This window comes from Rhamphochromis sp. 'chilingali' (assembly GCF_963969265.1).
Source record: "Rhamphochromis sp. 'chilingali' genome assembly, chromosome: 11".
In the NCBI taxonomy this organism is placed as follows: Eukaryota; Metazoa; Chordata; class Actinopteri; order Cichliformes; family Cichlidae; genus Rhamphochromis; species Rhamphochromis sp. 'chilingali'.
This window is the reverse complement of record NC_137938.1, coordinates 4,090,060-4,162,148: the sequence shown is the minus strand read 5'-3', so window position 1 is coordinate 4,162,148 and position 72,089 is coordinate 4,090,060. Positions and strand designations below refer to the sequence as shown.

Sequence of the window (72,089 nt, the reverse complement as noted above, 5' to 3'; positions counted from 1 at the left end):
GATAAAGTCTTGCGAGTGTCAGCTTCCTTTTTATTGATACAAAAATATGTAAATGTACTGATCTGAATTATAACATTTCTGACTGTCAAAATTTCCCAGATTTAAATCGAATCGAATCGAATTAAATCGAATTAAATCGAATTAAATCGAATCGTGGATCGAATCGATTCGGGACCTTGTGAATCGGAATTGAATCGATTCTAGAAATCAGTGACGATACCCAGCCCTACTATAGACATACAGTGATCATCAGTGGTCCCTTGTCTTCAAGGCAGTTGCCTTCTATACCCTTTTGGTGAAATGGTGGATCACCTGAAAACCTATTTAAACACATTTAAACTCTGGTACCCACAGAATCTTACTTATTATCTTTAACTACTGGGTTTAGTTTAAGTTACCTCTTTAAAGCCAAATATTTCCTAATCATGGCAAAGAACATCCTCTGAGCAGAAGGGCAGAAAAAAAACAGAATTAATTAATGAGTCCATTAATCAGGCTTACTTCTTGAGCTGGTGAATCTAAGCATGTATTCCCCATCTTCTTTAACTCACCATTACAGAGTAAATGCTTTTAGTCAATCAGCACAATTCGTTCACCCAACCACCTCCTCTTGTTAAGTTCAAAAGTTAATTCTCTACAAGCTCAACTGGTGCAGTAATTATCAGGGGCCACTGAAGCCTTAAACATAAGACACATCTTTGAGCTGGCTGCAACCTTTTTACTCTCACTACACCAAAACAATCAATAGTACTCTCACTGTTATTGGCCAGCTGTAAATATATGTGGGTAACTATGTGTGGTGATACCAAAGATTTTGAACCACCCACTTCATTAAACGCATCGGTCTCATCCCATTAATGTCCGTGTATTGACAAGTTTAAAAGAGGAGGTCTTGCTGCTGTCGCAGTGTTAACTGTTAGACCAGTAGCTCCTGGTACCGCTTGATTATGTGTCAAGAGTAACAATGAAGAGTCACTTCTTTAACACTGCTCCCACAGGTGGCAAAGTATTCCAGCCATTGGTCTTTTCATATTACGCAGAAGCATTAAAATTCTAACTTTCTTTTTTTATGTTTATAAATGTAAATGTATATTCATGGATCAAATATAGACTATTTCTCCGGTGCAAAGTGTTATTACAGATGAATCAGCAAGGTTGTATTTAGTGTTCTTTCTGTCATTTATTTGGATGATTTTTTTTAAATGTAACATCATCTGCGTATGCCAGTGATGACAAAGGGAAGTAACTACTAAATCTTTGTTAATATTATATATTTGCTCATATTCTTTTTTTGTTAATTTCAGGGCACATATTTCAAGTGCTATGATCACAATTCCTTTCAGTGGTAATACCTTGAAGCCTCTGTTAATGTACTGTACGAGAATTAATCATAGTTAAAATAACAGAAAATGAACTTTCTTTTAAAGTCGGATTCTTAATAGAAAGATTTAATACTGTAAATCAGAAGGGGGGTCGGATGCGGACGGGCACAAATTTACTTAAAAATCTTGCAATGAAAGGCCAAGAAGAGCATCATTAATGTGTTACTTATGAATATATCTGAATCACCACAAGATTTGAAACATTTCTTTTGATAATTTTTCAGTTAGATAAGCAGTGTAGGGTTGCAGTGGTTAAAAACTGTATATAAGGCCTCAGCTACCTATGAACTGTGTCCTGGTCTTGTTTCTGTCTTTTTTCCTGCTTCTGTCCTTTGCACCATCTTGACTTTCTCAATATTTCTGTCTCCACACACAGAAAGGTACAACAGTAGTACCCATTAGGCTACTAAGGCAAGTTATATGAGATTATAGGAGGTTAAATGAGGCCACACCTCGAGGCCAACGTCAAAAGCTTACGAACTGCTGACTTTGTGAACTTTATTTTGACAGATTACTGTAACATGTCTTCCCATTGAACATTAATTGATGCTGTAGTCTAAGAAAGCAGCTCCTGCAGGGTATACTGACTACCTGCTAACTTCAGCACGAGTAATTGTTTCAAGTCCTGCTTAGCACATGCAGGTTGATAGCAGCTGCATATTAACAGGCTTCAGCCATCGTGATATTCACATGAAATGTTTAAATCGAAAAGAATCTCACACAGTTTGCTAAAAAAAAAACAAAGAGTAGGCTTTACCTCTAAACTATACAAACGATGAACAATAGAGATGTCACCCATCTCTGAAACTTGGAGCTTTGGCTGCTGCCATGTTGGCCTTTTGAAGCCAAAGTGACTATGTTCACTACGGTCTGCTTGGGTCCCAATGAGATAAATTTCATCATCAGACAGTAAGTGTGAGAGTGCATCAGTGTGTCTTCCTGTTTCTTATGGCCATGTGAACTAGTCCACAGAGAGTTTACATAACAATCCACCAAGCATGTTTATGCCCAGGCAGACTTTAAAGAAGTATAACAGGAATGGCTACTCGGGTCTCCAACTATGCACAACTGAGTTTAATCTAGTCTTAACTTAGCACTCCACCATTATATGTAAACATGGAGCACTAAGTTAAAGTATAATGCATCACACGCCAGGGTGAGTTCTAGTAATTACAAGTCCTGGTTGACATCTAAGCTTGTATTGTCCCATCTCACATACTTCATCGTCCCCATCTTGGTCCTTGAATACAGACCCAACAGGTCAGTGGATGATGCAGTTATTATGGCACTGCACTTGAGGTTGCCTTTTATGGACTTTAGTTATGCTTTTAATATCATCCTCCCAGCTGGGCTGCAGGATACGATCTCCCAGTTCAATTCAAGGAAGCATGTGAGACTGGTATGGTTTAGACTTTCAGTGGATCAGCACTGCTTCCCCTCAGGGCTTTGTACTTTATCCTCTGCATATCTCTATACACTAACAGCTGCACCTCCAATCACCACTCCATTAAAATCCCGAAGTTTGCGGTTGACACCACGCTCTCAGGGCTCACCTCAGGTGGGGTTGAGTCTGGAGCAACATGGAGCTCAATGCTATCAAAACAGTAGAGATGATACTGGACTTCCAGCTCCACCAGTTCCCATATTCCAGCATGCCTGTCCAGTGGAGACAATCAAGTCCTTCCACTTCCTGGGAACAATCTCCCAGCACCTAAAGTGGGACCTAAAGATCAGCTACTTCAACAAGAAGCCACTTCCTGCACCAGCTGAAGAAATATAACCTGTCTAAGTCCGTGATGGTACAATTTTAGCTCCTCCATCACTGAGTCTTTCCTCACCTCCTCCATCACCATCTAGTTCGCTGCTGCCACTGCCAAGGACAAAGCCAGACTGCAGTGTGTCGTCCATTTCAATGAGAAGATGATTGGCTGCAATTCCCTACAAGACCTGTACACGTCCACAACGCTGAGATGGGCAACTAAGATTGCTGGCAATCAAATCTTCAGCATGATGATGGCAGAAAGATTGTTTCATATTTTGAAGGCCTTTAAAGTATATATTTGCAACACTGGTTTCTGAGGCATGATGTATGGCAAATATGTAGTGCATTGTTTTGACAGGGGTGTTTTTACTTCTATACTACTATTACAGATATTGTGTATCATTTTTGTTCAATATGTACAATGTTATAGATGTGCAGTGATTTCTGATGAGGTGAAATTCCTGCAACTGTAGTACTTGTGAGGCTCTACAAACCAGTAGTGAGCAAGTCAGTGAATGAATGAGTATTGTTGTATGTTGTTATATTAAAAGGAATCCAATCTGTTCTTTGTTTCCTCAGATAGTATTGAAGATTACATCCAGACAGCTTCTTCTAATGTGGAGTCAGCCAATCAAGAACTCGCCAAGGCCAACCAATACCAGGTAAGCACTGAATCGTCCCATGCTGCAGTGTGCTCCACACCTTGGAGTCATTTTGTTCCATTTTCATTTTGTGTACTTGACTGAGCCTTTTTATTGTAATGCACTCACACGAAGCTTAGCTTGATCAGCCATGCAAACAGGGACTTTGCTAACTAGATTACACAGCTTTATCACATCCCCCACTAGCATAATAACAGAAATGATGCAATTTCATGTCATACTTTACTAGCTTTTGCCTTCAGTTAAAATAATTGTATTTACAGGCAGAAACATAAAATGCCTGCCCGGAGTCTTTTAAAAACACAAATCCATATACAGTATGCAATTCCTATTCTGTGAGCATGTTACTTCTACTAAGATAATTTTATGTTTTATTCTACAAGTGTATTGACTTTGGGAGGAAAATGCATTAACGGACAACAACAGCAGACAGAAATTAAACAGGATTTATTTTTTTACTCTCTGTGGTTTTTGGGCTACAATTTTGACTTCACAGCACATATTGGAGAGAGGTTTTATGAGATGCCCAAGGGCCTGCTTTCACTCTTTCTTTTTGAGGAAATATGTGTGTATTCTGCCATTTTGTCAGGGACTATCTCAGTAGGCCAGAGCTCTGTTTGGCTCTTTGCTGTGTAGGGCCCAGGCTATGGTAAATAATGTATCGACTGAAGTGTCTCTGGGTTAATAAAGGATATACCTTTTCCACACGTGCGACATATCTCTCTAGAGGTGCATCCAAAGTCTCTACCCACATAATTCGACAGACAAGCACATGTATTCTGATTGTTGACATTTAGATTTAGGTAGAAATCTATCTGGAAATTGTTTTCAGTCTGGTATTGAAATGATATTTCCTTTGAATCATGGTTTGACCACTGGGCTAAACTTTCGTTTTGTGATAGTCACATGAATTTTTAACAGCAGCTTTAATATGAAAACAACCGCTGGGCACTTTCCAATGCCTGCCACGACTGCAGTGCTTTCTGTCTGTCTCTACATACTGCCGTTCGACTTGCAAGTGAACAAATGAGCGAATGGCAACAGCTTTCTCATTAATTGTCATTTCATTATCTCAAGGAGAGCTGAGCTGTGACCGAGCTCGCGCTGAGCAATTTAGCTCTCAGCCAATCCTGACAGCCTCTGTCTTAGCAGAGGCAGAGCAGCTAAAAGGAAGCAAAACAATAAAGGAAGACGACGGAGAGAGAGACAGACAAGCAGACGCTCTCATCGCTGTCCCATGGCAACTCTCATCTGTGGAGAACACTGGCAAACAGAGCTATCACCGAGAAGTCATATATCAAAGTACTGTTAATGACAGCAGCATTTTCATCAAATGCATAAATATCTATAGTCTTGCATCATTCGTGCACTGTCAATGGTGCAATCTCTGTATGTGGTTGAAACACATCCAGTGTCTGTATATGTGTAACAGTTTGTACTGTATGCATTATCTGCTCATTGCAAGATTTTACTGACTTCACTGATTTCACTTTTATTTACTGCTGTCGCTGTTAACCTACCAAGTGACACACTAACAGTGCGCACACACAGTCTGTCTGTGCTTCCACTTCATCTGATGGTTTGTCTGCTTTTAGTTTTCACCAGCTTTCAGTGCATTTGTCTTTGACAGACCCTTTCCAAATGTCATCTCACAAAATTTACTTCTGTATTCTTATGCTTCAACCAAGCACTAATCGTGGCTCAAGAGTTGGGAGTTCGCCTTGTAATCGGAAGGCTGCTGGTTCGAGCCCCGGCTTGGACAGTCTTGGTCGTTGTGTCCTTGGGCAAGACACTTCACCCGTTGCCTACTGGTGGTGGTCAGAGGGCCCGGTGGCGCCAGTGTCCGGCAGCCTCGCCTCTGTCAGTGCGCCCCAGGGTGGCTGTGGCTACAATGTAGCTTGCCATCACCAGTGTGTGAATGTATGTGTGAATGGGTGGATGACTGGATGTGTAAAGCGCTTTGGGGTCCTTAGGGACTAGTAAAGCGCTATATAAATACAGGCCATTTACCATTTTACCATTTAATCTCTGAAGGTGAAAATTCAAACTAAACACCAGTTCCTTGAATGGCCACTTGAGGCTTGCTGCAAAAGTGGATCAATCCACCTTAAAATGGACATGAAATACTACATGTATCCTGACAATCACAAGTGCTTTCTAACTTTCACACTCCAATGGATGCACCAGAAAGCAACTTAGGGTTAGTATTATGCCCAAGGATATTTGGCATGCAGATTGTGGAAGCCAGGAATTGAACCACCAACCGTCCCAACCAGCAACTGACCTGCTCTACCTCCTGAGCTACACCAACCCCGCACTTACATTTTGGTATTTCCTCAAGTATGAAGTTCTACTCAATGAAAAACAAGGACATGAGGTTTCCATGGTTTGTGCATGGGAAAAGAGAATTGAATGAATGCTTTATTGGCCATATGCAGGTTGCCCCGCAGAGGAATAGATTTACACACGCAACAAAGACATCACATGGGAATACAGTCGGAGATCGGCAGCATTACAGAGAAAACACTGAAAAAGTACACAACAATGGGAAAAGTACAACAGGAAAAAAAGAGACCTCTTCTCACGCTGGGCACCTATGGGAGGACAGCATGAGAACAGGAAACAAAAAAAAAAACTCCTCTGCAAAGAGAGCACATTAATGTCCACATCACAACATTAGAGCACGTGACAAGCCACAGGGGTTGGATGGGGGGGGGGGGGGGTAATCCGAAGGAACACAACAGTCGTCCTACACAGCGCTACCATTTCAGCGCGGCACGCAGACCCGCCGTCTTCCCCCACAGGAAACAAGCATCGAAGGCGTTTGGAAAGGGAGGGGGATGAGTGCGGGCTTATCAATGTAAGTGTATGTGTGTGCGTGTCCAGAGTCCAGCTGAGACAGTGTCCTTCGCCCTATCAGGCTAAGTAAACAGTCTGCCAGCCAACCCAGGTGGCCTTGCATGGGATGGGAAGAATAGTCATCACACAGTCGTTATCAGGGAGTTGTTTTGGTCGGCTCTAGCCTTGGGCCTGAGCAGCTGACGCCGTGGTGTCTATATGTTGAATATTGTTGATTTCTCCTTTATGCGAGCAGCTCGAATTTAGCACTCTGACACTGGTCTCTCGATCTCCCGTTGGAGAGCCGCGAGCCTCCCCATGATGGTATCAAACTTCTGTTCCGTGGTGTTGTCATTCTTTTGATTCTGAGACCCCACAACTGCAGTGATCCGTTCTGCGATGTGATCCAACTTTCGCTCAAGGGTGTCATTTTGAGCAGGCCCCTCTCTGATGTATCCCATCATACACTCAATGGTGTTAGTTTGAGTCTTCACGGCAGCTGTAAGCGTCTCCAAGGTGTTAACCATGCTGCGTTCGGTGTGAGAGGTCGCGCCTCGTCCCATCGCTTCAATTCCAGCAGTCAGCCTTGGGGGGGGGGGGGGGGGGTTTGAACAGCTGGTTCCGCTCTCTTATTTCTCCGATAAGTCAGGGCCAAGCCAGCTCCGATCAGCAAGAACCCTGTTATCATGGTTCCGAATAGGTAGATATCTTCAGCGTCCTTGATCAACAGTCCCGCCAGGCACAAGATCCTCCATTCCTGCCACCCATCCATCGTGTATCCGGCAGGGAAAGTCCCTCCAGGGCACTCGGGCTCTCCTGAGCCCAGACTTCTCGTTGAGAAAAGGGTGTCAATAGCATTCAGAGACCAGTTGATCAAATCCATAATTCTCTTTTAGGTTTTAGAGAACGACAGTGAGAGACTGTTCGAGGGAAAAGTAATGCACACGAGACATATTCTATTGCTTAAAATAGTACTGCTCTGTCAGCTGATTGCGCCGCTCAGCCTGTAGACCTAAACCAGTGAGGAAAAAACAAACAGGGAACTGACAATGTCAGACTGGTGACTAGCTTGTCGGTCGGGTGAACCACAGTGCGCCTGACTCAAACAACTCTCCTCCACACAGTCCCCATTTATAAAGGGCCCCACAAACCAAAAGGTTGATTTTCCACTTTCAGTGTAGCTAGCCAAACAGCAAAGAACTACTTACTGCTTAAGTAACAGAGAGTAAACGTGGACAGTATATCTTTGGTTTCTTAACATAAAATGTATTCCTGCAACCAGGGGCAGTACAAAAGTGACCCCCTTACACTGCATTTTAGTTTTAGTGTCCTTTTTTTTTCCACTGAGCTACCAGCTCTGTCACTAGTTAGTTAACATAAACCAATATAAGGCTACTAGTAGCAACCATCCAGCATCCAGCTTCACAGACAGTGTTAAATCTATGACAGCTTTCTAGAGTATGGTTCCATGGTCAAAATTATCCTCACTATATGTAGTATTTTATGTTCACTTTTAAGTTCTCCAGGTCTCTGACACATCTAAGTAGCCAATCACATGGCAGCAATTTGTGTGTTTTAGATTTTAGACATAGTCAAGACATTTAGACGAGGCATGTAGACATGGTCATTCCAACTTGTTTTCTGGAACATCAGATCTGTGGCCATCTGTGTTCAGAATCAGAATCAGAGTCAGAAAGACTTTATTTATCCCCAAGGGGCAATTAACATACAACAGAGCAGCATGACGTTGAAGATAAGGACAGGGCATAAACAGGCAATAAGAGTGAGATACAGTATATACACAGTTTTAAAATTAAAGTGACTGAAAGGTGAATAAATAACTGTAAGTGAGTAAAAGTGAATAAAGATGTTAATCTCCTATTTAATTTATTTAGATCATGCTCATTTGGTAATAAGGGTTATGAAAGAAATCATGAAAGAAAATACTGTCCACACCATTTCACACCAGTCTGAAGTGTTGACATTGTTGAATAGCTCTAGTCAAATGATTCCATGCTGTGGTTTAATTTCAAATTTTGACCTTACTATCAAGATTTCGCAGTAGGAATTGAGACTTGACGATCAATAGAGGGAATAAAAAATGTAAATTAAAGAAAACTAAATATACTAAATGTAAAGGTGTAGACTTTAACTTTTTGTAATTCAATTTCAATTTAATTCAATTTTATTTAGATAGCGCCAAATCACAACACCAGTCGGCTGGGGGCATTTTACACATTTTTATACTGTAAGGTAGACCATATATACAGAGAAAACCCAACAATCATATGAAAGCAAGCACTGTGGTGACAGTGGGAAGGAAAAACTCCCTTTTAACAGGAAGAAATCTCTGGCAGGACCAGGCTCAGGGAGGGGCGGGCAAGTGCCGTGACTGATTGGGGTGACAGAAGGAAGACAGGATAAAGATATGCTGTGGAAGAGAGACACAGATTAATAACAAGTGATGATTAAGTGCAGAGAGGTCTGTTAACACATAGTGAGTAGGAAAGGTAACTGTAGAAGAAACACTCAATGCATCATGGGAATCCCCCAGCAGCCTACACCTATTGCAGCAAAACTAAGAGAGGATTCAGGGTCACCTGGTCCAGCCCTAACTATATGCTTTAGCAAAAAGGAAAGTTTGAAGCCTAATCTCAAGTAGAGATAGTGTTTAGAAGCTGGTTCCACAGAAGAGGGGCCTGAAAACTGAAGGCTCTGCCTCCCATTCTACTTTTAAATATTCTAGGAACAACAAGTAAGCCTGCAGTGCGAGAGCGCAGTTAATTAAAACATTTAGAATACAAGAATAAGAGGGAGTGGGCACATATTGTTCACATAAAGTCATTGAGTGATCACAGAAATCACGTACAAGCAGAGAGCAGCACCCTGCTGAACTCAAATTTTAGGCCGTTTGCTCAACCTAGCAGTCATCACAGTGCAGTACTTCCCTGCAGTAGAAATGAGACTGTGGTAGCATGCAGATGCTACGCAGATTATATGCAAACTGGACAAGTCTGTTGCATCCAAATGATTCTGATTTACTAACATGCACACGAGTGCACAGCTCTAATAGTGCATAAACTTTCTTCTTTTTTGCCCAGGGCAAGAGTCCATGTACATATTAGTAAATGAAGGCCATTGTTCTCTATGTCTACTTCAACAGAAGAAAATACATTTATGGTTGTGAACAGAGTGCATTTTGTTGTTGGATTCTGTGCTTCAGTTAAACAATTCATATTTGAGGAGTTAGGAGGTCTGCCCACTGTTGAAATCACAGACATTTTACTACACCACATCCTTTCCCATGATAGGTTCAGATAGGTCCCCACTGTGTCACCAGCTAAACACAACAAAAATAGAGACAGACTTTTTTTCTGATCCTGTAAAAGTACATACATCAGAATACCAGGAACTGCATGAAACTAATATATAGCACCATGATCTGAGTCAGGTACAGCAGCTAGTTATCCGTTAGTGGGTGTTAGATCTTCACCATCACTCACTATTTCAAAAGGTAGTATGTTGAATTTTTTAAGTAAAAGTTAGAAACTTAGAAGATGCTTGCATGCCAACACCAATATTGTTATCATAAAAAGATTGAGCAGGACACAGAGGAAGAAGTGGGAGATGCAAGTGGGCACTTAAAGCCAAGCCTGATTGTTGCTGAACTCCTTGATGCACCAGTGCACAACACCAGCAATGGTCAATTAAGACATTTTCTTCTGGTGTCCCGCCTTGTCAACTCGCTTTACATTGAAAATAAATTGAATCTATATCCATTATGTAGAGGCAGATTACTCTCCCCTCTGCAAGTGTCTCTAGTTGCTGTGATGTTTTATCACCTCATCTGTGTTCAGCGGAGCACGATGAACTCTGATTGTTGACGGTTGTACAAGAAGGTTTATAATTACTAATAAAACATGTGTTATTGCAATTCAGTGAGAAAAAGCTAAAGCCGTTTAAAAAGTGGAAAGACTCACACAATGACTGAACCATTATTGACTGGAAAGGGGATGTTCACGCCAATGATGATGTCATTGTTAAGACTTATAACTCCATCTGTCTTCAGATTTGAAAATTGATCTCCCAGTGAGCACCTACTTTCTCTGACTCTCAGAAAATCAATGCACAGTTTTCCTCTGGCTAAACTGAGAACAGTATACAATGCTGGCTATCGTGATCATAGGAGGACCAATAGAAGAGGGAAGAAGAAGACATACAAAGGGATGATGCTTGGTAAATGAATGGACCTATCTATATGTATACACATCTAAAGTGGTTTTCACAAGTAAAGTAAAGAAAAACGAATCACAGCATTCCAAATCTCAGCGATCACTGCACTTGGACTGAAAGGATGTGCCAATGCTGCCAGGAAAACTGGCTTTTTGCTCACTCTTCCTTTCAGTCCCTCTGGACTCTTTATGTCACTTTGAAGGATATGGAGTGGAAATAACAGTGTTTGAAGTTAACCAGGTTGATGCCAGTGACACTCCTCTGGCTCTGCCCCAATCAGCCACAGCTGGGCTGAGCATTTAAAAAAGAGAGCGAAAGCCTAACTGCAAATAAAACATGGATGCATTTCGGAAATGTTTGTGAATACAAATTTTTTATTGGATCTAAAAATATATGGAACGTAACCAGTGAATGTGGAGTACAGTATAGCTTAAATGACTTATCATCCACCAGACTGCTCGCAACTTGGTCGGGTTAAAGGTTTTGGCATAAGCAAAGTTCATCATCGCCTTTTACAGACACAAAAAATGTCTAATGGCAGTCTTGATGTAAGGTTATGGTTCTACACAAAGAGAGGCAATTCAATCAACACTGAGGCTGCAAACCCCAGCAATGAGACTGCGTACACAAAGATGATTGACTGGTCGGATTTGTCTGTCAAAATTAAATGTTATGATGTATCTTTTGTTGAAATTTGATACGGACGTTTCCCTTCTCATTGCTCTTGGCTCTTGGTGTGTGAGTGCAGTGTGTTGGGTGTGGCAATGTGTCAACTGAATTTTGAATCTTGGAAGCTAAATTAGTAACTTGTGAGCATGTAAGAACTAAGGGAGAAGTTTGCTCAAAAATGCTTTCCTCCGGTCACTAGATCAGGCAGATTCATGCATTTGAATTGATTTTTATTTCTGACACCCATCCTCCCAGAAATGGTGCCTCTCTCTGTCACAAACCAGAGACCTTTTACATGGTAGCTGAATGTGTTAACCACTACATTATGGATTATATTAAATGTATAGAGGTTGTTGTGACTCATCCTCCTCTGACTCAGTGAAGCAGCTTCTGCACTCTTGTTCTATGGCAGACAAAATGCTATGCAGGCACGGGGTGGATTTTCTTTCTTTTCTTTTCAAGTTTAGAATTGAAAGTAAAGGAACAATTCATATTTACAGATACTCTGGCAACAAACTGCTGCCTACAGAACTTTGATTAATAGAAAATCCCCAGTCAAAGAACCTAAGAAAAAAATAAGACTCTCTCAGAGGCAGTCATGCTGTTTGACTGACATGTGATCTTTGGAAAACACTGCACTAGAGCAGAAATCAGGTCTGAGCCACAAAGTATGAGGACAAACTGAAAAGAACACAGACAGCAGCGATTGATTGCTTAGCAGTAACATTTCAGACAACAGACTAGAAGACAGAGAAGAGTTATAGATTACCAATTTGTGTGAAAAGGTTGCATTGCTGTCCTGTGAGACGTAAACATGCCTTACATCACTATTTGTATGTTACTGTAGGTTTGTACACTGTTTCTTTTGCATGTGTGTCTACTCGTCAAGATGTAGTATGACATTGAAATTCTGTCTTGCTTCCAGAAACTCATTTCTCCCTCGACTGTGACTTTGGTTTCTACAGCTCTAGGAAGCAAATGTCAGCTGGGTTGAAAGCCACAGTACAGTGACTCTCAATGACAGCAGCAGCACAGAGACTGCTGGTGCTTGACTCTGTTTGACTCCTACACACTCATGATGTGAAAAGCCTTATAAAGCAAGGTTTCCCCCTATTGAATCCAGCATAACTGTACACACTGCACATCACTGTGAGATTAGTTCACCTTGCTTGCTTAAGGTTAACCCTCAATAGCAGTGATGAAGGCTTCATTGTAAGTCAAGAAAAGCTTTAGACTAGCTTTATTATATTCTCTAACAGCTTAGTCGAATGAGCTGTGTCACTATAAATCGTATCTGTTATCTGTTTAAACAAAGACAGCTGAAGCAGCTACTCAGACTGGCTTCTCTAAGGCAACAGGCAGGAAATTACCAGTAACCAGTACCAGTGTTGGGAAGGTTGCTTTTAAGATGTATTCCACTACAGATTACAGAATACATGCCCCAAAATGTAGTTTGTAACGTATTCTGTTAAGTTACGTGAGTAACATACTCTGAATACGTTGGATTACTTAATATATTGGTCATGCTTTTCACAACTACATGAATGTACAATTGCTGTGTGATTTATTACTATTGCTGAACCGAACATGATTATTTGCAGCTAGCAGGTTGTTAATTCTATCCATCAAGTCTAGCTCTCTATGCACTAACCTCAGCTAACACCAGCTAACAATGTTAGCTCGGTTGTGAGTAGCCTTCAGTAATAGTCATAAATCACACAGCAATAGTACATCGAAGATAGTGATGTGGCACATAACCCTGGTAGCTACCACAACTAAAACAAGCTAGTTGCAGTAGGCTAAGGTTAGTTTTTTTTTTTAAAAGAACTTACTTCCAGATGTTTCTTTAGGTTGGAGTCTTTTGATGCTGAGAGCAGGTTGGTTGCTGGTGTTGTGCCAAAAAGTGATTGTCTGCCAAAAACTGATTTCCAGTGTAGCTGTGTGTTGTTGTTTTTGTGTGTGTGTGTGTGTGTGTGTGTGTAATATCGTTACGTATGTTGCTAAATAGACTTTGGTGAACAGGTATTACAAAGGGGTTATATATAAAATTAAAAAATTACCTGTTTCTCAAGTATCTTTGTAACTGTGTTACAATCAGCTCCTTTTTGTCCACTTAAAATATGTTTACAGAACTATTTTTGCATTTGTTGCAATTTTAGCTGTCCTCTTGGCCAGATTACTATTAAAAGAGACATTTTTAAAGTCAACAAGAATTTTTTTTAACTGCATAAATAAAGAATACATAAAATTCACTGCCACAAATTGATTGCAGCTTCTACCTTGTTACAGGAATGTTGTTTGTTGCTCAAGATGACTCATGAGGGATACATTTGACATATGTTTCACATATTATAGACCAACAAGTTATTTATAGCAGTTTAAATACAAACGATCAGTTTTTGGCACAACACTGACAGATTTCGCCCATCCCTTTCTTCTTTAAATGTAAAGTGGTGTTGGAATTTCCAAGTAAGAAATGCATTCCTGCTTGTGCACTCCTGGCTCTGTTGTGCTGGCTCCAGGTCCATTGCGTAACTGACACCACCAACATTAACAGGACGCTTACATTAGAGCCTCTTATTGCGTGTTTGTTTGGGTTTCTTGGAATGCGTGGAATTACCAAAATTAAATAGGGGATAGCCTAACATATAAAACAGAAAAAGATCGCAGTGTAATCCATTTATATCAACAAAGTAGCTGTATTGTAATTATCACCTATTTAAATGGTAACTTTTACGGAATACAGTTACTCATATTTTGTGTTTTAAATGCGTAATGCCAGTACATGTATCCCATCACTCCCCAACACTGACCAGTACATGACCCTGTCTAGGCCCACAAATCAACTAGATCAGGAAATACTGAACCCCAGATTGCACACACCCCAGGTGTGTGAATGTGGTGAACAAAGTTTGTAATGTAAAATTCTTTGAATGCTCAGTGAGAACTGAAAAAAAAACCTTCATTAACACAAGTCTATTAACATGTAGACATAGCTTGATCCAATTTTATTTTTATAATTGAGAAAAACACGGCATCTACCAGCAGCTTCCCACCTCCATGGTCATGTGCTATCTCACATGATATTTTGTTTGGTACTGATTGCTAAGAGTAGACAAAGGTGTGATCAGCATCTATACCTGAAATCTTTGTCACACATACTGCCCAACTTATCAACATATAGAGATTGTCTTGACATTTCTTTCTTAACAGATCTACGGTTGTGAAACCAGTATTGGTCCTGTCAAGGAAATTTGGAGTCCTTTTATTCAAAAACTGTTAATATTTTGAATAATGCTTCTGGTGTGTTGTTGCAAAGAATAAAGAGTGTACAAGTACATGACAATATTTATGAAAAATGAGCAGCAATATGCTACGTTGCTGTGAATAGTTGTGATCAGTATGCATGAGTCCATAGAGGAGATAAAGATATAAATCTAAGTAAGCATACATTTGGTCCCCTTTTAAACAGTGTCTAAAGTTAATGTTGACATGTTTAAAAACTCCAGGAGGAAAATGAGCTTTTTCATGCATTATTCAACAAAAATATAAGAAATAAAAGAAATATGTTCTTCTAGATGAGACTAGTCTGACTTTGGCTTGCTCTTCAATGCAATATTTTTTCCCTCTCAAATCCCACCTCAACCTTTCACCGGATTCAAAGTATGGATATGACTTGGCCATCCAGTAACAAGCCATTCCTCCTGGATGGTTCTTGGTCAGTTTCTTGTGTTTTGTTATAATTCTGTATTATGGTTTATGTTCTGATTCTCTATTTGTTATTGTTGTTGTTATTAACTGGTGTTTCGATTTAATTGTTGTTAAGAGTTTAGTTCTTAGGTTTTGATTCTGTGCTTCTCAGTGTCTGTGCCTCTGTCTCTGTCCTGGTCCCACGTCTCTATGTTCCCTCTGTTGCCATGTCTGTAATGTTGTGTCTCTTAGTCTGTGTCCGTGTGCACTTGTCATATTTCCTGTTTTACTTTGATCATCATGTGTGCTTTGTTATTGTGTCTAGTTTTACCTCCCTTGTCTTGTACTGCTTAATTTTTCTCAGCTGTTTGCCTCCTGTCTCGCGTTCCCCGATTACTCTGCTGTGTATTTTAGTCCTTTGTCATTCACTGCTTGCTGTCATGTCATACACAGTGTTGCCAACTTGCCGACTTTGTCGCTATATTTAGCGAGTTTTCAGAGCAACTTTTTTTTCTGAAAAGCAACTAGCAACAAATCTGGCGACTTTTGCTGGTGTTATTGGAGACTTAATGACAGACTTTTTGATGTGAAAGCACATATCGCTCTCAACAAGCAGCGGGTTCTGCCATGGGCACCTTGCCAGTGCCAAAGCGTTCACAGTCCTCACGCACCAGTCGCTCCCAGCTGCTGTCAGAGCAGATGGTCACTGCAGATCAGGTTTCCATAACACAACCTGACACAGACAACTATTCACACCAATTTAGAATCACAGATTATCCTAATCAAATGCAAGTCTTTGGACTGTGGGATGAACTGGGGTACCTGGAAAGAACGCATGCAAACGTGGAGAGGACATGTAAATTCCACAGAAATGCTCCCACAGTGACAGTCCTATTGGTAATCATCCATCCATTTGCTCCCGCTTATCCTTTTCAGGGTCGCGGGGGGCGCTGGAGCCTATCCCAGCTGTCATAGGGCGAGAGGCGGGGTACACCCTGGACAGGTCGCCAGTCTGTCGCAGGGCTAACACACAGGGACAGACAACCATTTGCACTCACATTCATTCGCACATTCACACCTAGTGGCAATTTGGATTATCTAGTTAACCTATCCCCACAAGCTGCATGTCTTTGGACGGTGGGAGGAAGCCGGAGTACCCGGAGGGAACCCACACAAACACGGGGAGAATAGGCCTGATGTTGGAATTGAACTCAGGACCTTCTTGCTGTGCGGCAACAGTGCTAACCACTGTGCCACCGTGCTGCCCCTATTGGTAATCAGTCTGCTAAATTAACACCTATCATGTCCAAAAACACTTTTTTTGACCACTGTGGAAGCCAAATGGATATTCTTTGACTCTTTGAAAGCACTCTGCCGGTGACATCTTTCTGAGGTTTGGGTGTGTCTGAGGGCTTCCTCTCCTATTTGCTTCTTCCGCTGCTTAGATCTTTTTCATGATTTTTCATGTGTTTGAATAAACTAGTGGTATTTCAAATAGCCTTCACACACACAAAGCTTGCAATGTTTTCATTTACAACTGTAAAATCTCTCTTCGGGACACTCCTCTTGGACTCTACCATCATGCTCTGCTGTGAACATATGTGTGCTTAGCACCATTGAGTCACGTGATGGCAAGAAAACAAAACACAGGGAAACAAAGTGTGCATGCAAAATGTGAGAGGAGCAGTGTTTGCATAGGGATGTCTAATTTGAGAAACTAAAACTAAAGCTTCAACCCCATTAAGCTAGTTTAAGTCCTGTACCAATATCAGTTAAATCAGTGGTTGAATATACATAGAAGGCTTCCCATTACATATTGTCCCAGGAAAGTGTAGCAGAAGCAATGGCCACTGCTTGCCACTGTGAATAATAAAAGTGACACAGAAACAGGTGAGTCATAACCAGTGATGAGATAGTCCTCAGGAGTAACTGGTCAGACTTATCTTTGCTTACATTAACATCAGCAAAAACAATGTATGCAGGGGTTTGCATGGCCAAATAGCAAGTAGATGTAATCTAGATATAATATCTAGATGGTCCATATGTTGCACCTTTAATGTTACTTTTAACAATAATATATTGTTTCATTGAATTATAAATGCTGTCTACTTTAATACTGTGGTAAAATCTGCAGTATCCAGCAAACTGTTCTGTTTGAACTTTCCCATTTTCTTGCGTTGCTGAGGTTAGAGAGAAGCCTCAACCATTTGTCTACCATAGGTAGACAAAATAACAGTCTTTTTAAAAAACAAAAACACATGGCCAATCAATAAAAGGCCAAATATGCTGATGTTTTTCAGGCTTTTTGTTTCACTATTGACAATGGCTGCCTCCTCCCAGGGTGCCAGGATTGGCCATGAAGTCTGTTTTTATTTGCTGCTCCTCTTAAACATCATAATCAGGGTGACTGCATGGGACTCTGAGTTTTATGTAAATGACATATAAGCCGATTACAAGTGAGGCAGTTCCGCTGTAAACATTATTTATTTTATGGACTTCCAATTTTCCCGACCAGATGCGATAAAGTGAGAATACTATTATGGCCATTATCACTGCATTGCATTATTGTTGTATTATGAGGATATTTCTCATGTCACACAAGGTAAGTAGTTTTTCTCCCAGAGACACTGGAAATTTGTCTTCCATGTGAGAGAGGCAGAGATAAGACAGATTGTTGATTTGTATGGCAGTGCTATCAGCTTTAATAGTTCTGATGTGTTTTTTCTATATTCTCCCTGGAACAAAGGGCCGTTCTAGAAATGTTTTATGGTTGTAGAAAGTGTCATGGGGCTACAGAAATATTGGAAAGGTGAATAAGCCATTCTTATTTCTCTCCTCTAAAACTAATATCTCCTCCTTCACCTTGACCAGCACTGCTGACCTTCATACAGACAAGTGGGATTTCTCATACGGGGATAGCAAATGACTGGGCTGCAACACATGCAAAATAACGACAAGTCTTGAAGGCTGTTGAACTAGAGAATGTAACAATATTCCCTATTAGGGTAAATAGAGTGTGTTTTCATACTGTTTCCTCAAGGATGAGAAGTAATATCTGACGAAATAACTTAAAACTTGTGGTTTTAAATAACAAGGAGGATTTTTTTATTATATGTTTATATATATGTTTATATATATATATATATATATATATATATATATATATATATATATATTATCTCTGTCCAGAAGAGCGCAGTCCTGGGAACAGCTAAGATACTGCGCAGGACCCTCAAGCTCCCAGGCCTCTGGTAGAGGATCCGAGCTTGAAGGATAAACCGCCCGCAGGGGCGTGCTGGGTGTTTTTTTTTTTTTTTTTTTTTTTATTATTATTATTATTATTACTACACAGCATCAATTTATGAGACTAAATAGGCTTTAGTAAGTTTTACTATGACCTTTAAAGATTTCATCACATTGATTTCCTCAATATTCAAAACGGCACCTGCTTTCAGTCCAGTCAACAATGCCAGAACTAGTTGTTCAGTGTCATTTTAAAATATTGATGCTCAGAGATGAAAATGCCTAAGAGAAAAAGTGCAAGTTAGAGTTCAAACGGAGCAAGAAAGCACTCATGAAATGTGTTGTACGTGACAGGCTGTACAAGACAGTGATAGAGGACTCAGGGGAATCATTTCTCGTCTTCCTGACACAGGTCACTGATGTAGTTAAAAAGCTCAGTGGAAGCACCTTGCCCAAGGTGCAAGAGTAAACCCTGGATTTGCACTTTACTTTTACACACGTACTGCAGGTGTTTTTGAAGAAATCCTATGACCATATCTTCAAAGGTCTTATCTGGAGGGTGCTTTGATTATATGGTGCTGCAGTTGTAAACATGGTATTCTTTGTAGCTCTTTCTTAGTGGATGTTGAATTCCGCTAAGTTTGATCTTTGTCACCTCTTGTATTTGTGATTTTAATGTACAGAAATTTGAGGTACAAGCACAAGATGTGAGGACCTGCTTTGATAACTTCAGACTTGCATCTCTGCTTTTATGCCAATAATGTGGTTCTGCTGGCTTTGTCAGCATGTGACCTCTATTGTGGTTTACGTCAGTTTCCAGCCAAGTGTGAAATGGTCAGGATGAGAGAGGATTCTTTCAGTTACAAGGAGTTTTCACTTCCCAAGCGCTTGCTCATAGAAAGTCTTCTGATTGTTGGTAAATGGACTGATTCTTAGTGCTTTTCTACTCTCCCAGAGTACTCAGAGCGCTCTATACAACATGCCACATTCACCCAATCACACCCATTCTCACAAGCACTTTATCTGCACACATTATTACTGCATGCATCGGAGAGTTGAGGTTAGTATCTTGCTCAAGGATACTTGACATGCAGACTGGAGGAGCCAGGGATCAAACCACCAACCTTCCGATCAGTAGGAAGGTGGTCTGCTTCAGTTTTGTTTTCTCTGTATCATTGTAGGGTCTTTACCTTACAGTATAAAATGCCTTAAGGCGACTGCTAGTGTGATTTGGCGCTATATTAATACTGACTGAATTCAATTGATTTTAACTGACGTCTTCCTCAAAGAATCAGTAAAGGCCCAATCAAGTGGCTTTATTGTCCACCATATACAGTGGTACAGTACACAGTGAACCGAGACAGCGTTCCTCCAAGACCATGGTACTACATATAACAAAAAATCAACACATACGGTGCAAGTGTGCAAAAATTGCAAAAAACAGTGCAACACCAGACAGAACAGAACAATACTGACACAAGACAGTGCAATAGAAAAGTGCGACAATGACAGTGGAGACTGAGCATTGTGCAAAAAGTACTTGAGGTATGGAATGTATAATGGTGTGTGAGTGTGTGTCAGTCCAGTTGCTGAGTGTTCAGGAGTCTGACGGCTTAGGGGAAGAAAGAGTGTGTGTGAGGGGTGTGTGGGGTCCTCTGCAATGCTGGTGGCTTTGTGGCTGCGATAAGTGTCTGTAATGGAGGGAAAATAGGCTCCAATGATCTTCTCAGCTGTTCTTATTATCTGCTGTAGGGTCTTGCAGTCCAACATGCTGCATTTTTTATACCAGACAGTGATGCTGCTCAGGATGCTCTTAATAGTCCCTCTGTGGAAGGTCGTGAGAATGGGTCGTGAAGGTGATCTTTTCTCAGCTTTTGTAGGAAGTACAGATGCTGTTGGGCTTTCTTAGATATGGGGCTAGTTTTGAGGGACCAGGAGAGGTTCTTCGCCAGGTGAACACAAAGGAATTCGGGGCCCTTGATGACCTCCACATTGATGCTCTCCTGAAGTCGACAATCATCTCTTTTGTTTTGTTCAGAGACAGGTTCTTGACTCTACACCAGTCCGTTAGCTGTTGCACCTCCTTTCTGTATGCTGACTTGTCGTTCTTGCTAATGAGACCCACCACAGTCGTGTCATCAGCAAACTTGATGATGTGGTTCAAACTGTGTATTGCTGCACAGTTGTGAGTGAGCAGAGTGAACAGCAGTGGGCTGAGCACAGTGCTCAGTGTATAGTGTTGGAGATATAGTTACCAAGCTGGACTGACTGAGGTCTGTCCGTCATAAAGTCCAGGATCCAGGTGCAGAGGAAGGTTTTCAAGCCCAGCTGGCTCAGTTTTCAATTAAGGTGCTGAGGAATTATTGTGATGAATGCTGAACTGAAATCTATGAACAGCATTTGTATATACATGTCCTTGGCGTCCAGGTGGATGAGAGCCAGATGTAGAGTGGTGGCGATGGCATCATCTGTTGACCGGTTGGGGAGATAGACAAACTGTAGTGGGTCCAGTGCGGGTGCCAGCAGGGTCTTAATGTGCCTCATGATGAGTGGATTCTCTGGCCGTACGAGCACTTTTCTGCTCTGATGGCTCGAGATGGTTTGATCCTCGATGTTCTCAGGGCCGCCTTGTCACCTGCTCCGACGGCAGAGTCTCAAGTCTTTATAAGTTCATGCACCTCTGCAGTCATCCGCAGTTTCTGGTTGGAGCGTGTTATGATAATCTTGGAGACAGTGACATCATTGATGCACTTGCTGATGTAGCTGGTCACAGATGATGTGTACTCCTCTAAGTTGGTACAGTCGCCATTTGTTGCAGCCTCCCTGAACATGTCCCAGTCAGTGTGCTCAATACAGTCAGAGATGGCTCCTGCACACCAGGTTCTCACCTGTCTCGGAACTGGTTTGCAGCGTCCAACGAGTGGCCTGTATGCCAGAATTAGCATAACAGACATGTGATCTGAATATCTGAGTTGGGGGCGGGGCTTCGCTCAATACACTCTGGGAGTGTTTGTGTATACAAGATCCAGCACATTTCCCCCTGGTCGCAAAGTCCACATGTTGATGTAATTTCAGGAGCACTGACTTGACGAGAATAAACAGTCCATCGGGGTGTGAGTTCTGCAGCTCGCAGAGCGCCTCTTTAGCACTAGCCCTGGGTGGAAAGTACACTCCTGTAATGAGCACAGTAGTGAATTCCTGAGGTAATAAAAAGTTACAAACCAATACAAACCAGCGATAAGCAGTAATTAGAAACTAGCACAGAGTTCTTGGACCATTCCATGTTGCTGTAGACACACAAGCCACCACCGCAAGTCTTACTGCACAGAGCTGCAGTTCTGTCATCACAAAAATGAGGTGAGCCTGTGTAGCTGAATGACAGCGTCTGGAACTCTGTCACTGACCCGTGTTTCTGTGAAAACAAAGATGCAGCAGCCCCTAAATTCACGCTGTGTGGTCCACTGGAATCGGATGCAGTCCAGCTTATTGCCCAGGGAGCAAACGTTTGAGAGCAGGATTGATGGGCGGGGCAGCTGGCTTGGATTTGCTCTTAGCCTTACACGGACCCCATCATGTTAGCCGTGCTTCCGCTTCCTCGCACACTGCTTTCAGCTACCCATTCCTCTGCCACCGGCATCAGGCGACGCCAAGGTCTGGAGGCCTGGTTCCGTAGCAACCCGAGGAAGCCCAGTGCCTCCAGAATTTCCTGATGATGAAGCTCAGTTTTTGTATAATGCTTGTAATTTCGGAATCTTTGACATTGGTTGACACAAACACCACTTGTTCTGGTGTCCATGTGGCTCAGAAGTCACGATAAAAGGTGATAATAAAAACCAAAAAACAGCACCATTTAATCTGCTGAGGCTGCTACGGGCTATTTGGGACAGCTCTAATCTCGAAGCAAGATTTAAGCAGAGTCTGAATTTTGTTCCTAGAGGAGCGCTGTCACGGTTGTTAAAGAGTAGACTCAGGCGCGGAGCTCAGAAATAAAGACAGTGCGTTTATTTAGAGTGCAGCAACATGACAACAGTTCAAATGTGCAACAATGGTGATAGTGCGTCCTTCCTTCCGTGTAAGCCCATGCATGGTAGTGAGTGCCCGTCTCTCCTCCAAGTGCTTCCTTTGTGTCCGTGAATCCTCCGTCAATCCCTGGGTGAACACACACACGACAGCAAAATGAGTACGTAGCTCAGACAATACTTCAATCACGCTAGCGGCTCGAAAACACTACCAGGCTTAGTGCAATACTCCAGTGCTGTCTGTCGCTCAGCCACACCATTAAGTAGCCCTGCCGAAGGTGGTAGTAGATTGGCAGCAGCCGGTGGATTGATTGCAGGTGCGGCAGCTCCTGGGCGACAGCACTTCCGGGTCGGAGGTAGCCTGTTGCTAGGTTACCTCCTAACACATGACAGCGGAGCCAGAGGGGAAGACAGGGCGATAGGAGAGACACATACACACGCACACAGATATACACACTGGCAGGTCCACCGGTCAGGGCGCCGTCAGATCCTGGCAAGCGCAAATAGCGATCAAGGTTCTATAAAAAAAAGAAAGATTAAAAAATTACTGATAAACATTAGCAGTTACCTGTGAAATGTTTTAAAAACAACCAATAAAATAATCAAATTGCTAGTGGTCTGATAGAGAGTTAGAACCAAGCAGTAGAATTTTAAACTAACTGAAATCTCTCCTTTACGCTAAGTAAAGTTCTTTACAGTAATTAAGTCTGAACATGATGATGAATGAGTGAATGGTCATTTTTAAATCTGTGAATGAAAGAAAGGGTATTATATCAGAGCTCATCCTAAGCTGAAGGAGACAAAATTACACCACAGTCTGAACAGTAAAGGGGAGACGTAAATTAGAAAGTTTTCCAAGATTTGGAACCTCTTGTAAATAGACGGTGGGAAATAAAACAAACAAAATAGTAAATTTTATAGAGTTAGCTGTCAATAAATGTCCACACCTATGTAATCTTGAGAAGGCTGTAAAATGGTGTCCAGTAACAGTTAGTAATTCAGTGACTCTCACGTCTGTCCGATGACAGCGATACCAAACTGGTCTGACACTATCTGTCCCACTATGAGGTGAGTTGTTGAGGATATCCTGAACTTTTCTTTCAGTAAGCACGGCTGTTTTTGCCACTGTGTGCTTTCTTTAAAGTTGAGCTAACATTACTGGACATTGAGTATTAGCTTGTAATGAGCACAGCATTAAAATTATCTGGGATAATGTTAGCGTTTAACCAGATAGTGTTGTTATTTAGCCAGCTTGCTCTCAACTGTCTAGAAGGTGACGGGAGGGTCGCATGTCCAATTCTTGACAATGAGTAATTGCAATTAATCATGTTTTTGTGCGTTAGAGCCCTGACTTCAGTTTAGGAGATGAGGCTTGATGTGAAGACGAAGAGAATGACATTTTACCCAGATACCGGTCACGTTGTCTCTTTGGTGAAGGGAACTCCTTCTCACATGATTTTGCGTCTGTGGCATTCCAACACCTAGAAGCTCTCCGTCCTCTGCCTTTGGCATACTATGCATGTGGCAAGTCTCTAGCTGAATACATATAAAACGTGATTAGGTAGGACAGCAATGTCCATTACAGGCACTGTGTTCAAGATTCCGGGTCCAACATGACGGCTTCCACAAACTAGCACTTGCTCTTATGTATTTTGATTTTTCAAAGATATAATTACAAATTAATTAATGTGTATTGATGAGTAAAAGATTCTTTTTTTCAATTAAATAACAATAAACAACTCACTGTACCTTTAACACAGAAGTAGGAAGCATGTTTGTTGTAGCATTCAAAAATGTGCACATTTCTGAATGCTACACCAAGTCACGCACACTTACACGTGGCCTGTAAAATATATAAATTTAGAAAAGTCAAACACTCAACATGAGCAACATAATGACTCACCTACAAGAGTTAGAGCAGGTTATGTGGTTGTTCTTTATTCTCTGCTACAGGCTAAATTCCATGTAGTTCCACTTTACCTGTTGTTGTAGCTTTTATGTTGTAGGATGTGTCATTATGCAGTCCCTCTCTCTCCCTTGGCAGATCTAACCTGACATGTTTTTCTCTGGTTTTCGTTTGGAAAAAATAATCTTCTGTTAAATCAGTCTGGGTTTTTTTTTTTTTTTGCTGTTTTGAATTTTTCCTGATTGGCTCTAGGGCACTGAGAGTGTACATGTATTAGTTTTGGCCTTAGTCCTGTGTTGAATTTTTATTATTCTTGTGTACTTTTATGTAAGGCCTGCACTGAACGAACAGCCTAACAACATAAAAAAAGCACCAATTTATTTCTTTTGAAGAAATAAATAGAGGGTTAGACATTTACTTAAGGCATTACATTTTGTTTCAGTGAATATAAACAACTAATTACATTTATTTTATATGTCTTTTGCTCCTGTGAGAACACTGATTCTTTGTTTGCACATTTTTATTTATAATAATAACTTAGACACACATAACCATAACCAGCAAAAAGTGGACAGTTTTTATCTTGAGAGAGGTCCATGTGACTATGAATATAACAGTTGGTCCTCGTGTTCCTCCTGCAAAGAACAAGTTTGTGGATCGTGATTCCTGCATTTGTTTCAAAAATGAAACACTTATTTCAGATGGGATTGAAGTGCAGGCCTTCAGTGTGGCCTTCAGTTATATAATAATTGTATAATTTGAAATTCACTGCGGTGGTGTACTGAGTCAGAACAACAAAAATGGTTTCCTTGTTGGACAAATTAATTATTCTGGTGCACATTTGAAATGAACTCCAAGATCATTTCAAATGTGAGATGTCTGAACTTAAAAATGTGTTATGTTCATTATGATTTTTTTTCCTAATTGACTTCTATTGTAATATGAAGGACATCTTTTAGCATTAATTCTTTTCAAGTTTCTAGTTCAGAACTGTGTTTTTATGTTTAAATTTTAAAATGCATTTACTAAGTAGTTCCACCGTTAGCAAAAATGTTACCAAATGACTTTTTCACCATCAACAGCACGACTGAAGATACTGACTTTGCTGCTAAGTATGGATATCAGTTCTTGTAAAGCCATATTGAGTGTAAAAACAGATTCAATATGAACTCCCTTATATTAGACAGTAAAAGTGAATTTAAAAAAAAAGGTGTGACTTACACACTATCTTTTTACTGAGGGTATGCACCACCCATAAGCCCTGAAGTCCTGGCACCAAGGACACTTTCTTTGGCAGATTAACTTACTTGTGATAAGAGCATCCCCCCTCTCTCCTCAATTGTCTCTGCCCCTGTGAGTCTCCCTGTCCTGCCTCTCTGCTTGCTTTGCAATCTGGAAAATTCTGGTTTTAAAAATACTGCAAGGCTTCCTTTGTTATACTAAGCCCGTTTTTGTTCCCCCTCTACCTTATTTATGTTGTTGTTCTCCTCAAATAACAGCAGGACTGGTCTACGCGAGCTGGAGGAAAAAAGGAAAGGAGTGTATGGAAGAGAGAGGCAGAGTATATAGTTTAGGGTGAGAGGAAGCTGCTGCACCGTCAGAGCGAGCAGGGAGAAGGAGAGGATGGCAGAGAAAGTTTACAAGGCGTAGTTTAGGAGGAAATGCGTGAGAGAAGCCGGGGAATCTGTGGTGGCCAGCTGCAAGAGGGGAGATAGCGGAGAAAGGCTTTTAATTCTCAATCCCCACAGAGCCTTTGAAAATTACCAATCTTCTTATCACAGACGCAGGGCTGCTTATGCAAATTGTTGTGGAGTGGAACGTTTAAACGGAAAATTACTCGACAGCATTTTTTCTCTTCCTCTTCCCTCTCCCTCTCTCTTCCACACAGAAAGCCTGTTTTGAGTCTCAGATAAGAAGATGAATTGCTCTCTCCGTGCTTTGAAGCGCGTCAGGATTTAAAGACTCCAGCCTCGGCTCTGGTCTAACGCCACTGCTCCCGCTGCCTTTGTAGCAGAAAACAGGCTGGGAAAAAATGGGAGAAAAAGCATTTCGAGACAACATAGATTCTCTGCTCCAACACATCGTCCCCGCCTGAGGAGACAAGAAGCAAACATATATATATATATATATATATATATATATATATATATATATATATATATATATATATATATATACATATTCCCTAACCACTGCTCTTCCCTCCATTTTGCTGAATATTTCTGCTTAACACAAGCAATACTGCCTCAGCACCCCCCCCCCCCCACACACACACACACCCGCCAACCAGATATGGCAAATAGTTGTTGACACGGGCGTTTAAAGTTTATGTACTCTTTGGAATGAATCCTTGCTCTGTTTGAAATGTAAATTGTACCACAAGTAACAGAAAAAATAAATTGAAAACAGTATTAATGCACAATTAGTTAAAATGTTAGCTAAACACTTAAAAGGGATTCACTATAATATATGTCACGCCTTTTCTTGTGCAACTTTAAATATTTATTTCCACTCTACACAGACTGCTACAGTACTTTGCTATCTAATGACTACTAAATAAAAACATTTAATAAGACTTTTAAAAGAAGAAGAGTGCCCATATTTATTTTGAAGAATAACAGAAGAGAAAAAATGTTCCCTCTGAACCATCAGACTCTACAGTCAGTAAATAAAACAAACACAAACCAAAACAGACAGCATACTAACCGTACATTAAAACAAACGTATAATTTACAGAAAAATTCTAATCCTGACTAACTTTACAGGTACTATTTATACTTGTATGTACAACTGACATAATGGGTATTAATTTCATTGCCATTGCAGAGTTACTAGTTTCTGGTTTATATGAAAAAAAAAAGAACCATTGTTTTTAATAATATGACAGTCAATCAAATTCTGAATGTGTAACACAAAGTAAAAACTGTTAAACAACAGACAACATAATAAAATTTTAGAGATAGTAAAATTGAACATAGTGGGTCACGTCCCATTAAGGAGAAGCAATCAAGCTACACCTCGTTATACATCACCGGTAATTACAGAATCATGTAATTATATCATATTGCCTTAAACAGTGTTCAGCTTTAATGCTATGTATAAACCCTGACACTGGAAATATAATTATAAAATCTTGCAAATAAGTAAAAAAGAAAGAAAAGTGCATTCTTCAACAAGTCAAACATTCTCTGTTTTTAGCGTTGTGTGCTAAAAGCCTCTTATGACTGAAGCTATTAAGCACTGTAACATCTTTGTGCAAATCAAGTTCCTTTTTTTTAACAGGTGCTAATTTAATGATTACCTTTTTAGCTGCTTTGGAGTAAAGAGATAAACCTGCAGAAATCATTCTAGCATATTTTTTTCTTTGTGTTGTTCTCTTGATTTTAAAGTTAAGAAATGATATGAGTGGTAAACGAGATAATTAATAGATCAGCCTGAGACGCTGAATACGTTCAGGGGAAGAGCAATGCAACAGGACCATTTCTATTAATGCATTTTATCAGTATTTGTTTGTGTGACCCAGAATCATCTTCTTCCTCTGAAGCTGTGTTGATCTCATTTGGCTGAAATGCCACTTCCTTTGTTTCGCCATGTGTATTTTCAAAATGTCAGCTGTTGTTTTTATTCATTCATATTCTAAGTGCATCAGCTGTGTGCTATGGGGTTGCTTTAAATTAGCTGGGGACGGAAAAGCACGCGTTGTGGCTATGTAGTTATTAAAATGGAGCTTGGCCTTTACATCAGTCAGTGCACCACATGGACATTGGCGAACGCTGTTTGTGTGGAAAAATTATTAAAATCATGTAGATATGAATGTTGTCACTCTTATGAAATAACAAATGTTCGGTTGAATCAAAGCTGTCTTAGAAAAACAAAAGCTGGCACAATAACAAATATGAATATTTAATGAGAATAGCACAGTCTTCATGTACACTGTAATTTCTAATTAGTTAACCTTACTAAGAAAAATCATGCCCACTGCTACCCACAAGAAAGAAGTAAAATGGAATACAAAAAAATGTGTTGTACTAACAAAGTATTTTTATTGTAGTTTACACAAGTTTAACAAAAAAAATTTATTGAATACTTAATATTTTAAGACAGAGGTACTCCGTACTAATGTGGAACTTCCTGCAACTTATTAACTATTAGTTGTATTTATGAAAATCAAATGCTACTCATGTTATACAAATGCCTCAGAAATCCATAGAGATCAATAAAAACTGGCACATTCTCCTAAAACAGTCACATATACACAATACATATAATAAAAATAAAAATAAAAACACAGTTCAAAGTACAGGAGTATGCATATTTTCTTTTTCTCCATTCTAAAACATCTGACTAAAAATGTAATTTACAACAGTGGAGGCATCAGTCGAAGGCCAGTGTGACAGTGACATGTGACATTTCAAGATTTGGTCTGTCAACTTGGCATTGTTTATGTATAAAAAGTCACAATGATTAGTTTAATGTTTGTATGATTTGGTGATGAACTTCTACACAAACAGACTGTTCAGACATTTATTCAGTTACAGTCAAAAGCTTGTAATTCAAAAAGTTTGCAGATTTTTAGAAGTCTCTTCTGACTGACTCTACTGATCAAGATGTCAGTGGAGTCTTGATTTTAAAAAAGTAAAAAGAAAATAATTGGAGCGTGAGCTAGATCTTATGATTTCTTACTGTTTTGCCTGTTTAGTTATTATCTTTAGTTATCTTTAGTTAATATACTGAGTTCAGTAACTGACAAAAGTTTCATGGTTGGACACGAATGTCAACTGTGATTTCGTGCTTTCTTGTTTAACTTTGCAAAGACAATGGAAATGCCACTACAGCTAACAGTACAGTTATTGAGTGGAGATGGGAGAAACCACAGGTTTGTTATTGTCAACACCAGTGGACTACAATGTGTCACTTGATAAAATACTGTAAATTTCCAAAGTCATTGTATTTTATAGTGTTTACATTCTCAGATGTTCTACGTGGTCAGTTCGGAGCCTATCCCAGCTGTCTTAGGGCGACAGGCAGGGTACACCCTGGCAGACTTGGTCGCCAGTCTGTTGCAGGGCTAACACGTAGGAACAGACAACCCTTTGCAATTTAGCAACTTAGAATGACCAATTAACCAAACCCCACTAATTGCATTTTACGGAGTACCCATAGAGAACCAAAGCAAACACAGGAGAACATGCAAACTCCACACATAAAGACTTGATGGTGGACTTGAACTCAGGAACTTCTTGCTGTGAGGCAACAGTGCTAACCGCCACCATACTTTACTGCCAAAACATGTCTCAACATATTTATCCAGCAAAAGATAATCTAACTAAATAACTTTTTTTTATTATAAATGTAACAGTAACATAACTCCGCCCACTAAATTACCCTTTCTCCCCACAGAGACAGCTGAGGAAGAGGAAGTGTTACCTCCTATTGGTTGGTGCCATCATCCTCACCATCCTCATCATTATCATAGCTGTTTCAGCAAGAAAATGAGGTTGACCACTGTGGTAAGAGCCATCATCCACAACATTACACTGCAGTCAGGTACATGGCATTGCCAGATGTCAGAAATCACAACAACAGTCGCCTCAAGGCATTTTATATTGTAAGGTAGACCCTACAATAATACATACAGATCACATGATCCCCTTTGAGCAAGCACTTTGGTGACAGTGGGAAGGAAAAACTCCCTTTTAACAGGAAGATCTCCGGCAGGACCAGGCTCAGGGAGGGGCGTCCATGTGCTGCGACTGTTTGAGGCGACAGAGGGAAGACAGGATAAAAGACCTGCTGTAGAAGAGAGCCAGAGATTAATAACAATTAATGACTCAATGCAGAGAGGTCTACGCATGGGACAGTGTGAAACGTAATTTCAATTCCTTTGTATGGCAAGTACATTTGAAGAAATTGACAAATAAAAAGTATTCTATTCTATTCTAGAGGTCTTTTAACACATAGTGAGTGAGAAAGGTGACTGAAGAAGACACACTCACTGCATCATGGGAATCCCCCAGCAGCGTAAACCTATTGCAGCAAAACTAAGGGAGGATTCAGGGTCACCTGATCTAGCCCTAACGATATCGAACTCCATAATTAACCTTGGGAGAAGAGGACTCTCCATTTGCATGTACAAATTGGAGTCTATTAGATAGATATGATACAAACCACTGCAGTGCAGTACCTGTAATACCTACAGCATGTTCTAATCGCTCTAATAGGATATTATGGTCAACAGTATTGAAGAGTACAGAGATGAGTCCACTGTCAGAGGCCATAAGAAGATCATTTGTAACCTTCACTAAAGCTGTTTCTGTGCTGTGATGAGCTCTGAAACCTGACTGAAACTCTTCAATAAGCCATTCCTCTGCAGATGATCTGTTAGCTGTTTGACAACTACTCTTTCAAGGATGTTTGATATGAAAGGAAGGTTGGAGATAGTAAGATGTTCTGGCTTTGCGGAGGGCTTTCTTATAAAGCAGCAAACTATTTCTCCAGGCTAAAGGATGATCCTTTAAATTTGTGACACGCCATTTCCTCTCCAGATTACGAGTTATCTGCTTTAGGCTACGTGTTTGAGAATTATACCACGGAGTCAGGTACTTCTGATTTGAGACCTTAGTTTTCACCGGAGCTACAGTATCCAGAGTCGTACGTAGTGAGGAGGTAAAATTATTAACAAGATAATCGACCTCTGTTGGAGTAGCGTTCAGGTAGCTGCTCTGCTCTGTGTTGGTACAGGGCATTGAAGATGCTAATTATATTTTTAAACTTAGTTATAGCAGATGTCTTTCAGAAAGACATCTACTGTGATGAAGTCTACTCCCCACTGCTATGTAATCAATTATTGTAAATTTAAATGTAATTAGGAAATGATCAGACAGGAGAGGGTTTTCAGGAAACACCCTTAAATGTTCTGTTTCTATGCCATATGTTAAAACAAGATCTAGAGTGTGATTGAAGTGCTGGGTGGGTATTTTCAATAATGGCTTCTATTGTAGTTAGGCGATGTATAGAACTGATATCTTTCTTTTTTTGAAGTGATAGATTCCTTTCACTTGTGATATCTGCACTTATGTGTGGGTGGCGACCTTTTCCCAATGTGTGCTTAACATTAAAGCTGCATTATGAACAACAAGCACTAGTCATTGGTTTGACGCATTAAGTTTAAAATAAGCTGTTTGCTGATTAAATGTCAAGGGATAATATGATTTATCCGTGAATACTGGCCAGGGTAAACTAAGTCATTCCAGTTTGTGTAAATTGATGTGAATGTTACGTCCCTCTGCAGCTTTTAATCGTCTCAGTGTTTTCAGCTGGTGCTAATTGGCCACACCTAGTCAGGTGTGGATAAAAGCATACCTGAGGCAAGCTTTCCGGCAGTGCACTAGTCTTTGCCTTGGTGGCACCAGCCATTTTAGCCAACCTGGTTTTCCATTTTAGGATGAAACCTCTTCTCACCCACACTCTGTTATTCATCTCCTTTTTTTTAATGTTGCGGCTTTTGAGCCGGGTCGTAACAGTGAATAGAGCTCAAACTTCAAACTGTGCCTTTGTGTGGTGTACTGTGGTGTATCATTTAGATTTAAATAAAATGGTTCATGGAAAAAAAAATTTCAATTTAAAACAAAATGTCATTTAATCATTTGAAATGATCATTATTAGAACATTAACTTTGTAAAGTTCGTGGAAAAAAGTTATAATAAAAATAAATAAAAGATAAAATCATTCTCATAAATTGTGTCAAATGATTTCTGTTATGTTCTCCAGAAAGCCCAGTGGACGTGGGGATGTAACAGAAAAAATGTCTGGGTTGAAAATGGATACAAGGTGGCAAAACTGGGAATAAAATAATGGTTAATAATTAATCTAAAACAGAAAAGTAAAGATAACAAAACCTACATGTAGGACACAAAAACCATAAGCCAAAAGGTTAGGCAAAGCACACTCCTGTCCTCAGGTGTAATTTGCCACAAGCACACACAGAGCTCACAGAGCAAAGGTACACTGAACCTCTCCTCTCCCTGACCTCAGAAACTCTTAGCCCTAATTACAGAGTGATATCAGCTGCAAAGACAGAAAGTCATACCCACAGGCGCAAAATCACAGTAGGTACAGCCTAATTAAACAACTGTGAATGAATAAATAATGTCTTTAATATATAGGAGATAAACAGCATCTGTTTAAATACATGTTGAATAGCCACGATGTACACAGATGTTATGGTTGGGTTAGGGACAGAAAAACTATGTAAAGAATTCTGAATATGAATAATAACTATGACAATATTCATTTAATACCAATGCCTTGGCTATGCCCTCAAAAATAAATGTATCTACTTAATAACGGTCAAACAGGGAAACACCAAGTCAGCTGCAGTTTAAATGTTGACTTTAACTAATTTCATTACCTATACGTTTTCCATTGATTGTCTTCCAAAAGAATAACACAAAATTTTATATTTAACGGAGTCTGGTGAAATTAAATGTACTTGATTTGAATGCATTCAGCATGGTTTCCTTAAATAAACCTTTCATTTATATATTTCAGATGCATTTACTCAAATATTGCTTCTTAGGAGTGAAGAATCATTTGTTCCACTGATGTAAGTGGATTTAAGAGGAAGTGTAATCTGTTTTCTTTCCATTCTCCTTATGGCAAAATATGTTTGGGGTTTTTTCTTTCTTTTTTCATTTTCTATTTGTTGGCTTTTTTTGGCCCTGCGACAGACTGGCGGCCTGTCCAGGGTGTACCCCGCCTCTTGCCCTATGACAGCTGGGATAGGCTCCAGCACCCCCCGCGACCCTGAAAAAGATAAGCGGTAGCGAATGGATGGATGGATGGATGGCTTTTTTTGTGAATATTTGCTTTTACACTTTTTGGTTTTTCAGAGAGATGTTGGAATAAAAAATATTTTTTAGGAGTCATATCAGGAGAAAAATCTGGGATTTCTTTTTACAGCCAGCACTTACTTATGGATGAAATAAAGGAATAACCTAAAATAAAAGCACCACTGCTTCATTTTGCCAGTGAGCTGCATGTAGGGGTTACTCTCCAATATTAGTATATTACATTACATTACCCTCCAATGATAGCTGACAGTTTCAAACTTTACACCTCCCATTCGTCCTTCCTCCAAAGCATGGACCTCCTGATCGTGGTTTCCTATATTGATATGTTTATGAGGACATGACAATTTCTGATGATTGAATGAGGGTTGGCTAGTCTTACTGTTTTGTGTGTCTTAAGAACTGAAAACACACACACACACACACACACACACACACACACACACACACACACACACACACACACACAACGAAAAAAAAACCCAGACTTACCAGGATTAGTCAATAAGGGATGAATCAGTTCATCCTGGATCTTTTAATCAATGTACAGAAAATGGGAAAATGGGACAGTGATTTTAATAAGCCAAAACATCCGGGCTGCTTTACCAAGATAAATGCTGAAAACAAGGCTTTCTTATAAGTAATATGTGCTATCTGACCCGACTAATGAGTAACTGCTGTTAAATTTACTTTCTCTCAGTTATTTGCATGTGAATATTACAAAGTAGGAACCTGAACACACCACACCTTTGTGTAGGAGCTGGAGGCGCAGTTGTGGTGTGTCACAGTTTCTGTGCCTCCACCCAAAATGCAGAGTGACCACTTGCCCATGGCATTCTCTAACCATGCTGATACCTGCAGAAACCCAATGTACACTAAGAGGCAGAACAGGCAAGTGAGTCAGTTTTCCCCCTGAAGTGTCCTTCTGCCTCACTGCCAGCAGAAACTGGTTTGAGATATAGGAGGAGATATATGGGGGTAAGTTTTTAAAATGGACTGGCTTCTTCACCAAGGACATATGTATATAGATTTTGGAGTTCGCTGGTATCATGTTCCTGGTTAATAAAAGTAATTAAAGTAATACTTTCATGATTTTTGTTATTTCAGATTCAAGTTTACTTTCTATTTTATAAAAATGTTCAGGTCATAAAACTACTTACACAAATCTGAGATTTATAAATAACTGTTAAGTCGAGTTTTATTGTCAACCCAACAAAATACACTCAAGTATACAGTGGGACGAAATATTGTCCTCCTGGATCAAAGGTGCAAACTTGTAAAAATAAAAATGAAAAAAATGAAATGTACATGTATACAACTTTACAGAAATATGATAAACTAAGAAAAAACACAACAATATTGTACTTGAATAGAAATAGAATAAGAATTGAAAAGAATGAGAATAAATCAATTTAGGACAATTTTATGCCCCCGACTTGGTGGGAACAGTTTGGGGATGGCTCCTTCCTCTAGGAAGGTGGCTGAGGGCTAGTGATTGTCAGAATAAAACAACAAAGATCCATGAGTAACTCAGGAAGATCGCCACAACTGATCAGTTGCTTACCTCAGTATGGCCTGGAAGTCCTGAGGTCAACATGGAACCCGCCCCCAAGGGTGGTTGAAAATGGTTAGCTAAGACCCTGTGCGAACAGATTCAGACAGACCCGAACATGAAGGATTAATCGCCTGCACGTGCAAGTGGGGAATATATATGTTATGTTTAATGGTGGCTCATCAAGTTATGCTCATCACTTGCTTATTTAAAATAATAAAAATGTAACAACTGTTCTCTAGAAACTATTTGACTCAAAAAAGAGATTCTTGTCAGGATTATCATATTAAATGCAAAGTCTGCCAGCAAACAAGAAGTCAGCTGGCTCATGAGTCAGCTCTCCAAAATAGGACTCTAAATAAACACTACATAGCAGATCCAACATGAATACATAGTTTTAAAGACTCCAGGATGGCATGCTTTTTCAGCCAAACACAGTGTTTTGCAGAAACTTGCTTGAGCGCAGTTTGCCTCCCTGCAGATATCCTAAGAAGACTTACTTTTCATTTTTTGTGAACACTTTTACTACAGATTGCATTTTTGAAATCTTAAAAAAAGAAATTAGATCTGTTTGACCTCGTTCTGTCCACAATCATCGTTTTTGTACATGAGTCTCACATGGTTTATAATTAAATGAAAAGACAAAGGTATAAAAGAAAGTTACGATTAAGAACACTATCATATGCCACAGAGACCAGCAAGTTTATACCAGACAGACTTTGTTAAAGATTTCTCCCAATATGTGTTGATTCCTTTGGCTGGATGATAAAGAATCATCAACATTGTGCTTCAGGTAGGGAGACTGACCCCAGTGTAAGTTCAGCCAGCAGTTTGAGGAGATCAGCTAATTCCATTTGGTGGTGCATGTCACGGCCCAGCGGCACGAGGGAACAGGGATGGACACAGGTGCAGAAACCGGAAGCGAGGTGACAGAGGACAAATGATTTATTTCCGCCCACAGGTAAACAAAGGTAAAAAACAAAGCGACGCCACCACACTAGTGGCGCGTAGGATTCGTCGGTGAATAATGAGGGCGACCTAGACACCTCTAGGAGACGGCTGAACAGCGGGGGCAGCGGGGAGGTAGAAACAGGACTAGGTAGGGACCGGGGGCATTGGTTTCAGATGGAGGGGACAGGTGGAGCGGAAGGCCCTGAAGCGGTCGAGGCGTGGGGAGTCAGGCAGGTGAGCGGTGGGCCGGCAGGCCACGTTGTGTAAGCAGCAGGTGGCCCAGGTCCAGGAGGACGGGAGTGAGGGGAACGAGATCTCCACTCCGGGTGCTATCTATGGGGATAGCAGATACTCAGGCGATGAATGGTTGAGAGCGCAGGTCTGATATACCGCTGGCACGATTGCTCACAGGTGGTCAGCCAGGGAGGAGCAACCGGACTCCGCCTAAAGGAGGAGGAGCCGCTGTCTGAGACCTGCAGGTGCCCAACCAGACCATGACAGTGCAGCTGATACCATTCTCCTGTACGCTGCATCTGCCTGCTTACAGAGACTCTCTGCAAGCCACTTTGTAACACACTTCAACCACAGCTTCTCCAGTTCATACTATTGATGCTATTTCTGATGTAATCAATGCCTTATCTGTTGTCACTTCTGCTGTCACTGTACCTGCTCTGTTCTGTCTCCTAGAACAGAGCCATGCCACCACCAAATATAATTTAATACAGATGGGGAAACAATCTTTTGATGTTATTTGCCAAGTTTGGCTGGCAGAAAACAACATTTAGCTATTAGGCCAACCTTTAATATATCCTATATTTTAATATTCATCCTTTCGAATTTTTATATACAGTGGGGCAAAAAAGTATTTAGTCAGCCACCGATTGTGCAAGTTCCCCCACCTAAAATGATGACAGAGGTCAGTAATTTGCACCAGAGGTACACTTCAACTGTGAGAGACAGAATGTGAAAAAAACATCCATGAATTCACATGGTAGGATTTGTAAAGAATTTATTCGTAAATCAGGGTGGAAAATAAGTATTTGGTCAATAACAAAAATACAACTCAATACTTTGTAACATAACCTTTGTTGGCAATAACAGAGGTCAAACGTTTACTATAGGTCTTTACCAGGTTTGCACACACAGTAGCTGGTATTTTGGCCCATTCCTCCATGCAGATCTTCTCGAGAGCAATGATGTTTTGGGGCTTTCGCCGAGCAACATGGACTTTCAACTCCCGCCACAGATTTTCTATGGGGTTGAGGTCTGGAGACTGGCTAGGCCACTCCAGGACTTTCAAATGCTTCTTACGGAGCCACTCCTTTGTTGCCCGGGCGGTGTGTTTTGGATCATTGTCATGTTGGAAGACCCAGCCTCGTTTCATCTTCAAACTTCTCACTGATGGAAGGAGGTTTTGGCTCAAAATCTCACGATACATGGCCCCATTCATTCTGTCCTTAACACGGATCAGTCGTCCTGTCCCCTTGGCAGAAAAACAGCCCCATAGCATGATGTTTCCACCCCCATGCTTCACAGTAGGTATGGTGTTCTTGGGATGCAACTCAGTATTCTTCTTCCTCCAAACACGACGAGTTGAGTTTATACCAAAAAGTTCTACTTTGGTTTCATCTGACCACATGACATTCTCCCAATCCTCTGCTGTATCATCCATGTGCTCTCTGGCAAACTTCAGACGGGCCTGGACATGCACTGGCTTCAGCAGCGGAACACCTCTGGCACTGCGGGATTTGATTCCCTGCCGTTGTAGTGTGTTACTGATGGTGACCTTTGTTACTTTGGTCCCAGCTCTCTGCAGGTCATTCACCAGGTCCCCCCGTGTGGTTCTGGGATCTTTGCTCACCGTTCTCATGATCATTTTGACCCCACGGGATGAGATCTTGCGTGGAGCCCCAGATCGAGGGAGATTATCAGTGGTCTTGTATGTCTTCCATTTTCTGATGATTGCTCCCACAGTTGATTTTTTCACACCAAGCTGCTTGCCTATTGTAGATTCACTCTTCCCAGTCTGGTGCAGGTCTACAATACTTTTCCTGGTGTCCTTCGAAAGCTCTTTGGTCTTGGCCATGGCGGAGTTTGGAGTCTGACTGTTTGAGGCTGTGGACAGGTGTCTTTTATACAGATGATGAGTTCAAACAGGTGCCATTCATACAGGTAACGAGTGGGGGACAGAAAAGCTTCTTACAGAAGACGTTACAGGTCTGTGAGAGCCAGAGATTTTCCTTGTTTGAGGTGACCAAATACTTATTTTCCACCCTAATTTATGAATAAATTCTTTACAAATCCTACCATGTGAATTCATGGATTTTTCTTTCACATTCTTTCTCTCACAGTTGAAGTGTACCTCTGGTGCAAATTACTGACCTCTGTCATCATTTTAAGTGGGGGAACTTGCACAATCGGTGGCTGACTAAATACTTTTTTGCCCCACTGTATATATAGGTTGGCTATATATAATAGGCAGGTGGTAAAACATAAAGTATATAGATTCTGTTAGTCAGACACAGCCACTCCAAATCACCAATTAGATATTCAATATTCAATTAGAATTAGAGATAAGACGAGATAAGAGAAGATTAACTTTGGAGTTGCTGAAGATGTTTTGTGTTTATCCTACCATTATTAACTCATTCACTGCCAGCCATTGGCAGTGAATGAGTTAAACCCATTGACTCATACACTGCAATTGACGGCTATAGACGTCAATGGCAGTGAATGAGTTAAATAGTTTTAATAGAAAAACTGTAGAAAGTTTAACTTTGTTCATATCAGAAGGGTTTGTATTCCTGCATGATTAATAATGCTGCCACATGTCATTAATGCAAAACCTAATATAATATGCATAAACCTAATACAGCCTCATGGCTGGAATAGCTTCTTGACAAACTTTGTTTTATTTATTTATTTTCTTCCAGGGATGGGTGGTGGTGGAAATCGAGTAGAGCAAAGTGTTCTATTCATAAAACAGCAGGCTGCATCGATGCTGTGGTGTTGACTAGCCTGTGCTGATTCAGATTATTTTGGACAAAACAATCACACAATCACATGTCTGGAGTTTTTAGGCCATCTGAACTGTGGCACTGACTTGGGAAACAGGTGAATATTAATAAAGCCATTGTCCAGATGGCCAACTAACTCCAGACATGTGATTGTGTTGTCCAAAATAATCTGAATTTCAGTTTTATTACAGCTAGAATAGATAAAAACTTGACTTAAAAATACAGATGGAATCATGCTGATATTTTGCAAACTGAATTTTACTCTTAGAAATTTTTAAAATGAAATCCTGAATCTTTCAATGTGCCATTTTGTGATGAAGTGCAATGTACAAACACTCTAGTGTAAGATGAATTCTAACACCTGTGGCGACGGGCAGAGATCACAGCCCTGTCATTCTGTCTCATAGTTTCAGTGCCTGTTCTTCAGGTATTTTGCTGACTTTTCTGAGAATAAACACACCTTTGCAACTCATTTAGATGCGCTAACAGGTGCTTTGTAGTATACGGTAACCTTTGTTGCTTCTAACCTTCTCTGTGTTTGAAATAAGTTGATCTCACAGCACAGCTGCTGACATTAGTGTTTTGTTTATATTGCCAACAGTATGCCGTACTGGCTTTATCTATAGCTCAGCAGCTTAGTAGTACTTGCTTTTAAATAAAGTTTGTACTTCAGTGAGTTAAGTGAGCTAAGAGCAGCTAACAAAGTAAACCTACAACATTCAGGAGTTAATTATAACTAAAGGGGGAGCTTGTTAATTTGTTATAGAGCCACAAATTTAGCATAGGGAGCAGGTCAGGGTGGATGGAGGGGTGGAAAGATCATTGCAGTATTCTGTTAGCTTTGTTTCTTCTACACATGACTGTTCCATAACTTTAACCATGTTCATTACTGTAACCGTGAATGAGAAATGATCAAAAAGTTCTACAAAGAGGTTGATGAAAATCAAAACTTTGCCATAGAAAAGTTGTAAGAGGACAAAAATCAACTACTGAGTGAATTCACAAAAGGATTTTGTGAGTCAGGTTTCAGAGTTTTCAGTTGTCACCCAAAGATAATGCCTCATCCTTGTTATTTACCTCTCGGTGACTTTGTCCACTTCCTGAAAATCAAAATAATTCAATGGATCATCGTTTTCATGCACAGGAGGAGATCCATCACCCAATACAGAAGCAAAATGCAAACGATTATATAATCACACTGAAAACAGTCCTAGGTGCCTAAACCAAACCACAGCCTTTGCATAGCTTTAAAAAGGTTAATAAAATAAAAGGGTTATTGATTTTTCTCCTGGTGTTACACTGGATAGAACTTCAGCAAAACATTTTCCTTCAAATCAACTTTGAAGATTGCTTTTAATCTAATGTCAACAGCAGGTCAACCCCACAGGCCTCAGCATGGCTATAGATGTCTATTCTTTTTGCTACCTTAATTTTCTAATCTGTTTTTCAAACCACTGTTTTTTCTTTGTGTTATAACCTGTTCAAATGTTGTTTTGATCCCCATATTTTATTTTCACTACAGTAAAAACAAAACAATCAAATTTAAAGGTTTACAATACTCGTATTTCTGCTATTGCTTTCTGACAATCAAATGCATTTCCAGCTGAAATCTCCTTCTGCTTTATTTATTCAGCTCTCAGATTAGTGGCTCTTCATGTTTATGGAAATACACCAAAAATCTTTGTTTTAGCAGATGAGGCAGGATTACTTACTTTGTGTGTGTGTGTGTGTCAGCGTGTGAGCAAGGGAGAAGAATAAGTATCCTTGTTTCCACTGGAGGGAAATAATAACATAATAACTCTGAATTCTCTGAACTCTGAGTTTAGCCCAAGTGACTGGGTTTATTGAAATAGCATGGCAGTCACAATACCAGCAAAGTCAAGAAGTTCCTTTTCTAAAGTTTGAAATGGTCACCTGGCTCCAGCTCCGTCAAACGCAGTGGTATCTGCAGAACACTTCAATTTTACTACCAAACTATAACATCACAGTACAAGTGATTTTAGCACCAGAAGAATTAAGTGAATTATCAGTTAATTAGTTTTAAAATAAAACAGGATCTATCAAAGTGGTAAAATAATGGAGGTTTAGAAGACTGAAAAGACCAAGTCATGAGAGACAGATTTCATGGAAACGTCAGTGACATATTCTGATTGCCAAGTGTTAGAGTTGGGGTTGACATCATCACTAATGATAAATTCGAACTTGGGAAGTAAAAGGGATAGTTAGTGACATACAGTACACATGGAGAGGGTTAGATGAGAGGATTGATACTAAGCTCAAACAGGTACTGATGATATGAAACCAGAGGTAGCAGGTCTTTAGCCTATACAGGAACGTAGCGAGAATGTCTGTCTCCAAAGTCTGAAACTTACAAACGTACAAATTGTGGTTTTGCAGGGAGTTCTGTGTCGGGTAGATTCTTTTTTTTTTTCTTTCTAAGAATTTGCTAAAGCTTTAGTTCCTTAGTAATCAGAGTCAGAGATAATCAATGTAATGTCCATATAATCCGTGGTTATAACAAATTAGGCATATAAATGATCGGTAGTTGATTCCAAGTGTTGTTATAACTTTCAAGATTAGGTCTATAGAGATACTGATACAAGTGAAGGTGGCCATCACTAGGGTGGTGGGAATCATGTTAGTTGGTAAAATCAAAATCAAAAAATAGCATTTGTTCTTGCAAATGGACAGTAACTGTCCTTGTCCTGTTGTGACAGTCAGTGAAATTATGAAACTAATGTATTTCAGTTGAAAGTTTGCTTTGTGGCAGAAGTTCATATAAAGTCACGGGCACGTCACTGCAACTCCCCCTGGCTTCTGCTCCGCGGCTGCTGAGTGAGCCCTCATCTGGGACTCTCCTCAGCTCTTACTGGGACAGTGGCGCGGCTGCCCCTCTGTTGGTCTTCTTTGGTCTCTTGTGTTCTGGGGGCCTCTGGATGTCTGGAGTTTTTATCTCCTCCATACCTGCTTCATGCCCTGGAGGACGGGGCTGTGCCCCCCCCCCCCCCCCCCCCCCCCCCCCCACACACACACACACACCCTCTAGCAGATCATTACATGTAGGAACCTTTAAAAACAAGCGCGTCCATGCTCACAGGTGTACACACGGGTGCTCACACACACAAACTACACCCTTTTTGGCTCCTACCTCAAAGCACACTGTGTTCTGTCGATCTTACGTGCTGCACAATAATGTTTAATATTTAGTATTTACGGTTATATTCCCATATATCATCGTGATGTTGTTTATTATGTTGCTCTCGTTTTCTTCTGCTTGTTTTCTTTTTTTCATTCTCAACAGGTGAAATTAAAAAAGTATCTACTGTTATCTATTATTAGCTAGTGGTGTTGTTTTTATTATGTTGCTCTTTGGTGATCGTGGTGATCCAGATGTTTTGTTTGTTTTTCTTTTTTTTTCTTCTTTCTTCCCCCCTTTCTCATCATCTCTTCTCCCCTCTATTTTTCTTTCTCTCCCTCTCTTTCTTTCATTCTTTCTCCCTGTCCTATCCCCCAGTCATGTCTGTCCCATCTTTAAAAAACGAAAATAAAATAAATACATAATTATAATAAAGGTCAATCAAATGGACCAATATGGCAAGGCCATGATGATCCACTTGGTAAAGTAAATCCACTTGGCATCTTTCTTGGCCTTCAGACAACAATTCTGACGGCTAAAGATTCAAACGGGACACAAAAAAAAAAAAAAGTTCATATAAAGTAAGTTTAAACAAAACTTATTCTGAACCTTTAGTGGCATGCACCTTAAAGAAATTATTAGTAAAATTAAAAATATTAGTAGTAAAACAGCTGACTTTAGAGCTTTTACTGAGTGTCCTCTTGTCTTTAGAACTCTCTCCCACATTCACAACATTGATTCTCTCGGCATCTTCATAACCAGATTTAAAACAAATCATGTGTTTTTAATTTTATGTTGCACTGACATGTAATTATACTGTCACCAAGTTTTGGCCCAGATGTTCTTTATTATACACACCAAAAAATTTAAAATTAATTTCTATGGAGAGAAATCAGCAGATAAAATTTAGCAGTTACATCACACACTGCCACGAGACTGTGCTGTTCATGCAGACATGTGACAAGCCTCTATTACACCCACTAACTGGTCATCTAACCCATCTGCCTAACCCCTCTCCCACTCATGTCTCATTAAAAACTAAATGAATACTAGCAGGTGTTGCTTCCCATGTGTCAACCAACAAGACAGACTGCCACGAGGCTTTTCTGTTTGCTATTAATTTCTGTATCTTATTAATAATTATTCTTGATAATAAAGAAGCACTTATTGTCCTTAACAAAAAAATTAATTAAGACATAATATTTGTGTTATCACGATATGCTGTGAGCCCCAACTTTATTTATATACAGCAATCTGAGAAGCCAGGCTGTTCTGCAACTTAATTTAAGGTTTAAATCAACACAAGCTTTATTAATTTGTTTAGTTTTTATTGGCCAAGGTTTGTTTGTTGGAGATGATTTTCTTTAATATTTGACTTAAAAATGGATGGAATGAGTCTAAACACCAAGCTTAACAACATTATTGGTAAGTAAGTGTAAGCCCATTGGCTTTAATTCTTTGATGTTAACGACAATATTTTTGACCTTTTAAACTAAGTAGTTTCTTTCAACCATTTAAAATGAATGATGTAACAGATTTAAAAAAATGCTGATTTTATAAAATAAACTCACCACAAATTAATTATTTTGGAATATGCAGTACTCTGAAACTCCTGCATTTGAGTTCCTTTTTTTGACGAACATTTCTTCAGATTCTCTCCTCCATTTATTGTGAAGGTGACTGATATCTTCATTATAACTATAATCCAGATAGAAACTCTGTTAAAATGAGTGATTGACCACTTCATTGCTCAGTGAGCTCTCTCGTGTCCTGTCTCGTGCTCGTATGAGCCTGTGTGTCCATGTCAATGGTAGATTGCAGCAATTAGGCTCAAAATCCCAAAAAAGAAGTTTGTAGTTTGAGCAGCAATTCTGACCAAGAAGAACAAAAACAAAGTTAAGGAAAATTGCAATGAATCAATGAAAAGATAAAGTAGATCAGGGAAGGCAAACGTGAACAGTTATGAAAAGGACATCAGTATAAAAATGTTGTTAATAAAAACAAGTGAAAGCAGGAACTTTAACATCAGTGTCATCAGTGACGACCCGTGGCCCACATCTTAATTCTGTTTTTTAGACACAAGCAAAAACAATTTTTGGAAGAAACAATGTAAATAGTTTTTGATGGATACCAGCCAGAATTTTCTATTGGTGCCCTAACAGCCAAGACAAAAAAAAGCCATATTATGAAGCCACTTGGTTAGGGTCATGACTGATGAGGACTGAGACCGAGGGGTTTTTACAGTGAGGACAAGCAGAGCCTTTATACACATCTGAAGGATAAGGGATCAGACCTTGACTGGGATTCAAATGAAAGACATGAAACTCATTATCAGTTTAAGAGTAACAGGCAGATAAGAAAGAATTTAAAAATATTTTGGTAATCTTGTGAAATCTATTCCATCAAGTTATGCAAAAAAATGTAATAGGCTTTTTAAACAATTTGTATCAAAATAACACATATGAGCCAAGTTCATTTATTTGTAAAGATTATTATCAAAATTCAAAGGAGCTGACTAAGATATAAGGTTTCAACATTCAACAAATAATATTTTAAAGCGCTGAGAGGCTAAACTCATTATGCTGCTGTATTGTGGTCACATGCAAAAGGGGTCATCATAGCAGGTAGCTCTGTGTGTTTGATTTGGCAGACTTCTACGTCAGAAGCTTTTCTTGACACAACAACATAGGGGATTTGTGCCTCCTCTTTTATTTAAACATGTAAAATGACTATACTATGGAGATCTTGATACCAAAGCTGAATATATTCACCTATCAATAATATACTAAATAGTATGTCATGTCACATTCATTGTTTTCATGTGTTTTCTACATCATATATATTGCATACCTAAGAAGTTGTGTAATGACCGCAGAGTTGTGTCTAGATGGTGTGTCTTTACCAAGATCAGCTCAAGCAGATTTGGTGCATTAGCTGACCTTGCTATGGTAAAGAACAATCGGCATTAGTGATGAGTAGATTCGTTTTATTTAATAAAATGCTTTTTGGCTAATATTAGTTGCTAAGGTGGATATAGTGCATCATTGATCAGTCAGGCCACCAGGAGACAGAACCTTTGTTTTACTCTTACTTAGTGCAAAGTAAAAGATTATTATATTAGACTGCTGAGGTTCTGAGGAAATTCTTTTCTTCTGCAATTTCACTGTATGCTGACACGTTTTAGAAACAGGCTATGTCCATATGGTATAGAGTTTTAAAAATTAGTCTGCTGTTGTAGCCTTTGTTTCGTTTTCTAAGTAGCTCACAAATCATTTGTTGGCAACACAAATGTTTGTAGCGTATTGTAACTACCAGCTGGAGAAAGAAATAGTAAAGTGCCCTTTAAAAGAATTCTGTTGTTTTCTATAAAACACGGTATGCTTTATCAACAGATCATTTTTACCCCTTAGCAAATCATGTAACTGGTAAAAATAAACCATCATCTCATAGTGAATTTTGGGGTGTGCGGGACACACATGCAGATGTTGCAATACCAGCAGGGGGAGATAATATATTTAAAGCCAAGTTCCTTTCAAGGAAGGTGTGAAGTACATTTCAGAGTCCTTCTGTGCCAGAAAAGATTAAGTTAATATGTATTTGCATGTAAATGTGTTAGTAATGTCTCTTAAACACTTTCCCAGGAATATATATATATTTTTGTTGTTGGCTTATTATTATGTTGGCTTGAAATAAAATATCTGCTGGTACTGGAACTTACTGCAACTTGTGCTTGCAAATGAACCCAGTGGATTGGTGTGGCTATTACACGCTTTGCTGCAATACTGGGTTAGACTGAATAGAAATTAATGTACAGCCAGGGCAAGTTTATGGGCTCAAATTGTGGTCATAAATATTTTGTCACTTGTAAATCAGCATTTGTAAGTGTAAAAAGAATTTGTGTGTGTGTGTAAACCAGATTTGTATGTGTAAAAAGAATTTGTGTGTGTGTAAAAAAGATTTGTGTGTGGACTCAGCCAAAAAATACGTGTGAAACTCTGCACTCAAGTTTCAAGTTACAAGTATGAATTTTGACCCTGTTTCTCTTCCTTTCATCTGATTGGCCTATGTCATGTCAATCACAAATTTAACTATCCAATCAGAGAACAGATGGGTTTGGCTGTTGGAGGGGTGCTTTTTTGAACTGCAGGTCCTTGAAGGGTAATACAGTTTGAAGCTGGAGGATCTCTATGTAAATATCCGATAGCAGTTAGGTCCCCTAACTTTCAGTAGCTGTTGAAAGGATAAAGTTGTGCTATATCAGTGGTTAGAAATACCATTATTACTTTAGAATTAGTTTAACACAAAGTCAGGGCTGACCCGGGACCATGGCTCTGAGTCACAGTGCGCAGCATAAAGGTCCTTTCACATCTGACGCAGCATGTGCTGCTAATGCTAATGCTAATGCTACTGCTAACTAAAAGCCAAGGATCCAGAATTTGTTGCGCTGGCTGCTGAGCTCTGTGGGTTTTTGCAGCAGCTCTACCTGTACTAGATGCACCTGCTCCTTGTCTTTTCTATCTCTAACTTTATGTCCTCTACAAGAGTTTCTGGGTTTTTTTGCTGGTTCTTCAAATATTCAATAAAAACATTTGTTAATTCATAACGGAGAAAGCTTTGTAACTATCCCCACTAGTGAAGACTGTCATTTCCACAATACTGCCCCCCCCTAGGTCCGCAGCGCTGTTGAAAAGAGGTCCCTGTATTAAGCACGTAAACCTGTGACACAAAAATCACCAAACTGAGACCACCACAGACTGTTTTCCTTCGTGGTGATGAAGGAAAATGCTGGGCTGGCATGTGAAAGGGCATTTATTGGTAAAAGGACTGATTCTTATATAGCGCTTTTCTGCTCTCCCGGAGTACTCAAAGCGCTCTATACAACACGCCACATTCACCCAGTCACACCGATTCTCACAAGAACTACCTCTATACTAAGTGCTTTCTAACTACACTCATACACATTCATACTCCGATGGATGCATCGGAGAGCAACTTGGGGTTAGTATCTTGCCCAAGGACACTTGGCATGCAAACTGGAGGAGCCAGGGATCGAACCTCCAACCTTCCGATCAGTAGGTGACCTGCTCTACCTCCTCAGCTACAGCCACCATTATTCCATAAAACACCCCTCCATTAGCCAAACCCACCTGTTCTCTAATTGGATAGTTAAATTTGTGATTGACATGACATTGGCCAATCAGATGAAAGGAAGAAAAACGGGGTCAAAATTCGTGCTTTTGACTTGAAACTTGAGTGCAGAGTTTCACGCGTATTTTTTGGCTGAGTCCACACACAAATCTTTTTTACGCACACACAAATTCTTTATACACATACAAATCCCGATTTACAAGTACAAAATATTTATGACCACAATTTGAGCCCATACAGGTTGCCTAGCAACATTATTGATTTCAGTGCTATAAAAAGAATTCCCAAAAGCCATTTAGATGTTGATAATCCTGGTACCCTAAAAATTCAAATGGTAAGTTTCATCCAAATTAATTTACCATATTTTTCGGACCATAAGACGCACCGGATTATAAGGCTTTACCCAACTCATTCTTCTTGCTTCCTCCACTTCTGTACCATTGATTCATTAATGTCGAATTGTTTACAGTTTCCTGCCATGTGATTGCATTTGTCCCTAACAATCGGGAACCCTCACATTAACTTTTGTCAAGTGGAAAAAAGTTAGCATTCATCCTCCAGCTTCACTGTGTTTATGTTATGCTAACATAGCTGTGTCGCTAGCGATCACATAGCACATCATTATAGTAGTAATGATGTGCTAGTCCAACTTCAGTAACCCTCCAAAAGTTGATTCTGTTCATCTGGACGTAGCATTTTGTGGGAGAAACGTTTCGTCACTAATCCAAGTGACTGCTTCAGTCTCAGCTGACTGTAGGTTTCCCCAATCTTATAAACAGGACATTTGCATAATGACTGAAACCAGCCCACTGAAGGAACCTGTAGTGATCCCGTACGTGTCAGGAGTATCGGAGCAATTGAGATGCATTTTTTCTAAACACCGGGTCTCTGTGGCTTTTAAACCCCAAAACACACTGCGCCAAAAACTGGTCCACCCCAAGGATCGGGTCCCCCGACACAAACAGAGTAACATAGTGTACAGTGAACAGTGAACAGAATCAACTTTTGGAGATTTACTTACCTGGATGATTGAGAATGCATCAAGACGAAACTTCAGTAACCCAACAAAGGTCACTGCTGTTTTGTTTCCTGTCTTCATTTATGTTGGAAGTGATAGCTGAGCTGTACGTTTTAATTTTTTCAGAAATCTCTCAGTCAGAACATGCTATATCATGTTTAGGTGGAAACTAGCGAGCTAACTTCTTGCTAACTTCTAACTCCGTTAAATTCAATAGATTCTGTTTTCATGGATGCCTGGATGTTAAATTTAATTGTTACACCTAGTAAAGCAGCAACGCTGATCATTTTATTAAAGATGAAAGAATTTAGACAGTTTTTAACTCTCGGTGATGGTGCAGTGTTCGTTTGACTTTGGGACCTAAAGTAGACAGAGTTTTGGACCCAGATTACTCTGCAAGGCTCCTCACTACGGTAGCCGTAATACTCTGACAATCCATCAAGGCTTCGCAGCTTACCAAAGTCGGATTTTTAAGTGCCATGTACCACATAAAATTCAATTCGAGGACAGTAAACACAACAAGAATTCAAACTTATGGCGCACCAGATTATAAGGTGCACTATCGATTTTTGAGAAAATTAAAGGATTTTAAGTGCGCCTTACAGTCCAAAAAATACAGTATGCAGGAGGATTTAGGGAACAGATATATGTATATATGCTACTATTATGGCAAGATGATGATGACTAATTATGGCAGTGTTGGCTGCCAGGCTGCACTTACTGAGACAGAGCAGATGACAGAACAGTGCTGTTTGCCGTGCAGAGCAGTGGGGGAACCATGGCTGAAATGAGCAGAGGATCCAGAGCCTTCCGGGGGAGCGTCCATTCTTGGATGTAATGAAGGAGGTGTTCAAATTCATTGGCTGCATCCTCCTGAGGCTGCATTTGAAGGCTGATTACGTCACAGCAACGCTACGAAGGCTGTCCAAATTCGTAGACTCCTACAAATGTGGCCAACAAATGCGTCCTCCTTTTTCTCAGATTTGAAGGATGGGTCGGCTGCATCCTTCGTGACCCACCATATCCCAGAATTTGGACACAGCTGAAATTCCATGACCTAGCTGTTAGCTTGTGCTCCATGCTTTGTGAAAACATGGGGACACCAACAATCTAAGCTTGTTGTCTGTTTAAAAGAACATGAGTGAAAGAGTGATTATCAGTACAAGATGGGGGACAAAGAAGCGTAACAAGTACCATACATCAGTTTAATGAAGGTGACGATGACAGAAGTAAGTGGGGAGCTGCTTCTGCTTTCAAATCAATAGACAGGCTGTTTATGGCACTCTAAATAATGCAAAGACTACACCTTATTCCTCTATTGCTCTCACAGCCTGTTTCCAGAGACATTGGAGCAGTGTGATTCTCTCTATATGGAGGGGATATAGTTTATGATAAGCACATTTAAACTAAGCTACATTCATTAACACAGTAATGGTTACTTGCAAACTAGAAATTTTGTGTTGTTTTGCCCATCCTGAGTCATCACAGTCCTAACCTCAGCTATTACAGATATGACGGGGGCAAAGGGGAATTGTAAAAGCCTGTTATTACATAGTGTATGTTTGGGCTAAACCAACTGGCCAGTGATTCAGAGGTCTGAAAATTGCTGTCATTAATCAAAATAAAATTAACCACTGAGGCATTTTAGCAGAAGCTTCAAAACAAAACTATAACTTTTGCTGCTGCTACTAGAAGTAGTAATTACATGAAGCGTTTGCAATTACTGTAATTCTGTTTATCAGCGGACCCTGTGTAACTATTCAAACAGGAATTAAACATTTTTCCAAGAGGAATAGTTGGAAATGAAGGACTTTTTTGTTCTCTGACTAATTTACAGCACTTGTGAAGAAGGAAAGGAAATCCTTGGTAATATATAATATTACTCAACAGCTAATTAGTGAGGTACCTATTCTGTCCAACTAACATTACCTTCCGTATCATTATCACATAGTGTGGTAAAGCAATGTACTAATTGATAGTATGCAAGTCAGCTCTCTCTGTAGTATACTAAGAGAAACTATTTAGCCAACAATCAACCGTTTAATGAAAGGCTGACACAGAAATAAAGCATCTAAAATGCATTTGGGAACATGTCATCACTGTTTGTGGTAATATTAAAGCCAGTAAAGCCAAAACAAGTAATGGTAAATACCTGGGTTCTTACATGGTGCTTTTCTACTCTACTTAAGCACTCAAAGCAATTTATATATCATGCTGTTCTATAAAGGCAGCCTCTGTGTGTTGTGCTAATCAAACCATGTTAGAACTTTAGCAGAACTTTTTTTCTGTTTTTGCTATTTTCCTGCTGAATTTTAAACATTAACATAAGCCACATTTTGAGCACCTTTTCCCCACTGATAAATATTAAAGAATTAATGTAGTGGATGCATGTTATATTTAGCCTCCAAAGCTGCTTTAGTCACTATGAAACACAGCAGACACGCTCACACTCAAAGAGGCTTATTTAAATTATGTGAAAAGCTAAGTTGACAACACAGAGCTGGAACTGAAGAGTGCTGTGATGATATGACAAAAAATAAATATTGAAAAAGATATATATTCAGGAACCAGGTTTCCAGCAATTATTTCACACAAGGGTGCAAAAACAATTATTTTATTTAGCTTCCTCTTAAGCTGAAACAAGCTTATTGCTTGTGGACGTGATTTTGATGAATGCCTCACTAAGTGCCGCTGGACACGTGTTTGTATATATTAAACAAACATGAGGTATGTTCTGTGGAACGTCTGAATCTCAGTCCCTCTGAAGCAGATTTGAGCCAGTGAAGGGGAACTTGTGAGTCACTGCCACAGTTAGTGGAGTTCTGTGGGCCTAGTATCGTTAATCCATGTCTATGAACAAGTGTGACAATAAGCTCTCTGTCTGAACAGCAATCCTCTTAGGCAAAGCTTTGTGGGTAAACTCGCCTCATGCAAATTCTAAACCCCATTAGCTTTGAGGGACTAGTCAGCTGCATTGAGATTAATGGCCAAGTGACTACTTGATTTAATAGGGTTATTTCACATCTTCCGGGGGAAAAATAAACAACAAAGTTAATGCAAGACATTTGTCACTGACGTCCTCAATCTCTCTACTCTAAGTGGGAGAACTTTCTTGTGTGTGCAGATGTGTTACTTACTCCGGTGGAGTAGTTGGGAGGCTTTTCAGATGTTACTACTTTAGGAATAATTATTTGGAGTAAGCTTCAATTGTTTGGACACTAAGGTGGAAAGTTTTTGTGCACAGCAAAGAGATATCAGAAAGTGAATGCAACAAGGAGGGAAAGTAGCATGGAATTTTTCATTACAGGGTAAAAAATGAAAATCCTTATTTATCTCTTTTCCATGCCGTCAGCTTACTCCAAACTTTGCTGGAGGGGATTACTGCCTGGGTGGGTAAGGCTCTGTCACCGCAGAGTGGGAGACAACACACTGTGACAACGGTGATCTGAGGGCCCTGCCGACTCCTCCAACTCACAGCTGTGAAGGAATGATTAGCCAAAAGTTGAGCAGGAGCCTTTAAATACTTTTTCATGACCTTTAATCCCCCAATCAAATGAAAATGCCACCCTTCCCTCAGCTGCAAAACACAACCAAATATTCCACTGCTGAGCTCCAAGCATGGACCAATAACAGCTTTCCACGGAATCTGAGATTACCTAAAGCTGGCCAATTACCTTAACAGGTGAAATGAGTGCCGTCTTCCAGTTAGGAGATTAATGCTGGATCATGCGAGAGCAACCATGGGAATGGGACTGCTCAGAGTGACACACTGGAGATATTCAGGTCTTTGAAAGAGTTTGAAGAGGATTTTTACTTATAATATACTGAGTTATAAATCACAGCAGCAGTCAACAGTATGCAGCACATGAAAAAAAACTACCGCAGACTTACAGGCCAATATACAAATAAAGTGTGGTAGTCCCCAAAAGTTGATTCTGTTCATCTGGACATTTTCAGTGGGAGAAACGTTTCGTCACTCATCCAAGTGACTTCTTCAGTCTCAGCTGACTGCAGGTTTCCCCAATCTTATAAATAGTACATTTGCAAAATTACGGAAACTAGCACCACTGAAGGACAATTGGGAGGTCCATGGTCAGTCCATAATACTTTCTTCAAGTCACTGACCATCTCGAAATCAAGGAGGGGGCCTAAGGGTACATCTTTTGTCATCTTACAGTGCTGTGATTGCAGCCATTCCCGAACTCTCTGTAAATGGTACTCATGATCAGTTGGCTTTGATCAGTGGTCGTTGATCAATGGTCATGAGAATTTGCATAATAATGATCAAGGAACTGACCTCACAGCTTGTAGCTGTTGTCCTGTGAGACACTGAACAGGACAACAGCTAACGCAAGCTGTTAACTCTCAGAAACTTGTCCTCTCATTCAGGCTACGTCCACACTAGCCCGGATAGATTTGAAAACGGGGTTTTCGTCTGAAAATGCTCTGCGTCCACACTATCGTTTTCAGTTGTTTTCACAGAGTTGCGTGCCCAAATGGCTTACGTTCCAGTACTGCGCATGCGTGAAACACAAGACGATTTGACCTTCCTCATTTCTGTCTGCCGCTTATTTACTTTCCGGCTCTTTGAAACGTTGCGGCAAAATGTTGAGGAAAAGCACCGAGGTTTTTTAATGGACTAACAATAGTGATGTGCAGTACCACTGATTTCCTTTCCGATCCGATACCAAGTAAAATTCAGGGTGATATCGACAATACTGATCCGATACAGATATTCTGTACAAAAACTTAATGTTTCATTGTATTTCATAATACAATATATAATTGTATTATGTAACTGAAATAATAATATAATAATTAGCTTCACAATGATTACAGGACATCAGACTACTTGTTCTTATTGCTTAATAATGCAGAATTATCATATGGAAATAAAAAACCTGAAGTTGAGCGCTATTTGAGCATGTTGCCTGTCTGCAGCACTAAGGACTCTGCGAGAGATGTCTGTCTCGCCCTAGCAGCGCCTGTCCCTCTCGTCTCCTTCTCTTCTGGTTGCGTCAACATAAGCTCATCATATTCTGTGATCTGATTTACTCTGAGGTGTTTGACGAGGTTAGTGGTCTTGCCACATGTATCACAAACCGCATCTTGGCTGTTTGTGGAGGTAAAATACGTCCACACATGACTCCAGTTACGCTCAGCAATTATTGTGAGTGCGCACGCCAAGGGCTGCGACACATTTATACAGCCGTATTTTGCATATGACTATGAAAGGCGTAAGAAGAAGTAGTTCCTTCCAATTTAGTAGATCTGAATGATATAGTTTCTTTCCACTGTGTTCCTGTTAATGAAAAACTACAAATTTACCCCAAAGTACTAAAATATTGATATTTTAATATGAGAATCGATTCTAGAACATAAATTACTGGTATTGGAAGAATCGATATTTCAATATCGATCCGCACACCACTAACTAACAATGAGGTGGAATTGTTGCTGCGAGTAACACAAAAGTACAAACTTGCAAAAGCGAGTGAGTATTAAAGAATTTGAAGAAAAGCTATCTGGAGCATGTACAAATTGATATTAATCTTTAATAGGGTTGTCAAAATTCAGAGCAAGGAAACAAAACAACTGCTGTATAATGCAATTAAATCTTAGTTTAATTGGTCACATGACTGCATCATATGAATAACATGTGTTTTAGAAAGTCTCTCCGTTTTCGCTGTCCACACTGCAACGCGAAAGCACCGTTTTCAAATGTATGTTTTCGAGAGCGTTTTGAAAACGTTGCATTGTCCATGAGCGAAAACGCCGTCTCAGTGTGGACGGGAGGCCAAAACGGAGAGAAAACGATGCGTTTTCAAACAAAAGCGCATTAGTGTGGACGTAGCCTCAGTTTTGGCTTTGGGTCTTCCAGACCTCTTCCTGTCAGAGTTTGCCCCAGTTTCTGAGGGCCTTGTGATGGTGAAGCAAACTGTACTCACTGACACCTTGACTTTCTTTGCAGTTTTTTGTAGGAAAGATCTACATTTTAAAGTGTTATGATGGTCTGTCTCTCTTCCATTGTTAATTGCCTTTTTCTCACCATTTTTGTAGTAACACACTACTTTCTGCAGTACAATACTGTTCAACTGATGCTCACGAGGGTATGGTACCTGTGTGTTTCAACACTGCTTTTACGCAGACAGAGGGGGTTGTAATTAATCTAGAAAAGAATAGCTTTCAAGGCTTGATCAACCTTCATTGCTGCAGAACAGCTTTAAATTGTTAACCCATTTTGAACTTTTCAATTCTGATTAAGTACTTTCTTTTTTTTAGTTTTGGGTAACTTTACCTTTTTTTTAACCTCTGGCAGTTCACCACTTACCTTTGTTCCATTTCAGGCTATTCATTGGACTTGAATGACTTGAACTGCAATAAAAAACTTGAAAAATTGGGGTGTTCTAAAAATTTTGACCATTAGTGTATTCTTGTTATGTCATTTTTTGTTGAATTCTTACACTGAACAAAAATATAAATGCAACACTTTTGTTTTTGCTCCCATTTTTCATTAGTTGAACTTAAAGATCTGAAATATTTTCTACATACACAAAGGACCCATTACGACCAAATATTGTTCACAAATCTGTCTAAATCTTTGTTAGTGAGAACTTTTTTGCCGAGATAATCCATCCCACCTCACAGGTGTGGCATGTCAAGATGCTGAATAGACAGCATAAATATTGCATAGGTGTGCCTTAGACTGCCCACAATAAAAGGTCACTCTGAATCAGGAATGGATCAGGATGTTTATCATTATTGATAAAGAGTGGGGTCAATATTGGTCAGGCCACCAGGATAACAGAGCTTTTTAACTGTGGGACATCACAGACATTAGTGCTGGTTCATAAATGCAATTCAACGACTTGAAGTAAGAACCTTCCTATCTGAGCTCTTCTGTTATATGCATGCATTTAACATTGAGTAGGAACGTTTGTAGGATTTTTTTTCACTGATGCTTTTAGTGCTTTTTTTTAGCTAATAGTGGTTTTCACTCTGAAATGGTGCCATAATCAATTGGAGCAGAACTCTAGATCATGCCCCCCTCTCCTCTTGCAGTGTTAACTCTGTCAGGATCACAAGTACTGAATGATTTTATTATTGTCACTGAGGGAGAGATTTAAAAAAAAAGAATTTATCCGAGGCAGACACGTAAGACTCACAGTAATTGCAGTGCTTTTGCAATATGTTCTAAATTAGGCTGCAATTATTTGTAAATCTTTGCCAATATGCCTGGGATTGTAGTCAGACTGTGGGCTGCATGTGGAATCACCTGTGATTGAAATCTAAAGTGGTCACCCAGAGTTAGATGGTGCAATCCCTGTTAATCCATCAATTTTTCCTAACTGCAAGGAATCAATGATCTATTTTAATAATAGAATTTGCCCTCATATAATACATGACAGATTTCAATTGCAAATCCTGCAAAATAATAAATAACTAAAGCTTAAAGCCATAAATTCTACATACAATTAACCTGTTTCTACTTTGGGCTCTCGCTCACCAAAATGAACTGTAGCTGAAAGATGGTTTTTGTTTTCTTCTGACCTTGCACTAGAAATGTTTTTATACTTACTACACTACTCTGTTTTCACAGTATAATTTCTTTCATATCAATTTCAAATGTTTATGTTAAACAGAATAACTAAGAATTAATCATGCTATAAGCCTGGCTCCTTTTTTCCTTTAACTGACACTCCTTTTATTCAAACATCAAAGCAGTTCACAGATGGATAACAAGACGAGTGACAAAGACAAAAGAATACAAAATGAGTCGAGGCGTTTTAAACAAGGAAGCAGGAAAGAAACAGTAAACATCACAGTAAAATAGCTGTGATGGGCCATGTGGGTAGTGGGTGGTGAAAATTATGACAGTCAGTGATTACATTTTAGTCCTTCAATCTGTAAGTGCGGGTATGTGTTTTTGAAGTGACAAAAAGAGGTACTGGCTGTAATATGACAACAAATGTCTTCTCAAATCTTTAAGGAAGAGTAGAAAGATAATCTATTAAGAGCTGGTGAAATCACTCGTAACATTTCTGTCTTTAAAGATTTGTCTTGGTAATAGACTGAAAACTGGAGGAGAAAAGAGATTGACTGAAAAACTAGACATAGGACAAGCTTGAAAAGGTCATATTTTTAACGTATGACCTCTGCATCCCTGGTTTCCAGAAAGCAGTCACCAGTAAAATTGTGGCAGCTGAGTGAAGTGCAATAGATGTTTTAGATGTATTTGCACACAGCTAGTGCTTGAAGTCCATGTGGAAACATCTTGAGACAAAATAAATAAAATATACAAATTCTCAAGTTTATCTTTGTGTGTACAAACCAGTGTATATAACTGAGTATTTGTACAAATATATGCACATGTTTTGTTTAGTTAAGTTACAACTAATAGTTAGCTAACTCGTATTGATTATTTTAACTTGTTCATCTGTTTCTGACTTCTTTTCTTTTTTGTTGATTTTGTTTTGGAAACTGTTGTGCTGTCAGTCAGTCATTTGTTGGCATTTGTTATTTGTGGTCTCTGTTACTAAGCTAATGTTGAATGGATTTTCTTGGGAGCTGTTTTGAGGCAAGCTAAAGCATGGAATTTTCTCACTCATCCAACAGACTGACAGTGGCAACGTGAGAGTGGTCTGTCGCTAATGCTTGTTAAATAAAAATGAACAATAAAAAATGTTCAATACATGAAAAAGTTGTATAAACTAAGTTTAATATCAGTTGAACATATAAATAAAGTTAACTGGGAAAATCAAATAGGCACGTGGTATTTTTCTTTTGTGGTTCATTCCTCCTGTATTCATTTTTGAGTAATATACAACTTAGCCAACAAAACTATCAATAAGCTTTGAGTTTTAAGAGGACCTTGAACGTTTCCTTTCTCTACTATAGAGACACTATTGGCTTGGTCTCCACATATCCCAGAGATGCCATTCATCTTGCTGTTGACTGACTATCAATGGTGGTGCCATAGAACCAGTTTTGGCTGTGATTTATATGAACTATTATCTTCCTGTACCTGGATGCTCTGCTCTGGAAATGGAGCTGAAGATGGGCAATCCTACCCAGTGAGCCTGCCCTGATCTAGATTAGACTGAAACTTCTAAATCTTCCAACACACTGGACAAACCAGAAAAACTGTCTCACTGAATTATAGACCACAATGTCCTTTAGTATCCAAGTTTGAATATTTCTTAATATTTTTTCACCATTAGATGGTTAAAAACAAACAAACAACCCCCCCCCCCCCTATAATTATTCGACCTTAAAACGAGAACTGCCAAAGAGGGTATTTTGGACACACCTTCTCATTTAATGGCTTTTCTTTATTTTCATGACTATTTACATTGTAGATTTTCACTGAAGTTATCAAACCTATGAATGAATATGGAATTATGTAAATTATGTAGCAAACAAAAATCATGTTTAACAATTTAGATTCTTCCAAATAGCCGCCCTTTGCTTTGATTACTGCTATTTTGATTACTCTGCGCTCCATCTCATCCCGAACCATCTCCATTCTGTTTAGGTCACGTGACTCTGGAGGCCAGGCCATGGTGCAGCACTCCATCACTCTCCTTCTTGATCAAATAGCCCTTACACAGCCTGGAGGTGTATTTGGGGTCCTTTTACCTGTTGTAAAATAAATGAGGGTCCAACTAAACGCAAACTGGATGGGATGCTGTGGTAGCCATGCTGCTTCAGTGTGCCTCCAATTTTCAATAAATCCCCATCAGTGTCACCAGCAGAGCACCCCCACACCATCACACCTCCTCCTCCATGCTTCACAGTGGGAGCCATGCATGTAGAGACCATCGTTCACCTTGTCTGTGTCGCACAAAGACACAGTGAGAGGAACCAAAGATCTCAAATTTGGACTCAGACCAAAGCACAGATTTCCACAGGTCTAATGTCCATCCTTCTGTTTCTTGGCCCAAACAAATCTCTTCTGCTTGTTGCTTTTCCTTAGTTGTGGTTTCTTAGCATCTGATTGACCATGAAGGCCTGATTCACACAGTCTCCTCTGAACAGCTGATGTAGAGATGTGTCTGCTAGTGGAGCTCTGTGTGGCATCTATCTGGGCTCTAATCTGAGCTGCTGTTAACTTGCAGTTTCTGAGGCTGGTGACTCGGATGAATTTATCCTCAGCAGCAGAGGCGACTCTTGGTCTTCGTTTCCTGGTCCTCATTTGAGACCGTTTCATCGTAGCACTTGACAGTTTTTGTGACTGCACTTGGGGACATATTCAAAGTTTTAGCAATTTTCCGGACTGACTGACCTTCAGTTCTTAAAGTAATGCTGGACTGTTGCTTCTCTTAGCTGATTGGTTCTTGCCATAATATGAATTCTAACAGTTGTCAAATAGGGCTGTCAGCTGTGTACCAGCCTGAGTTCTGCACATCACAACTGATAGTCCCAAACTCATCAAGAAGGCAAGACATTGCACAAATGAACCCTGACAGGCACACCTGTGAAGTGAAAACCATTTCAGGTGACTGCATCATGAAGCTCATTGACAGGAGACCGAGGGTTTGCAGGGTATGTCCAAACTTTTGACAGGTAGTGTATCTTACTTAGATAAAAGATGAGTAATTACTACAGGGCCATGGATGGGATTCTGAGGCAGGGCAGGCCAGAGAGTCCGGAGTGTGGAGAACAAATCAGAGTGAAATTCAGAGCAGAATAGCCAAACTAGACAGTTTTAAGCCTGAGCAGTAAAGCTGAGGTGAAGCTTTAATCTGAGGCGGAGCAGAGTGGGAAGGCTGTAGATCTAGTGATGAAATGATAAACTCTGACTTTCCTATTTTTACAATATTAAAATGTGTTTATTATGTTTTTATAGCCATTTGTGAGGTCAGTTTTAAAATGTAGCCAATCAGGAGTTTCCACTCCACTTCCAACAGTGACCACTTTTTTAACTGTCTTTTTTAGAACAACCAATTAAACTTTACTGCAACTAGTTAAACTTCAATAATCTGCTTGGCTGAAGTTAAAGAACAACAAATTTCAGCCCCACTGTACCTTCTGCACAATTTCACAGTGGTGTCTAAAAATATATAAGAAATCCCAGCAGCAAGCAGAAGACAGTGCTACATATGGTTTTACTTTTACATCAAGAGCAACCCAAAACTCCATTATAGTTCATTGATATTATGAATTTCAATGTGTGAAGTGTTGTTAATCTATACCAACGTAAGTGGCAGAGTCTGCTGAACTTTGGTGAATATGCCAAGAGGTTAAAGAAAGTACAAGCTATGAAAATAGCGCCAGATTGTTTGGGTCAATGAAGAGTCTCGTTTCCAAATCAAATTGTCACGGTCTGCCGGGGGCAAGCCGTGTGGAGTTGTAGAAAAGGACCCAAAAGGCGGCAGCTCTGGTGCAGGTGAATATTTATTTACCACTGTGGGTACAAAACAGCACTGGTGGAAAAACAAGAAACCGGAAACCTAAACTGGGTAAGCTAATAACACAAACCAGAAACGAGGATGCAGAGAGGTCCGGGGAAATACATACGGAGAGACGCAGGGAGACCGAGGGGAAACAACACAGGCGAACCAGCGACTACTAAGACAGAAAACACAACTTAAATACACTCAGAAAACACAGGGAGATTACACACAGGTGGGAAACACAGCCGGGAGTGATTAACATGACGAGACTAGGGAGGCAAACTGAAAATACTCACATAAGACGCAGACCTACACAATAAAACAGGAACTTGCACATGAAAGGACACAACTAAGAAACGCGGACTAGATACAGGAACACACAGGCAGAACAGAGTAAACACTAACCAGAGAAAGAACAGAACCACAATCACGAAGAGAAAACACAAAACGCTGGGTCAAAAGGACCCAGGATCATGACAGTACCCCCCCGTCAAGGGCTGGCCCCAGACAGCCCAACACAAGAACACCAAAACAAAAAAAACCAAAAACCGCCCAAAGCAGAAAACAACCCGACCAGGGCGGGCGGCGGGGGACTCAGGAAGGAGGGCTCGAGGCAAAACAAAAACAGGAGCACCAGAAGGCCAAAAGACAAAAAAAAGAAAAACAAAACACGAGGCCAAAGACCAAAAGAAAAGAAGCACACCAAAGCACAGGAAAACAGAGACCAAAACCAAAAAAAGACCAATAAAACAAAACACACCATAGCCCAAGGAAAATGGAGTCCAAAACAGAAAGGTCCAGGGGGCCGGCCAAGGGGGCCGACAGCACAGGAGTCCAAAACAAAAGAGTTCAGGGGGCCGACTGTGCGGAATGCAGCGGCGTCGACGTGGATACAGTTCGGGAGGCCGACCGTGCGGACGGCAACGGTGGTGACGTGGATACAGTTCGGGAGGCCGGCCGTGCGGACGGCAACGGCGGCGACGACAGCGCTGGTCCGGGGGCCGGCCGTGCGGAAGGCAACGGCGGCCACTCAGGCGATGGCGGTCCGGGGGCCGGCCGTGCGGAAGGCAGCGGCGGCCACTCAGGCGAAGGAGACGACAGAGCAGTTCAGGGGGCCGGCCGCGTGGAAGGCAGAGGCGGCGCTCCAGTGTCAAGCGTACTGGCCGAGGCCCAGTGGGCACAGGACCAGACGAGGCAGGCGATGACGGGGCCGGACCAGGCGGGGCTGCAGAGGCCGAGGCCGGACCAGGCGAGGCTGCAGAGGCTGGACCAGGCGAAGCACAGGCCGGAGCCGGACCAGGCGAAGCACAGGCCGTGGCTGGACCAGACGAGGACGAAGACTCGGATGAAGCCGGACCAGGCAAAGCACAGGCGGAGGCTGGACCAGACGAGGACGAAGACTCTGATGAAGCCGGACCAGGCAAAGCACAGGCGGAGGCTGGACCAGACGAGGACGAAGACTCTGATGAAGCCGGACCAGGCGAAGCACAGGCGGAGGCTGGACCAGACGAGGATGCAGGCTCTGAGGCTGGACCAGACGAAGCTGAAGACACGGAGGCTGGACCAGACGAGGCTGAAGACACGGAGGCTGGACCAGACGAGGCTGAAGAAACGGAGGCTGGACCAGGCGAGGCGGAAGACTCGGAGGCTGGGCCAGGCGAGGCGGAAGACTCGGAGGCTGGGCCAGGCGAGGATGATGATGAAGCTGCAGCCGGCGGCTGGACGGGCTCCTCGGGCCCTCCAGCTGACGAGGCAGGAAGCAAGGGCCGGAGTGGTCCCTCGGACCCTCCAGTGGAGACAAGAGACGAAAACTGGAGGGGTCCCTCGGACCCTCCAGCGGAGACAGGAGACGAAGGCCGGAGCGGTCCCTCGGACCCTCCAGCGGAGACAGGAGACGAAGGCCGGAGTGGTCCCTTGGACCCTCCAGCGGAGACTAGAGACGAAGGCCGGAGCGGTCCCTCGGACCCTCCAGCAGAAGTCATCACTAAGCCAGCAGTCATGGAGTCCTCTGGCAAACACGAAGGCAACTGGCAATGCACTGAGCACGGGCTCTGCACAGGCAATGCTTACATGGCGCAGTTCTCAGGTAGCTGCTTAGACTTCAGGGGTCCAGAATCAGCCGGGGACTGAGACCTAGCCTCTGGGGAAGCCCTGGAGCGGCAAACTGTGCCAATGGCGGCTGAACCATGAAAAGCACCTTGAGGTGAAATTAGACTTTCTCCCTGCATGGAGTGAATGAGTGAAACCGGTGATACTGGAGCCAGAGCTACGGGTAGCGGGGGCACTGGAGCTACTGGGGCCTGTGCTACAGGCGGCGCTGGAGCTACGGGGGCCTGCGCTACGGGGGCCTGCGCTACTGGCGGCGCTGGAGCTACGGGGGCCTGAGCTACGGGTTGCTCTGGAGCTACGGGGGCCTGAGCTGAAGGTGGCACTGGGGGCTTTGGAAACTGAACTGAGGGTGGCTGCGGGGGAGCTAACTGAGCTGGGAGTAGCTGCGGGGGAGCTCTGGAGCTACGGGGGCCTGAAGTGAAAGTGGCACTGGGGGCTTTGGAAACTGAACTGAGGGTGGCTGCGGGGGAGCTAACTGAGCTGGGAGTAGCTGCGGGGGAGCAAACTGAGCTGGGAGTAGCTGCGGGGGAGCTAACTGAGCTGAGAATGGCTGCGGGGGAGCTAACTGAGCAGGTGATATGCTGTTCACAATATCATATGCTGCACAGAACATCGCCCCTGAATGAACAGTCATACAGTCCGAAAATGAAAAACAGTCCTCACTCACCACAGCCGGCGATTTAGAAGCCCGAACGTCCGGCTGTGGGGTGGCGCGCTTGCAGCGCAATCGGCGTTTCCTCCCCGCAGACGGCTCCGACGGGCCGGGCAAGATCACATCCGGCGAGTCGGGCAGCGAGGCGGGAGTGGCTGAGAGAAGGTGCGGTGTGAGCCGGAGAAAAGCCTGCATGGTCGGAGGAAGCGACTGCAGAAGCCATGGCAGGCCAGAAAAGAGCCGTTGTAGCCGACTTTCCACGGCACGACGAAGCTCCTCTGGAGGGTTCTCTAGCCATAGCCCGAGGAGAATCTCCACATTGTACGCAATGTCGTCCTGGAGCTCCTCGGACGGATTTACTGCCGCTGGGTCCATGGTGGCTGGTTCGTACTGTCACGGTCTGCCAGGGGCAAGCCGTGTGGAGTTGTAGAAAAGGACCCAAAAGGCGGCAGCTCTGGTGCAGGTGAATATTTATTTACCACTGTGGGTACAAAACAGCACTGGTGGAAAAACAAGAAACCGGAAACCTAAACTGGGTAAGCTAATAACACAAACCAGAAACGAGGATGCAGAGAGGTCCGGGGAAATACATACGGAGAGACGCAGGGAGACCGAGGGGAAACAACACAGGCGAACCAGCGACTACTAAGACAGAAAACACAACTTAAATACACTCAGAAAACACAGGGAGATTACACACAGGTGGGAAACACAGCCGGGAGTGATTAACATGACGAGACTAGGGAGGCAAACTGAAAATACTCACATAAGACGCAGACCTACACAATAAAACAGGAACTTGCACATGAAAGGACACAACTAAGAAACGCGGACTAGATACAGGAACACACGGGCAGAACAGAGTAAACACTAACCAGAGAAAGAACAGAACCACAATCACGAAGAGAAAACACAAAACGCTGGGTCAAAAGGACCCAGGATCATGACACAAATATTATATAAAGCATTATATCACCTGGCTCATGTAATATTTTGTTATATTTTATCTAATTACCTGACTTTATTGCAGTTGGTGATTTTATTTTTGTTATAAACAATAATTTTATTTTACTGTAATGACCAAGACTTACTATCCAAAGCTGAAGGTTAAGAAAAGAAAAAGAAACTGGTGAATGCTGATGGCAGTAATTCAGGTTGGGTGCTCTCTGTCGTGGCAGGAGGTCAGAGCTTTGATGTGGCCGTGACTGGCAACACTCTGACTTTTTGAGCCAAACAGACGCAGTCACCCCATGGCCTCTGATCTCTACAAAGAACTGTCCTTACATCCATCTATCTATCTATCTATCTATCTATCTATCTATCTATCTATCTATCTATCTATCTATCTATATATATATATATATATATATATATATATATATATATATATATATATATATATATATATATATGTATCTACAGTCCTCAACCATGTGCGCTCACAGACACACACACACACATACCTTGACAGAAATCTGCCCTATCCCTCTCCTCCTAAACTGGCGTCCTTCCAGCTGGTCAGGATGGGAACATTGTGCAGATGGGCACAAAATCACCAATCTGACGGACGCCTCAGGTCTTTTCGTGGACGGGCTCTGCAGTGTAGTGATGTTCATTCTCCTGTCAAACTTCATAGTCCTCTCATCACTCTTCCTCTCCCTACAGCACTCTCTATTCTCTCCTTCCTGTTCATTGTGCCCCTCCTCATGCTCACCTTTACTGTGTCAATTTTCGTGATCCTCTTTCACTTCGATGATAGCTTTTGATTTTTAAAAATTCTTCAAATGCTCCTATTGGTGATCCCTGTTGATGAAATGAATACAAAGCAGATATATGACATTTGAAAGGATTTTTGATCTGATCTGGCTGTCCTTTGAAGCATTATTAGCATATGTCTCCAGGATCTTTACCAATGCCTGTTTTGCTTGATATTTTAATTTTTGTTTGCTTTTAGGGTGGCCTAAATATGTTAAATGGGAACTCTGGTTCTGCTCACCTAATAAAGTTTGATCTTTTATTTATCAGTCAGGGTTTGGAAGCCCTCGAGTCCATCAAAAATCTTTAGGAAACACAAATTCATTTTCCTTCTTGCTTGGTTCTATTTAATTTAATCTTCTTTGCAAGTCTTGCCAGAGTATCTAAACAAAATTCAATAAAAATGAAAATAACGGCTACATAAAAATATAATATACAAAAAGATATGAAAGTAACTGTGTGTGTCTGGCACGCCTCTCTTTCTCTCGCTGTCTATTTAATTCTCTCTAAATGAACTGTGTGTGTGTGTGTGATACAGGGGGGAAACTCTCACTTGCAGCCCTCAGCTGCAGTGATTGAAAGTAATAAAAGATGAGTCGCTGCTGCAGGCGGGTCATTCAGTGATTATGTGGGAGTGTCTGATTGGAAGTAACAGGCTGCAGTTTAAGGTTAAATCTATGGTACATTTTTATAGCTGTTTGGTGTGTCTTTTATCAATAGAAAAAAAAATTATACTCCGTGGCCTGCAGCATGAAGCTTCCTGTTGGAGTTGTCAGAAACAAGGCTTCCAGAATAAGTCTGTATAATGTGGCTGGAGTATATTAAAAAGAAATCGGAATATGAAACAACAAGCTTTAGCTTCCAAAAACTCAGATAATGCTTAACCTCGAGTTTACATACAGAAGCAAGGTTAGCTAGCAGTTTAACCAAATGCTAAACAATCATAGTTTCAGACACTGGAAGAATATAGCCCTGAAATCAGCTGTTTTGCATTCTAAATATTCTTACACTTGTCCTGTTAGCCTATTGAATATGCAAACAAAGTAAAGATTGTAGAAAATAATCTTGATGCAAACCTAACTCTATGCAATATATATATATATATATATATATATATATATATATATATATATATATATATAACATGCTATATTATGACTACATGACTTGTAGAGAAAGCTTAGTGTGGAAGAAGTTAAAGACGAGCTGAAAAGATGAGAGAAAAGAATGAAAATAAACTACAAATGGATGCAGCAAAATGTGTCCATTCAACTGACATGTTAGCTGTTGGGGCTGCTGCACCGTGAACAGTAGTACCAGCAACAAATAGTAAGCAGGCCTCCTGTGCAACGGTGATGAAGAGAAAAGGAAGGGGAAATTTAAATGGTTAAAAAATAGATATAGGGACATGAATGAATGAATGGCTACTTTTATTGTCAAGCCACTGCTAATAACTAAAGTGTAGCTTTTAATTATTGTCACATGCCACAGTGCAACACAGAAATAACCCAACAACAACTGTGCCAACCTGATTAAAACCTGTCCAAACTCTATGAGAGATATACATGTGTATAATATGTGTATGTCTGATATACATAAAGGTAAGTGTCTGTCTGTATATATATTTACATATGTACATACATATATATATATATATATATATATATATATATATATATATATATATATATATATAACCTGCCTCAGTACTACATGGAAGCTCCTGTCAGGCATCATATCGGCTAAGATGAACAGGCACATGGGTCAATACATGAGCGGGACACAGAAAGGAATTGGCAAGAATACCAGAGGCGCAAAACACCAGCTACTGGTAGACAGAACAATCAGCCGAGACTGCAAGACCAGACTGACCAACCTGTGCACTGCCTGGATTGATTACAAGAAGGCCTATGACTCAATGCCCCACAGCTGGATACTGGAATGCCTAGAATTGTACAAGATCAATGGGACCCTAAGAGCCTTCATCAGGAACTCAATGGGGATGTGGCGTACAACACTAGAGGCCAACTCCAAGCCCATAGCACAAGTCACCATCAAGTGCGGGATCTACCAAGGAGATGCTCTGTCCCCACTGCTGTTCTGCATAGGCCTGAACCCCCTCAGTGAGATCATTAACAAGACTGGCTACGGATACCGACTACAGAACGGAGCAGTTGTCAGCCACCTCCTGTACATGGATGACATCAAGCTGTATGCCAAGAGTGAACGAGACATCGATTCACTGATCCACACTACCAGGCTATACAGCAATGACATTGGAATGTCGTTCGGACTGGAGAAGTGTAGTCGGATGGTAACAAAGAGAGGGAAGGTAGTCAGAACTGAGGGGATTGAACTACCAGAAGGCAACATTGCAGACATAGAGGACAGTTACAAGTACTTGGGGATCCCACAGGCGAATGGGAACCATGAAGAGGCCGCTAGAAAAGCTGCAACCACCAAGTACCTGCAGAGGGTCAGGCAAGTCCTGAGGAGTCAGCTGAATGGTAAGAACAAGATCCGGGCCATCAACACGTACGCCCTGCCCGTGATCAGGTACCCTGCTGGGGTAATAGGCTGGCCAAAGGAGGAGATAGAAGCCACTGACATAAAGACAAGAAAGCTCCTTACCATGCATGGAGGGTTTCACCCCAAATCCAGCACCCTGAGGCTGTACGCTAAGCGGAAGGAAGGGGGCCGGGGACTGGTGAGTGTCAGCACCACAGTCCAGGATGAGACAACGAACATCCAAGAATACATTAGGAAGATGGCCCCAACTGACCGAGTGCTCAGTGAATACCTCAGGCAGCAGAAACCCAAGAAAGAGGAGGGAGACGAGGAACCATCATGGAAGGACAGGCCCCTGCACGGTATGTACCACCGGCAGATAGAGGAGGTGGCTGATATCCAGAAATCCTACCAGTGGCTGGACAAAGCTGGACTGAAAGACAGCACAGAGGCACTAATCATGGCAGCACAAGAACAAGCTCTGAGCACAAGATCCATAGAGGCTGGGGTCTATCACACCAGGCAAGACCCCAGGTGCAGGCTGTGTAAAGATGCCCCAGAGACAATCCAGCACATAACAGCAGGGTGCAAGATGCTAGCAGGCAAGGCATACATGGAACGCCATAACCAAGTGGCCGGCATAGTGTACAGGAACATCTGTGCCGAGTATAACCTGGAAGTCCCGAGGTCAAAATGGGAGATGCCCCCAAGGGTGGTGGAGAATGACCGAGCTAAGATCCTGTGGGACTTCCAGATACAGACGGACAAAATGGTGGTGGCTAACCAACCGGACATAGTGGTGGTAGACAAACAGAAGAAGATGGCCGTAGTGATCGATGTAGCGGTTCCGAATGACAGCAATATCAGGAAGAAGGAACACGAGAAGCTGGAGAAATACCAAGGGCTCAGAGAAGAGCTCGAGAGGATGTGGAGGGTGAAGGTAACGGTGGTCCCCGTGGTAATCGGAGCACTAGGTGCGGTGACTCCCAAGCTAGGCGAGTGGCTCCAGCAGATCCCGGGAACAACATCGGAGATCTCTGTCCAGAAGAGCGCAGTCCTGGGAACAGCTAAGATACTGCGCAGGACCCTCAAGCTCCCAGGCCTCTGGTAGAGGACCCGAGCTTGAAGGATTGACCGCCCGCAGGGGCGTGCTGGGTGTTTTTTTTATATATATATATATATATATGTATTTGTATATACATATATTTACATGTATTTGTATGTACCTCGCCTTTCGCCCTATGTCGCTGGGATAGGCTCCAGCGCCCCCCGCGACCCTGAAAAGGATAAGTGGAAGCGAATGGATTAATGGATGAATGGATGGATGGATATCATCAGTGTAGAAATTACTTTTGTGTTCTAATACAGAGGATTGACACCTTTAGATTTTGAAATTTTGGCATACTCCGGTGGCTCGTGGTTTGATGAAAATTGCAAATTATAAGTGTGAAAGTGGACATTCTTGTATGGTCTCACTCTGAAGGGTAAAATATTGCAATATCAACCCATTAGTAGTGACTGTGGCCTTGTCCAATGAATATATAACCTTCCACAACCAAATCTGAGAAAAATCATGAAAAGGAAGAACCAGTTACCTTTGTCAAAAACTTTTTCTGCATCTAGTTGACATTACTACTCCTTTTGTTTTGCAGCACTGTGACAGGATAATGAGATTGAGTAGCCTAGTATTTAGGCAGAGAAATCCAGTTTGCTCATTATGAATTGTTGAGAGAAATACTTCTTCTAACCTAGATGCAAATGCCGCAACTTTAATGTTGTTGTTAATTGATGACAGAGGCGCGTAACTAGATGGCAAAACAGGGTCTTTAACTGGTTAGTGATAATTTTGTTGCAGCTGCGTTCTGAAGAAATGGTGCCTTGCCATTAGGCATCTGGTTTAATGCGGTATAACTCATTAGTTTAGGTGTGTTTAAGAGATCTGTATCTTTAACTTCAACTTATTTCATTTATTTACAGGGAAATTGTTGAATTTTTCTGTAGTGCGTTTCAGCAGAATATGGTAATAGCTAAAACGGGTATTTCTTGTGGTGATTATGTGAATTGCCCAGTCGGTTGTTATGAGTGATTTTTACCCATCAGCTGTGAAATACCCTTGTAAAAGGGTATTTGTTGTCACCCTGCCAGGTGGGTGGGGTGAGCAGCGTGGACACCCAAGTTTGTGTATGTGACAACTAGAGAACAAAGCAACGTAGGAGTTTGGAATTGATACCGTAGGTGTATCTACTAAAAAATGTCAGACAAGTTTGAATGTGACTGAGCCACCTCCACAGGACAAGACTCAGCTGTCCATCTGCATCTTAAGGATAAAGGACACTCTTTCGAGGATGCCAATGTTCACATTTTGGACAGAGAGGACAGATGGTTTGAAAGAGGAGTGAAAGAAGCCATCTATGTCCACTGTGAGCGACCATCTTTGAACAGAGGCGGGGGTTTACGACACCAACTCTCTGCCATCTATAATCTAGTTTTGAGATCCTTCCCAGACGCCTTAACGCCCACTCACATCCTGGGCCATCTGACCTCAGGAATTCGCATGATAAGGTGGGGCCAGGTTTCACAATGAACACACCCGAAACTCTGGCTGATTGGGACCCACACCCAATTTCACACCTTGGCTCAGGCGATTAGAGGATCATCAGGGGGTCCTTTTGTCCCTCTGTGGGGGGAAACTCCCACTAGGTTTATATCTGGGACTCTCCACCATTTGACCTTAGAAGTGAAGAAGCTTCTCGGATGAGAGGTGAAACGTCTTCAAGTAACTTAAAGAAGTCCAGACACTTTTCTTTGCGAGCTCCTTTGACTGAGTTCAACCTCAAGGTCAAAGTCAGAGGTTACATGTTTCTGAAAATCTTGTGAATGTGATAATTTGAGAATAAGACGAAATAGGATTTTCAACTTGATACCATAGGCATATCTACTAGGAGGCTTTTGGTACATCTGACTGCTGCCATTGTTTTTCTATATCTATTTTGGAATTTTTTTTGATTTATTATGTTGTAGTTTTGTATTTTGTTATTCTTCTCCATATTTGTTTGGATTTTTTGTGTTTTTTTTCTCTCAGTACTGAATTCCAATTTTTTCCCATTTCTTCTTGTATGTGTGACTTTTCCACTAACTACCACTAAAAGGGAGATGTATTAGTAAAACCATTTGTTCCCATAAAGTTTGCCCACTTTTTCATCATAAATCTGTCAAATTCAGAGTCCATTAAGACGGAGGTATTAAATCACCATGTGTTTTAATAATTGGGAGTATAGGTGTTGGATCACTAACAATAATAGGACAAGGGTTTTTGAATAATAATGTTACTTGTGAGATCTGTTGGAGAAAGTAATTATTGCACTGGAGAATAAAAGTATCATTCAATTCCAACAGTGAAATCATGCATATACTGCTTTATTATTTTGGGATATTGGCAAATGCCTTACATTTACTGATTTATTGGGGCGTTCTATTAAAGGGTGTAAGACAATATTAAAGGAGAAAAAAAAGGATAATCATTACTAGAAACGTATAGATTGACGATTGTAAAAAGATTATCTAAAGTGTCGGCCGGAATTACAGCATATCGACATTTTGAATCTATTAGTGTAGTGTTCAGAGTAAACAATAGCCTTTTATGAACCAAGATAGAGCCTCCGTTTCATGTAACAAGCTGAAAAGATCTAAATAAGCCTAAAAGATGTGTTCTTTCAGAGGCTCTATCCCATAAGAGGAGTATCTTTGCCTTTTATATTGGAACAGTATCCAGAGTTGTTATTCTTTTTGCCAGTGAACAAATAACACATACATTTAAAGAAGCTAGTGGCTGAATAAGAAGAAATAAAATGTGTGCATATGCAGCATGAAATCCATATGAACCCTATAATTTATAAATATCTGTGGTAAAGGTTTTACTTTCATATGAGGAGCAGTTGTTTATGTGTTGTGACTGTCATGGGCTGAACTCTGAGGCGCTGGGCTAAAGCTATAGGTATGTTGACAAAGGATAATCAGGCGTGTGGTGCGAATAACCCTTGTAGTCCAGGAAGCCTAGGTTTACCTTAGTTGGCGAAGCCAAAATCCTGCTTTGTTATACAAGTCTCTGGGCTGAAAACTTTGCAACTCCAGTATGTCCACTCTGTTTAACAGTTACATGCTCCCACTGGCACAGATTATAAAGAACAACAAAATAAACTACCACAGCTATGCAGATGACACACAAATATATATCACAATGTCACCAGGAGACCGAGGCCCTGTACAGGCTCTTGGTAAATGCATTTAGGAAATTAATGACTGGTTGTGCCACAATTTTCTCCAGCTAAACAAAAACAAAACTGAGGTAATAGTCTTTGGTGCCAAAGAAAAACGATTACAGGTCACCAGGGGACTTCAATCTATACATCTAAAAACCACAAACCAGGCGAGAAATTTGGGTGTAGTGATGGATGCAGACCTAAACTTAGAAAAACACATTAAGACAATAACAAAATCAGCTTACTATCACCTCAAGAATATTTCAAGGAAAAAAGATCTGATGTCTCAACAGGACCTGGAAAAACTAGTCCATGCATTCATCTTTAGCAGGCTTGATTACTGTAACAGCATCTTTACAGGTCTACCTAAAAAATCAGTCAGACAACTACAGCTCATTCAGAACTCTGCTGCTCGAGTCCTCACTAAGACCAAAAAAGTGGACCACATCAGTCCAGCTCTGAGGTCTTTACACTGGCTGCCTGTCCGTCAGAGGATAGACTTTAAAGTTCTGATGCTGGTCTATAAAGCTCTGAATGGTTTAGGACCAAAATACATCAGTGACCTCCTGACCCAGTATGAACCTTCCAGATCCCTCAGGTCATCTGGATCCGGTCTTTTATCAGTTCCCAGAGTCAGAACCAGACACGGAGAAGCTGCATTCAGCTTTTATGCTCCTTATATCTGGAACAAACTCCCAGAAAGCCTCAGATCAGCTGAAACACTCAGTTTATTTAAATCCAGGTTGAAGACTCACCTGTTCTCAGCTGCATTTGAATAAAGCACCAAATCCACACTTTTAAGCTTAAATTTCAAAACTTACATTTTAACTACTGATTTTATCTACTGTTCTGATTTGATCTGTTTTGATTTTATATACTGTTTTGTTTGTTTGTTTGTTAATTAGTTTGTTTGTTTGTTTGTTTTAATCAATTTTAAATCATGCTTTTTATTTGTTTTAGTTTCTAATGTCTCTGTAAAGCACTTTGAATCACCTTGTTGTTGAATTGTGCTATACAAATAAACTTGCCTTGCCTTGCCTTGCCTTACACGCAGACACATTGAAGGCTGGGGAACTAAACACACCTAAAGAAAAAGTTAGGATAACAAGACAAGACATAGAAGTACCAAAATAAAACAGGAAGTAGCGATGTGGGGAATCATGTGACAAAGGAAACTCGGCAGCAAGAGGGAGCTTGGAGAGATTCAGAATAACCAAAACAAGAATACCAAAATATAAGTCTAACAACTAACAGAAACAGCAATACAAAAGCAACAACAACAAAGGAGTAAACACAGAATCATTAATAAGATCATAAAGAGAAAATATGGGATGT

General features: G+C 40.8%; 1 protein-coding gene across 2 annotated transcripts; it reads right to left on the bottom strand.

Annotated features, from left to right (window-relative positions):
- Positions 1 to 22,686: 22,686 nt before the first annotated feature.
- LOC308406220 (uncharacterized protein) lies at positions 22,687 to 49,422 on the bottom strand. Of its 2 annotated transcripts, XM_080897092.1 has the most exons (4): positions 48,797 to 49,422; positions 34,818 to 34,893; positions 23,903 to 24,034; positions 22,687 to 23,016 (listed from the first exon to the last, which is right to left on the bottom strand). In XM_080897092.1, exons 1-4 carry the CDS (start codon positions 48,958 to 48,960, stop codon positions 22,690 to 22,692), a joined length of 699 nt encoding a protein of 232 aa, XP_080753218.1. In that variant the 5' UTR covers positions 48,961 to 49,422; the 3' UTR covers positions 22,687 to 22,689. The 2 variants fall into 2 exon arrangements, 1 of the variants encoding a protein (XP_080753218.1); XR_013973479.1 differs by lacking the exons at positions 34,818 to 34,893; positions 48,797 to 49,422 and adding an exon at positions 25,871 to 26,004.
- Positions 49,423 to 72,089: the final 22,667 nt, after the last annotated feature.

Coding starts and splice junctions, on each gene's coding strand:
- LOC308406220 (XM_080897092.1), bottom strand. CDS start 48,960: ATGCAGCCTCAGGAGGATGCAGCCAATGAATTTGAACACCTCCTTCAT. Junction 24,035..34,817: donor GACTTCCAGGCCATACTGAG/GTAAGCAACTGA, acceptor ATATGTATTCAG/CTAGAGACTTGCCACATGCA. Junction 23,017..23,902: donor ACAACGTGACCGGTATCTGG/GTAAAATGTCAT, acceptor TTTTTTTTATAG/AACCTTGATCGCTATTTGCG.